Below are 71,335 nucleotides of genomic sequence, written 5' to 3'. Positions count from 1 at the left end.
TAGAAATGAATAAAAATGAGAACACAACATATCAAAACCTATGAGATACAGCAAAAGCAGTACTGAGGGGAAGTTTATAGCATTAAATGCATACATCGAAAAGGAAGGAAGAGCTAAAATCGCAGAACTAATGGAGCAACTGAAGAAGCTAGAAAATGAACAGCAAACTAATCCTAAACCAAGTAGAAGAAAAGAAATAACAAGGATTAAAGCAGAAATAAATGACATAGAGGAAAAAAAAAAAAACAGTAGAGAGGATAAATAACACCAAAAGTTGGTTCTTTGAGAAGATCAACAAGATTGACAAGCTCCTAGCTAGACTGACAGAATCCGAAAGAGGGAAGACCCATATAAACAAAATAATGAATGAGAAAGGTGACATTACTGCAGATTCCAAAGAAATTTTAAAACTTATAAGAGGATACTATGAACAACTGTATGCTAACAAACTGGATTATGTAGAGGAAATGGACAATTTCCTGGAAACATATGAATGACCTAGACTGACCAGAGAAGAAATAGAAGACCTCAACCAACCAATCACAAGCAAAGAGATCCAATCAATCATCAAAAAACTTCCCACAAATAAATGCCCAGGGCCAGATGGCTTCACAGGGGAATTCTACCAAACTTTCCAGAAAGAACTGACACCAATCTTACTCAAACTCTTTCAAAACATTGAAGAAAATGGAACACTACCTAACTCATTTTATGAAGCTAACATTAATCTAATACCAAAACCAGGCAAAGATGCCACAAAAAAGGAAAACTACCGGCCAATCTCCCTAATGAATATAGAAGCAAAAATTCTCAACAAAATACTTGCAAATCAAATCCAAAGCCACATTAAAAAAATCATACACCATGACCAAGTGGGATTCATTTCAGTCATGCAAGGATGGTTCAACATAAGAAAATCAATCAATGTAATAAACACATTAACAAATCAAAAGAAAAAAATCAAATGATCATCTCAATAGATGCTGAAAAAGCATTTGACAAAATCCAACATCCCTTTTTGATAAAAACACTTCAAAAGGTAGGAATTGAAGGAAACTTCCTCAATATGATAAAGAGCATATATGAAAAACCCACAGCCAGCATAGTACTCAATGGTGAGAGACTGAAAGCCTTCCCTCTAAGATCAGGAACAAGGCAAGGATGCCCACTGTCACCACTGTTATTCAACTTTGTGCTAGAAGTGCTAGCCAGGGCAATCCAGCAAGACAAAGAAATAAAAGGCATCCAAATTGGAAAAGAAGAAGTAAAACTGTCATTATTTGCAGATGATATGATCTTATATCTGGAAAACCCTGAGAAATCAACGATACAGCTACTGGAGCTAATAAACAAATTTAGCAAAGTAGCGGGATACAAGATTAATGCACATAAGTCAGTAATGTTTCCATATGCTAGAAATGAACAATATGAGGAGACACTCAAGAAAAAGATACCATTTTCAATAGCAACTAAAAAAATCAAGTGCCTAGGAATAAACTTAACGAGAGATGTAAAAGACCTCTGTAAAGAAAACTACATAACTCTACTAAAAGAAATAGAAATGGACGTCAAAGGATGGAAAACTATTCCATGTTCATGGATAGAAAGGCTAAATGTCATTAAGATGTCAGTTCTACCCAAACTCATCTAAGATTCAATGCAATCCCAATAAAAATTCCAGCAACCTACTTTGCAGACTTGGAACAGCTAGTTTGATCAAATTCATTTGGAAAGGGAAGATGGCTCGAATTGCTAAAACATTCTAAAAAAGAAAAACGAACTGGGAGGACTTATACTTCCTGACTTTGAAGTTTATTATAAATCCACAGTAGTCCAAATAGCATGGTACTGGCACAAAGACAAATATATCGATCAATGGACTCGAATTGAGAATTCAGAGATAGACCCCCAGATCTATGGCCGACTGATCTTTGATAAGGCCCCGAAAGCCACTGAACTGGGACATAACAGTCTTTTCCACAAATGGGGCTGGCAGAGTTGGATATCCATATCCAAAAGAATGAAAGAGGACCCCTACCTCATGCCCTACACAAAAATTAACTCAAAGTGGATCAAAGACCCCAATATAAAAGACAGTACCATAAAACTCCTAGAAGATAATGTAGGGAAACATCTTCAAGACCTTGTATTAGGCGGCCACTTCCTAGACTTTACACCCAAAGCACAAGCAACAAAAGAAAAAAATAGATACATGGGAACTCCTCAAGCTTAGAAGTTTCTATACCTCAAAGGAATTTGTCAAAAAGGGGAAGAGGCAGCCAACTCAATGGGAAAAAATATTTGGAAACCATGTGTCTGACAAAAGACTGATATCTTGCATATATAAAGAAATCCTACAACTCAAAGACAATAGTACAGACAACCCAATTATAAAATGGTCAAAAGATATGAAGAGACAGTTCTCTGAAGAAGAAATACAAATGGCCAAGAAACACATGAAAGAATGTTTGGCTTCATTAGCTATCAGAGAGATGCAAATTAAGACCACAATGAGATACCATCTCACAGCAATTAGAATGGCTGCCATTAAACAAACAGGAAACTACAAATGCTGGAGAGGATGTGGAGAAATTGGAACCCTTATTCATTGTTGGTGGGACTATATAATGGTTCAGCCACTCTGGAAGTCAGTCTGGCACTTCCTTAGTTTTCCTTAGAAAACTAGATATAGAGTTACCCTTTGATCCAGCAATTGCACTTCTCAGTATATACCCGGAAGATAGGAAAGCAGTGACACGAACAGATTATCTGCACGCCAACGTTCATAGCAGCTTTATTCACAATTGCCAAGTGATGGAAACAACCCAAATGTCCTTCAACAGAGGAGTGGATAAATAAAATGCGGTATATACACACGATGGAATACTATGCAGCACTAAGAAGGAACGATGTCATGGAACATATGACAACTTGGATGAACCTTGAAGACATAATGCTGAGCGAAATAAGCCAGGCACAAAAAGAGACATATTATATGCTACCACTAATGTGAACATTGCTGGGGGAGAATGCAGGGGTGTTGGGCTTCCCTAGCTCGATGGTTGTTGATGTGCTCACAGACATTGGGGACTGGTGGTTTGATGGGCTGAGCCCTCAATCACAGGACTTGCCCTTGGGAAGACTGTGGCTGCAAAGGAGAGGCTAGGCCTGCTTATAATTGAGCCTAAGTGTCTCCTCCTGAATGGCTCTTTGTTGCTCAGATGTGACCCTCTCTTTCTAGCTAAGCCAACTTGGCAGGTGAAATCACTACCCTCCCCACTATGGGGATCTGACACCCAGGGGTGTAAATACACCTGGCAATGTGGACTATGACTCCAGGGGAGGAATCTGTACCCAGCATCATGGGATGGAGAACATCTTCGTGAGCAAAAGGGGGATGTGAAATGAAATGAAATAAGTTTCAGTGGCTGAGAGATTCCAAAAGGAGCCTACAGATCACTCTGGTGGGCACTCTTATGCACAACATAGATAACCCTTTTTAGGTTCTAATGAATTGGGATAGCTAGCAGTAAATATCTGAAACTATCAAACTATACCCCAGAACCCTTGAATCTTGAAGATGATTGTATAAAAATGTAGCTTATGAAGGATGACAATGTGATTGGGAAAGCCATAAGGACCACACTCCCCTTTCTCCAGTGGATGGATGAGTAGAAAAATGGGGGCAAAAAAAAAAAAAAAAGTACCCAGTGTTCTTTTTTACTGTAATTGTTCTTTTTCACTTTTATTTTTATTCTTATTACTTTTCTGTGTGTGGTAATGAAAATGTACAAAAATTAATTAAGGTGATGGATGCACAATTATATGGTGGTACTGTGAACAATTGATTTTACGCTTTGTATGACTGCATGGTATATGAATATATCTCAATAAAATTGAATTATTAAAATAAAAAGAGAGAGAGAGAGAGGCAAAGGGAATTCTCAAATGATGTATGAAGGAAGATCCCCAGATGACAACTATGCACCAAAGACACAATGAGTCCAGGTTTGAGCAAGTCAGAAGGCACCAGGGGAGATTTCTTCAAGAATGGATAGACTTTCTGACGCATTGGAATATCTTGCAAGGAGAGCTGGACCACTGGCAACGGGTTTAGAATTGAATGGTGAGAGGTACCGAGAAAATTAGACCAGAGCTGGAGGGAACAAGATAATTATTAACTCAAGAAAAATAAAAAGTTTATGCAGGAAAGCAAGGGTCACCATAGTTCACCCCGGAGCTCAGCTGTGAAAGGCATTTTTACATGGTCACAATAGAGTAAACAGTAAATAATGATCTCATCAAAATTACTGTGTAACTATATTGGGAGGACAGGGGGATAGGAAGGGTGTGTTTGTATGGTGGGGACTGGCGGGGGCGGGAAAGGGAGCAGAATCCTCATATCCGATAATGGTGTGACTGATTATACAGAAAACTGAAAAATTAAGAAGTGGCAATAGAAGCATGTCGTTTAAAGACCTGAAGTTAAATACCAACATAATCAGCTAACAGTGGTCGAAGTGGTTGTGTTTGGGGAGAGGGAAATGGGAGGAGGGAGTGAAGGGGAGGATTTATATCTTTAGAACTATTTGGCTCTTCACCCTATGTATATGTATAACTTTGCTACACATAAAATTTGAAACCAAAACAGGAAAAAAAAAAAAAGGCCATGGAAGCAAGAAGCTGAATGCAACGAAACCTGGAAGAGAAGCGAGAGACCAGCAGATGCTACCATGTACCTTATCAAGTGGCAGAGGAGCCAAGAATTGCCAACATCTGGTCTTTGGGAGGAAAGCATTGCCTTGATGATGTCTGGATTTGGACGTTTTCCTGGACTCTAACTGTAAGTGAATAAATTCGCATCGTTTAAGCTAAACCATTTCATGGTATTTGCTTTGAGCAGCCTAGGAAACTAAAAAAGTGTTCAAAGTGGAAGTTTTAGGTTTTATGTATGTTGTCAGAATAATTTTGTTAAAAAACAGGTTAGAAAGGGGGACGCTCCCTGCAGAATACAATAATAACCAGTGGTTGGTGAGGGTGGAGGTGGGGGTAAGAGTGTATCCCTGACTTGAGGAAGATGGGAGGGGTGGAGAAAGTCACCTGAAAATAAGAAGTGGTAAGGTAGGCAAACATCCAAAGAGAAGGGGCCCAAAAGGAAAATGGCCAGGTGCCAGGAGTTAGGCCCTCCTTCCTCAGCTGCGGCCCTGGCTGGCCTTGGGTGCCCCTTACCGTAGACATGGGGGAGGGTGGTCACATGACACAAATGCACTGTGTCTAGGATGACGGTTGCCCTGTGCGTCTCAGTCTCTGGGTAAGGCATTCCTGCCCTGAGGGCTCCCTAAATCTCCGGGCTGAAAAGGAGCAGCCATCGACCTGACTTGCTAAACTATGCTTACATTTGGTTTCTAATTTGTCTTGTCTGTCACCTTTCCCACCTTTCCTAGGTTTCTGGCTTCCTAATATAAGACAGCTGAAGCCAGTCCTCTCTTGCTTTGCTTCATGACACATTTCCGTCTTTAAAGAGGGTGGTCTGGAGGAGTCGAGGGGCCTGCACACCCTCTTTACACCATTTTCTTTCCAGGGGTGCTTTTTTTTTTTTTTTTTTAATTAAATTCAGTTTTATTGAAATATATTCACATACCATAAAATCATCCATGGTGTACAATCAACTGTTCACGGTACCATCATATAGTTGTGCATTCATCACCACAATCTATTTCTGAACATTTTCTTTACATCAGAAAGAATCAGAATAAGAATAAAAAATAAAAGTAAAAAGAACACCCAAACCATATCCCCCCCCATCCCACCCTATTTTTCATTTAGTTTTTGTCCCCATTTTTCTACTCATCCATCCATACTCTGGATAAAGGGAGTGTGATCCACAAGGTTTTCACAGTCTCACTGTCACCTCCAGGGTGCTTTTATAAAGACAACTTTCATTGGTTTCACATTAGTATAATTACACGGTAATGTATGGTCAATTGTTTATCTCTCTTTTTTCTATTTCTTACAAAGGAACTGTCTTCATTTCCCACAGCTGCCATAACAGAGTACCACAAATGGGTGTTTTAAAAAAACAGAAAAGTACTGCCTCACAATTCTGGAGGCTAGAAGTCCAAAATCAAGGTGTTGGAAGGCTTCTCTCTGAAGTCTATAAGGAACACTGTTCCACGCCTTTCTTCTGGCTTCTCGCGATGGCCAGCAGTCCTGGGGTTCCTTGGCTTGTTTGTGTGTCTGCCTGCGTCATCACACTGTCATCTGCTCCCCTGTGTCTGTCTGCATCTTCTCTCCCCTTTATATAAGGACCCCAGTGTTATTACATTCATTAACGGCCTCCCTACTCCAGTACAACCTCATTTTAACTTACCATATTCCATCTGTAACAGTCCTATTTCCAAACAAGTTCACATTGTAAGCCACTGACAATTAGGATTTCAACATCCTATCTTTTTTGGAGGACACAATTCAACCCATAATAGAAAAAAAGGACAAATCACTTATGATTGCACCATTAAAAAAGAGCCATCCATAGTGCCATGATGTAATCCTGCCAGTCATAAACACATATATTTTGTCAAAGCTTTGGTAACCAGCATTTATCATTTACTGCACCAAAAGCATTTTTCATATTCTTAAATTTATATTTGAATATTCTCCCACTGCATATTTTTAACATCTACTTGATTGGTTGTGCACTGTATGGACATGTGAAAATTTATTTAAAAAGTCCCCTTTGCTGAATAGTTAGATTTTCCCCTCAGTGTTTTACTCTTATAAACAGCACTTTAACAAGTTTTTTTTTAACAAGTTTTTTTTTCTCAAAAACAATATTTTTTTTTCCTCAAAATATTGAAACTGAATCTAATCAAGCATTTAGCTCTAACTTCTCAGTTTCAGGAAATGAAACAATCTGAAAAATCACGTGGGACATCCTACAGAACAACTCACCTAGTTTTTTCAACAAGTTAATGACATGGAAAAAGGGCGGGGCATCACTGTTCAAGCTAAGAAAAGACTTGAAAAATACGACAACCAAATGCAATCTGTGGATCTTGTTTGGATACTGATTTGGATAAATCAATTATAAAAAGATATTTTAGGAAAATCAGTGAAATCCAAATATGGACTGGTTTATTGAGGAGTTATTATTATTATTATTAATTTATATATATTATAAATAAATATAATTATTTATATTTTAGAAATGCATACTGAAGTACTTAAGTAAGTAAATGGCCATTACTTTAAGATGTTTTCTTGTCCCTAAAGATGTCTAGGAAAAAAAATACTGCAGAGAAAAAAGAAATAGGCAACACTTCTGATAAAGACCAGGGGTCGCCAGGCAGCTGTGGGCCTGTTCCACTGAGACCTCTGCCCTCCAAACATGGCACTGGGCATCCTCAATCCCCAGCTCTGTGGCCCTGCAAGAGTGCAGGCATCCTAAGTTCTGCCTCCCCAAGGACTGCACCCATGCCTCTGACGTGGGCACAGCCAGTGCCTGATATGAAGGCCATGGAGAAGGTGCTCCAGCTGATGGCCTAGTGCTGGGTGCCTTGGTCTGTTGCCTTGCCTGTGTCTTCACCAATGCCCTGAAAGCAGTAAAGATGTGGCTGAAGCTGAAGGGGGAGCTACAGGTCTAGGTACCCACTCACAGCCCTACCCCAGGGGCTTTCTGTCACTGTGGTAGTGGGGCCTGCAGAAGGGACTAGCCACTGGCTTCCTCTATCAGGGTCTCATGAACGGTGTCTGCTTCTACAGCTACAGCCTGGCATGCCAGACTGGCCTTTCCCAGCAGCCCAGGAGCACCATGGTAACAAGCACCGGGGCTGGGACAGTTGGAGCCTTTGTGGGGAGCCCTGCTTATTTGGTCAAAATGCAGATACAGGCCCAGACGGTAGCCACAATGGCTGTGGGACACCAACAACATTGCCAGAGTGTTCTGGATTCCTTGTGGCATCTGGTGGCAGCATGGCCTGACAGGGCTTTGGTGGGGCATGGGTGGGACTGTGCCCTAAATCATGGTGGTCAAAGCCACCCAGCGGGCCACCTTCTCCTCTGCCAAGGTCTGGGTGTAGGAGCAACAGCGGCTCCTGGAGGACAGCTTTCTGGTGGCCTTGGCTAGGGGTCATGATCAGCAGCTTGGCCATGGCTGCAGTCATGACGCTCTTTTATGTCATCAGCAACACAGCATCCTCAGTATGCTTTTCTGGAACAAGCTCCAGAAATTGGTGGGGCAGGTCCAACAGGAGGCAGCTGTACATCTCCCAAACCCAACCCAGGCACTGATAGAGCCCCATACTCAGCCAGGAGCTGCAGTCTGCTCTGACAGGGACTGGCCATCCCAGAGGAGGCCACAGGCCAGGAAGAGTGTGGATAGTCCCGTGACTCAACAATGCCCAGAACATATGCCCCAAATCACCATCCACTCTGCTCTTCTCCAGAAGGAAAGGGTGGAGAGAGTGAGAATGAAAGAATATTTGAAGAAATAATGGCTGGAATTGTCCAAATTTGGTGAAAGACATGAACCTAGAAATAAAGATGAGAAAACACCAGGCAGGGAAAACCAAAAAATAATCCACACCAAGACAAAGCATAGTTCACTAAAAAAAACTATTAGAATAAACAAGTTCAGCAAGGTTACAGGATATAAGATCAATATGCAGTAATCAGTTTGTATTTCTATGCACTTGCAATGAACAATTCAAAAATTAAATTAAGAAAATTCCATTTCCAATAGCATCAAAAAGAATAAAATATTTAGAAAACAGTTAACAAAAACATGCAAAATTAATACTCTAAAAACTACAAAACATTGTTGAAAAAAATTTAACAAATATCAAAATAATTAGAAAAACAAATTATGTTCGTGAATCTGAAGGCCTAACAGTGTTAGAAAAAATCATAGTCAAACTTTTAAAAACTAAACACAAAGAAAAAAATTCTTGGAAGTAGCAAGAAAGAAATGATGCATTACTTATAAGGGAACACCAATTTGAATGGCAGCAGATTTCTCATCTGAAATGATGGGTGTCAGTAAGAAGTGACACATTTTCAGGTGACAAAAAAAAAAAAAAAGAACTGCAACCATGAATTCTAAATCTGGTGAAAATACCTTCATGAACAAAAGGGAAATAAGACATTCTTAGATGAAAAAAAAACTAGAATTTGTTGATAGCAAACCTACCCTTAAAGAATGAATAACTAAAGGAAGTTCTCTAAACAGGAAGGAAGTGATAACAGAAGAAGCCTAGAAATTTCACAGAGGAAAGACGAATATTGGAAAGGGGGGAAATATGGATATATGTAATAAACTATCCTACTTCTCATGAGGTTCTTAGATTATGTTTGATGGTTGAAGCAAAAATTATAACATTAGCTGATGAGGTTCCCCATGTATATAGAGGAAATATTCAAGACAATTATTACATTTTTAAAGTGTGGAGCACCAATTTGAATGACAATGGATTTCTCATCTGACCATGAAAATCAGAAGGAAGTGGAACTACATTTTCAAATTATGAAAGAAAATAATGTTTTAGTGACTAGAAGCATTCTCTAGGGCAGTATTATTCAATAGAACATTCTGTAATGATGGAAATTTTCTATACTGAGCTGTCCAGTAGGGTAGCCACTAGCCATGTGTGGGCTATTGAGCACTTAAAAGGTAGCTAATGAAACTGAGGAACTGAATTTTTAATTTTGGTTAATTTTAGTTAACTTAAATTTAAATAGCCATGAGTGACTAACTCACTGGGCAGTACAGTTTCAGAATCAAAATGAATGGATTCACATCCTGATTCTAGCACTTTCTGGTTGTGTAAACATGGGCAAATTTCTTAACTCCTTTAAGCCTCTATTTCCTCATATATAGAATTGGGCTGATAGGAATTTTCTACTCCTAAGGTTACTGGGTAACCTTATCAGTACTATGCATCAATAAGTATTGATGATATAATTATTTCATTTTTATTTAGTACTTTGTATATTGTTTTAATTTTTCACAATAAATGTATTTGATTTGTGATTTTAGAAAATGCATATTTGTAAATGCTAAACCTTCACTGGCTTTGTAGAGTCTTTCTTCCATGGATAAAAAAATTCCAATTTGAGTCTCACCCTTCCCTCTACCCACTTACCAGTTAAAGCTAAACATTATTAAGGGGCAGGGAATAAAGTAAAAAATGACTGACTTGCTTCTTTGTGCTTCAGCCCTCATTTTCTCAGATTGCTTTATGGACTCCTTGCTGAACAGTTTCCAAGTCATCTCAGGTCACTTTTCTTGAGCTCTTTCCCTTCCTCTAGGACAGGCCTCAGAAGTTCAGCCTTTCAGTGCTACCACTCATTACCTGCCTGCCTTCAAGGAACTTAAAATCCAGTTATGGAGACAGAGAAAACAAATAAATAAATAGAATAATTAAAATTTGTGAGAAATGCCATGAATTAAAAAAATAAAGAAACAGGTGACAAAAGGGTACAAGCTGAGATCTAAAGGGAAGGAGACAGCTATGCGGCTGGCATGGTTTTCCAAATGGAGAGAACAGGATGTGCAGAGGCACTAACTTGAGAAAGAACTTGGAATGTTCTAGAAGTGTACAAAATACCAGTGCGGCCAAAGCAAATGAGGGGAAATGGTGTGGGTCAAAGTGGAAGAGCTATCAGACAACAGCCAGCTGGCACAAGTCTGAGGAAGGAGCAGGGTTCATTCTAAGGACTTTATCTAGAGGAATCATGTGGTCTGAGTTACATTTTAAGACCATTTTGTCAGGAATGGAAGAGGAGTAGGCCCTCTTGTAAGTCCCAAGCCCTCCTGTTGTTGGCTGCTACTAAAAATGGCACATAGGTTCTTTTGACTTTAAGGGATTGTTACAGTTGTCTATTGCTACTTAAAAACTATACCAAAACATAATGGCTTAAAACCACAATTTGTTATTATCGCTCATGTTTCTGGTTGTTCCCACCTGAGGTCATTCACTCGTATGGTTGTAGTTAGTTGGTGGCTAGGGATTCAGTGACCTGAAACCTTGACAGGACTGGGTGGCCAAGAAGGCTCCCTCAAACAACTGGCAGTTGATGATGGACTTGGCTGGGAGCAACCAGAGCAGTTACCCAGACTGTCCATGTGACTTAGGTTGCTCTCATCATGGCAGTTGGGTTCTGAGTAGGAGCATCCCAAGAGGGAGCATTCTAAGTGCAAATGTTTCAAGAGGGCTGAGAGGAAGCTACAAGATTTCTTATGACCTAGCCCCAGAAGTCCCGTAGCATCCTTTTTTCACCACATTCTGTTGGTCAAGCATCACTAAGGTTAACCCAGTTTCCATGAGAGGAGTACTGTGTTAGCTATCTACTGCTGTGTAACAAACTACCACAAACATGGTGACTTTAAACAACATGGTGACTTTATTATGACATCATTTCTGTGGGTGGAGGATCCAGGCATGACTTAGCTGGGTCCTCTGCTTCAGGTCTCTAATGAAGTTGCAATCAAGGTGTCAACCAGAACTGGGGACTCATCTGGAGGCTCAATTAGGAAAGGATCCACTTTCCACTCACTTAACATGGGTGTTGGAAGGATTCAGTTCCTTGTGAGCTGTCAGACTGAGTATCTCAGCTTCTTGTTAGCTGCCAGCTGGAGGCCACCCTCAGTTCCTTGGCTATGGTGTCTTATTTCATCAAAACCAGTAAGAGAGAGATTCTATAGAAAGAGACTTCTAGAAAGAAGGAAGTAGCAATCTCTTGTAACCTACCTTTGCTATATTCTGTTGGTTGGAAGCAAGTCACTAAAGCAGCCCACATTCAAGGGCAGGCATTAGATAAGGGTGTGAATATCAGAGGTAGATTATTGGAGACCATCCCACCTACCACATGAACAAAAGAAAGGGTGGCCATCTTTAATCTACTACAGGGTTTGCTGCTGAAGACTACAAGGTAGACTACAAGGTAACTGCCAAATATTCATATATGCAGCAACATTTGCTGAGTGCCACCTGTGCCATCCAAGTACTGGGGAAAAAATTAGTTTGATATATGCAAGAATAAAACATGTGCAAGATATCTATTGTACAGAGTATAAAATAGAGAACTGTAAGGAACACATGAAGCCTGAGCTGGGTGTTGAGATGTAAATGGGAAGTTATGAGTTAAATGAAGTTAGAAAAATTATGCTCAGCAGTGGAATCAGCATGTGCAAAGGAAGAGAAGTGAGGAACAGCATTATATATTTAGAGGGTGGCAAGCTACTTGGTTTGGCTGGAGGATCATGTGAAAGAAACCAAGGGATGAGTAGGGGCAGAAAGCAAGTGGGGAAGAGGGGTGGCAAGGCCACATTAAGAAAGGCCATGCATGGTTATTTCAGCAATTGAGGCTTTGTTCTGTAGATAATGAGTAAAAGACAGAGTCCTAAGTGGGAGAGAAATCTGACCTGGTCCTGCAGTGGCTGTGTGGAGAACAAATTGGAGAGAAACTGCAGGAGAGGAAAAGGGGCTAGGGAGGAGACCAGTACAGTCATCTAACTTGACTTTAACCAAAACTTGAACTGAGGGTGCAGCTTGGGAATGGAGAGGTGGTGATGGATTAAAGACAGTCAGGGGATGTAATAAATAAGATGTGCTAATTACTTGTGTGTGTGGGGGGGGGGGGGGCAGGGGAGTGTATCTATTTTTGAACCAGAAGCTATCTGGGGGTATAGAGCTAAAAAACAAACACTACCTTCAGCATTAGAAACAGAAACTCAAGTTACCCATGAGACATCCAGGTAGGCAGTTCACAACCACATCTGAGCTCAGGAGAGAGATCCGTAAGAGAAATTTGGAGGACCACAGTGAATAGGAAGAAGCAGAACATGAGTTGAGTCTTAGGGAACATTAATGCTTAAGGCGATAGAGAAAGAGGATCTAGCTACAGTATGAATGAATTCAGAGGGGTAGGAAGGAAGCCAGGATAAATCTCATGCCCTCAGAGCAAAACAGAACAGAGAATTGTAAGAAGGATGGTTTGGTCAATGGGGTTGAATGCCATGAAGAGGTCAAATATGGTAGGATTGAAAAATAGCCACTGCATTTACATTGAACTTTTGCCTTACGCTTCTTTGGAAAGGTGGGGCCAGAAGCCAGAACACATTATCATTAAAGTAAATGAGAGGCAGGAAAACAGATATTTGGAAAAGAAACATTTGATTCAGAAGCAAAGAAAAGAGAAAGAGAAGAGTTAGAAGTTGTTAAAGGGTCAAAGGAAAGTTGTTAAGGGCTTTTGTTTGTCATTTTATTTTGTTGGTTAAGGATGGGGAGATTTGAAAATGGTCACAGGCAGAGGGGATGATGCAACAGAAAGCAGAAGGTTGGAGATACATGCAAGAGTGGAATTCACATATATTAAAAGATTTTACAAAGTCCTCATGGTCATGGTCCTTGTTCAAATTCCAGGTGTCCTCAGTCCAAGCTTTTCTATTCCTGGGAGTGGATCCCATAAAAATGCCTTCCTCTCACAGCCCTCACGTCACACATGCCCCTCTCTCAGTTAATTCAAGTCCCTTTTCCGACTTAATTTTTTTTGAGATGTAATTCACATACCATAAAATTCACCATTTTGAGCTATATAAATCAGTGGTTTTAATACAGTCACAAGTTTGTGCAACTATCAGCACTGATTTTATAATTTTTTCATCACCCCAAAAGGAAACCCCATACCCTTTAACAGTCACACCCAATTTCCCCCTCCCCTGGTCCCTGGCAACCACTGATCTACTTTCTACTCTATGCATTTGCATATACTGGACATTTCATGTAAATGGAATCATATAATAAGTGACTTTTTGTGGCCAGCTTTTTTCACTTAGCACAATGTTTTCTGGGTTCATCCATGTTGGAGCAAGTGTCACTATTTCATTCATTTTTATGGCTGAATAATATTCCATTGTATGTATATACCACATTTAATTTATGCATCAGTTGATGAACATTTGGGTTGTTTCCATTTTGGGGTTATTACAAATATTGCTGAGTTGCACATTGGTGTATAAGTTTTTATGCGGTTATGTGTTTTTCTTTATCTTGGGTATATACCTTTGAGTGGAATTGCTGGGAAATACTTTTTTGTTTAACTTTTTCAGAAACTGTCAAAATATTTTCCACAGCGGCTATAGCATTTTACCTTCCCAACAGCTGTGTTTAAGGGTACTGATTATTCCAGATCCTCATCAACACTTGTCATGTTCCATTTTGTTATGAAGGTCATCCTTGTGGGTATGAAGGCACATCTCATTGTGGTTTTGATTTACATTCCCCTAATGACCAATAATGTTGAGCATCTTTTCATGTGCGTATTAGCTACTTACATATCTTATTTGGAGAAATGTCAAGTACTTTCCTCATTTTTAACTGGATTATTTGTCTTTTTTGTTGTTGCTTTGAAAGAAACCCTTACATATTCTGGATACTAGACCCTTATCAGGTATATGATTTTCAAATATTTTCTCCCATTCTGTGGGCTGTCTTTTCACTTTTCCTGATAGAGTCCTTAGACACACAAATTTTTTAAATTTCCATGAAGTCCAATTTATCTATTTTTTATTATCTAAATTGCCTGTGCTTTTGTTATATCTAAGAAAGCATTGCCTAACCCAATGCCATGAACATTTACCCCTACATGTTTTCTCCTTCATATGGCAAGAGCACAATAAAAATTTATTAAATGTTGTATGAAAGATCAGTTAGAAGTGAAAAAAAAAATCAATGTAAATTTCCTTTCTTAAAATGTGTGAAACAGTCATCACCCAAGTATTTTCTAGGTTCAAACAGGTGCAGGAACTGCCAGACACTCATTATTCCACAGGAAAAAACAGGGAAGGTTACCTTAGAGCATTTCCTTGCAAGCCAAAGGGGACTTTCTTCTTTGCTTATTTTCACAGCTGGGGGGGGGAAACATTTTGTTTTTAGAAAGTCCAGGAACCAAGTCAGCTAGACTGGTTCAGCTTTTTGAGCAGCTTTGCAAAAGCCTGGCAGCATCCTGCCTTCTTAGTCCTGGGCTGCCACCAGTGTGGTGCCAGGGAGCCGACGGTGGACAGATCCGCTGTCACCCAGCCTCATGGCCCTTTTCCCTGCTAGGTTGTTCACGTGCCATGGCCCATTGTTGATATTTTCCTGTTTTATGTGTTTTGAATCTTCTGTTTTTTCAGAGAGCTTGTCACAGAGTAGGAGAACACAGTGTCATCCCCCTGCCCAAATGTCTTTAGGACAGTGGTTCTCAACCTACAGAGCACATTGGGAACACCTGGGGTGACTGAACAAAACAAGCTCTCTGAGCCCCACCAGCTGAGATTCTGATTCCATTGATCTCGGCATTGATAGTTTTCTAAGCTTCCCAAGTGATTCTAATGTACAGCCAAGGTTGAGAACTCCTGGTCTAGGAGGGCCCCTGAGGCTCCTACAGTTGCCCTGCCCTCCAGTCAGCCATGTGGGTAGAGTTGCTTTAATCTCATCAAAGAGTGTGAAGGCCACTTTTTCTTCCCCTACTCCAGTCCCAGCCCACACAGGAAGAGTCTAGGAAACATTTTCTCAGTCATTTGTTCATTAATTTTAATAGATATGTATCGAGCACCTGCTAAGTGCAAGCTAGGTGCTGAGAAAATACAAATACTTCCCTCAAGGAGCTCAGCATAAAAAAACACCATCAACTTAAACATCTCTAGGACAAAGAACTAAGTTACAGGGTCACTGTTTAAGGTTGTAATCTGCACAGCATAAAGATAACCAGGCTCCGCCCAGGCTCAAGGTTATGTCAACCAGGGGGAGTGGGGGTGGGGATGGAGCTCTTGGTTAACCACGCAAAGGCATCCCACAGGCTGGGGTGAGGAGGGTGGTCCTGATGGCCTGAGGGATAACCTGAGCTTGGCACCAGCACCATATCTGGCCTATGGGAGATATTCCATAATACTGGTTAAAGGAATGAAAAAGGGCTGCACAGAAGAGTTCAGATTAAGTCTCTCTAGGGGGATGAAGGGCCCCACCAGCTGAGATTCTTGAACATGGTGTATGCAGGCCTGAGGAAGAAAAATATCGCTTGGGAAGCTTAGAAAACTATCAATGCCCAGATCAATGGAATCAGAATCTCAGCTGGTGGGGCTCAGAAAGACTGAAGAAAGACCGAAGAGCTGACATTTGAGCTGGGCCTTGAGGAATGACATACCCAGCAGGAGAAGAGTTGGGAAACCAGCATTCCTGGCAGGTGGGATGACCCCCAGAGGGGTGGGTGGATACCTGCCGCATTCAGATCCACTGGAGCACATCAGGGAGGGACGCGGTGAAGCAGGAAAGGTGAGTTGGGGATAAGCTGTGAAGGGCTTACTAAGGAGTTTGGACTTTCAATGGGGAGCAATTGGGGGATTTTAAGCTTAGATGTAACTCAATGAGATCTTGGTTTTTGTTTGTTTTATAGATAGATAGATAGATAGATAGATTATAAATTGGTAACTGCATAGAAAGAACTCAGGGGAGAATGGGGAGAGGCAGTAGAAGTCCCCAAACACTCTAGGTCAGAGTAAGAAAGGCTGAGGGACTTTTTTAGTCCCCAATGTAATTTTAAAATTAGATTTCTATTTTTCTTCCTCAGGCCTGCATACACCATGTTCATGTTCTTCCTTGTTTCTCAGCTCCCTTTCAGTAACTTTGCAGTGTTGGAGCAATGATTTTTAGTGTATATTTCCTTAGAAAATCTGATACCATCATGAAGCAAAGGAAAAAAAAAAAAAGCAGCCTTGGAAGGATGTGTAGCCCAGAGACCCACAAAAGCTTTCACAGTCGACCAACAAAGGTAGTCCTCGAAGAGATGTGGGAGACCAGAAGGAGGACCAATTAGCAAATTGTCCCTCCTTTCCCACCAGAGAGCACTAAGAATCTGGGAGAAACCTTTCTACACAAACTAGATGATGAAAGCTGGAGTATAAACATACTTCCACTCTATTTTATAGGGTTTTCCTACATTTGGGGGATTCTGGATGAGGAATTTAGCCTCAAAATGGCATAGTTATACCCACACAGTAAAAAAATAGTTTTCATGTTCATTTTTTGAGAATTAGACTGAATATTTTTTTTTGAAATGTAAAATTATTTGCAGTAGCTTGTCTCCTGTAATTTATGCAAATAAAAAAAAAAACTAAATTCTCAGGCCATACCCATCTTACTGAATCAGATTGTCTAGGAGCAGGGCCCAGGAATCTGTATTTTGAAAAGCTACTGCCTCCAGGACTTCACACATAACCTTTCTTCATAAACTTTGCCATCCTCACATGGCCCTTTTGCTATTATTTACTCAAATCACTTTAAGATCAGACTTTAAAATTTTAAACTTAAACTCTTAAGATTTTATTCATCTTAAATAATATGCATTAAATCAGGGGTTTGGTGCACTTAAAAAAAATTAAAACATAAGTGTTTTTAAAATCCATTTGAACCAACTGAAGTCAGCTTCCATACCACCTCACTTCTGTCTCTCTCAGCTTCAAATTTGCAAACAGTGGGCTCACGTGTTGCTGGGTATAATCAGAGCCAAACTTTGGTGCTGGATCCCTCTTACTTAGCCCTGGAGGCCCTCACATAGCCCTGCGAAAAGCCCCTCACTGCCAGAACCTACCCCTCCCTGTCTTCTTCCTCTACCTACCCTCTTTTGTCCCCCTCACCAAGCTGGCTTTTTCTTAGGAGGCTTATCTGAAGGTAGAACAATGCCTGAAAAATGTTAATAGATGTTAAAATTTGGTGATTGGTTTAGTTTAGCATCAGGATTACCCTTAATTTGCTAAAGTGCTTTGTTTTTTCAAGACTGGGACTGTTTTCTCAAACGAGCGTGCTTATTGAGCCTTTCACCTCCAGCACCTGGTCAGGTAGGCTGTCTGTCTCTCCAGCCTCACTTCTCCACCCCTCCTCACGGTTCCAGCCACAGAGGCATTGTTTAGCCAACAGAACACCACAAACTTCTTCCCTCTTAGTACTTGAGCTTCTTCCATCCTCAGAACTTTTGCATTTGTGGGTTCCTTCTGCCAGACCAACCTGTGACTGCTGCCTACTCATCCTTCTAGTCTCATCAACTCAAATGTCACAACTTTCTCAGAGGTCTCCGCAACCTGCATAGCAAAAGCTGCCCCGTTCCCCCCCCCCACCTGCTGTCACGGTAATTCTCAATTAGAGGCAATTTTGCCCCTCAGAGGACATTTGGCAATGTTTGGAGACATTTTCGGTTGTCACAACCGAGGGTTGTTTGGTACTGGCATCTAGTGGATGCCAGGGATGTTGCTAAACATCTTACAATGCACAGACAGACTCCAACAAAGAAGTATCCGGCCAAATGTCAGTGCCACAGATGAGAAACACTGCTCTAAAAGACCATTCTCTTTTATCTCATCCTTAGGATTAAGCAGTACCAGACATGACGGTTTTTGTGCTCATTCTCTACTAACCTGTAGCTCCTGGGAGAAACAAGTTCAAGTCATTCACTGCTACATCTCAGCACCTAGAAGAATGCCTGGTCATACCAGACTCTCAATAAATTTTGCACCACTTTGATCTTGTCCTGTGAACCCACAGCAAGTTAAAGACACCTGGCCCAGACCAACTGATCAGCCTGAGAAAAGAGTAAGTCAGTTTTCAAAATGAAAAACCTCTTTTAATAACTAGACAGTCACTGAGTCCCTCACACTTTCATGTAGTCACAAAATTATCTCAACCATCTTTATGGCTATTAGTGAAAGATTGGTTCTGTTGCTGCTTCATGCTGTGCAAAATTATTTAAGTTTAAATATGCTGTCTTATTCCAGTGTCCTAATGTCCCAAGACAGATCATAACAGTTGCATCTCAAAGGATCAAAAAATTTAAATACATGCCATAAGATTGCTGTATTTACTGAAAAAATACTTAAATTTCATAATAACTAAATACCTTCCTCTCCTCCACTCTTAACCATTCTCCCTCCTCACCTATTGGCAATTTTTTTCTTCTTTATCCAGAAACTTCAGTGTAAGATGGTAGCCAAATTATCCAACACGGACTTTTTCAGAAAGGTAAAGTTATTAAGGAAAAAAAATAATAAACATAAGGGGTATGATATAGCAAGATATACGAATCCAACACCATTGAAATTATTTGCAGAACACTAATGCTAGGCCTATTACTACAAACTCTACCAAACAAAAGAACCTTGCACACCTGCAGTGTTTTTCACTTTTCAAAGACTTTTCATAAGTACCATCTCATTGGAATTCATCACTATATTCCAGGGTAGGTGTGGAAATGCTCATATCTAACAGACGAAAAAACTTGGGCATAAAGAACAATTTGGCCTAATGTCATCTGACTAGTACTATTAGGATTAGTGTTAGGATTAAAATTCAGGTCTTCTTATTCCTAATCCTTTGTGCTGCCCCTTCCCGCCACACCCCATATACTCTGTTTCACAGAATGCTAGTGGGTAGGCCATGAATAAGAGTCATATATTCAAACATGGACTAAACAAAGTTAGTAACAAAAGTTACTAACAGGTACCAAAAGTGAGCATGGAAGGCCCAGGGAGGACTGGCAGCCTGGAAGGTGTGATTCTACTTAAATGTCTCTTACCATATAGGAATACAGCCTGATGTGACCAAGTCTTTCTAAAGCAGCTACAAATCTAGAACGTAACTTCATATATCCAGGTGTGCTGGTTTGAATGTATTATGTCCCCCAAAACTCCATTATCTTTGATGTAATCTTGTGTGGGCAGAGGTATCAGTGTTGATTAGATTGTAATTCTTAGAGTGTTTCCATGGAGACGTACCCCACGCAACTGTGGGTGATGACTCTGATTGGATAATTTCCATGGAGGTGTGGCCCCACCCATTCAGGGTGGGTCTAAATTAAATCACTGGGGCCATATAAATGAGCTGACAAACAGAAGGAACTCAGTGCAGCTGAGAGTGACATTTTGAAGAGGAGCTACAGCCAAGAGGGACACTTTGAAGAATGCACAGAAGCTGAGAGAGTAGCTACAATGAGAGACAGTTTGAAGATGGCCGATGAAAGCAGACTTTTGCTCTGGAGGAGCTAAGAGAGGACAAGAGCACCTGAGAGTGACATTGTGGAGAGAAGCTGAAGCCTAGAGAGGAACATCCTGGGAGAAAGCCATTATGAAACCAGAACTCTGGAGCAGACATCAGCCACGTGCCTTCCCAGCTAACAGAGGTTTTCCAGACACCTCTGACCATCCTCCAGTGAAGGTACCCGATTGTTGATGCATTACCTTGGACACTTCATGGCCTTAAGACAGTAACTGTGTAACCAAATAAACCCCCTTTTATAAAAGCCAATCCATTTCTGGTGTTGTGCATCCTGGCAGCATTAGCAAACTAAAACATCCAGGTTTATACATATTGACTCAAACTGTTTTTTATTAAAGATGAAGAAAGCACCATAGATTGAACACAACATATTTTTAGGCCAGATCAGGCTGGTCCTGTTTGGGAAATCCCATATACAATGTTTCCCAATTTCATTTGTCCACAAAACCATTATTTATTACGGACATATTAATTTCCTAGAACTCTGCAGAGCAGTGTAGAAAATGTTGCCTTAGGAAACAAGCATCCTGCCCTCTTAGACCACTGTGGTGTGAATTGCTCAGAATGGAACACTAGGCATGAATTATCTCAGGGTTTACTTTTGAAACTGAAATTAGCACCCAGCTTTGTTAACTGTTCACACAGACATGTCTCTCTTCTGATAACTCCCACCCTTGGAAATCGATGTGAAAATGAGTTGACCACATTTCCAACCAATAACTGAAGATGCAGCTACAACAGGCTTTTGTTTATCTGCTTTGGCAAAATCAATACTTTATTGAATCTTTGAAAAACAAATTGTATTGGAATTGATTAGATATGAGAAAGACCCTTCACCCTTCTGAAACAATTTTAAATATCAAAGTGGCCTGGGGACAATTTAGAAGTCTAGAATTTCAGTTGAAACTACTGACAGACACTCTGTTATTATATTTGCAAAATATCTTTTCTAATGAATTTTTGATAACTCAGAAAGCCTTTTCCCTTCTTCCCTAATTTTTTTTTTTTTTTTTCTTTTCAGCCCTGCCTGATTCTAATATTTACTTCAGAGAACCTGCTGGTGCCCAGACAGAGCAGACACGCCATAAATGGCTGAATCAGATGTCAATTGGTAATCTTTTCCTGATGTGTCCTTGGCTCATACTCACTACCCTATCAAACTGGAGATGGCACCAGAAACCACACACAGCAAATGCAGTCTTCTAGCTTCTTCAAATTGTTGAAATACCCATCCTGGTCTCAGGGAAAGCCCTTAATGCATCATATTTCCAGAGCCCAAGATAAGGAACCAGATGTACCAAAATGGTGAGATTAGACTTCTTACGTCCCCACAGGGGAAATAAAAACCTGTGCACCTCCATGATTTGAAAGCCTCAGAGGACCTTAGAAATGTAACATCTAGAATTACAATCTTAAAAACAAAGAGATAAGCATGCATGCTCCCACGTGAAGCCCTTTGAAGTCCCAAACTGGATTTACAGATTGTAAGTCCTCTTCCTCTCTTCTTGACAGTTTGGTGACAAAGATAGGAGTTCATTTCCTATCTCCTCCACAACTATTCTTTTTGATAGATACAGCATTCATCGAGTCTGAAGAGAATATGCAATTCTAAAGCTTTCATATTTTGGAGAGAGCTCTATGATGACTGGAAAGATTAAGCCAGTTTTAGGATAGTTAGGAGTATATCACCAATGAGGTTGACTGCACACATGTTTGAGCTAGAGTCATTCTACTGGATGTCTCTGCAACATGTTGAGATGCCAGGTGAAACTGACACAGAGAAATGTCCCTGGAGCCTAAAAAGGAGTCTGTCATGGTGATAAATGGTCACTGTCTTCTGCAGTCACAATAAAACCCTAGAGGGCTGCTGGATCTTAGTCCATGACATAGAGATTGTCCTCAACAATGTAAATATTGTCTTCTGCTTTGACACGGTTTTCAGCTGCTCTTTGTAAAGCTCCAATGTGAGAGCCATTGAATGAAACCACTCTGCAGAAAGAGTTGTCAAAGGATAAAATGAGTAACAGAAGCAAGAGACCACTTCTAAAGTACAAGCAGTGCTTTTGTTCATGATCATGCAAGACTGAGTATTTGCAATTCCCAGAGCTCCGTTCACAAAGATTATGAAATGAACAGCACCTTCTGAAGTTGTGAAAATAGTAACAATGAGTGTTAAGTTGCAGAAAATTCTGTTTAGTAAACAGATAGACAACCCAATCAATATTCAAAACCTCAAACTGGTCTCCAGGAGACTCAAGTAATAGAATACTAAAATGGAAAATAAATAAAATAAACATCAGATGTCAAAATGAAGTACTAAATCAAGATGCACATTCTCAAAGGTGGCTAACAGCTGGTTTGGCTGGTATTTTTTCAACTGTGGAGTGTCACCCTTAAGAGAAGGTAATTAAATCTTTTTAGTAATCTACATCCATCATTTAAGAGAAACTAAATAGAATAGAAAAATAACATGTTGGATGTAGTAAAATAGCATTGTTTCACATAAGTGTGTATTGGATCATGGAGTCTATCTCCTGGTCAAAATTTGGAAGCCATGGGATTAGATGACTTTTCTAACATGTGCACACACACATGCACACATTCACCATGTGGACAAAAGGTTCAAGTATTAGAGATTAAGGGATTAATTTGGGGGTGGGGGGGGTTGTGGATGTTTTTGTGAGCCAGCCTCTCATCTCAAACTATGAGAGAGGTGTTTTCGTGGAATGAGAGAGATGGTTTTTTTGTAAAAAACAATATTTGGCTTGGGGAGCTTATCTTGTATCTTTTGCAATTAGGGGTTGGTCCCAGTGAAATGAGGTTTGAATTTCACAGAAATTTATGGAAAGAGTGGAAGCACCAGTCAGGGAACAAAGATGCCTTAACTCTAAACCAAGTATGGAGTTTTGATGCAGCTGGTATATTGTGGTTTGCATATAGTGACTGTCTCTGTCACCTGAGACCGCCCAGAAAAGAACACAATGAGTCTTCATTCCCTTGTAATTAGGTGATAAAAAGTGAACCTGTTAGAAAAGATAAGTTATTGCAAGGATAGAAATCAAACAACTAAAAAGGATGCTATGTTCCATACTTTTCTGCCAATAATGGATATTTTATTTTTCCATTTTCAGAAGTAGTAAGTCAAAAACATTTCTGAGCATGGGTTGTGAATTTCAGAAGACCTGAGATTGAGTCCTCTACCTGCTATGTGTTGTCACCTTAGATGTGACTTAACATGTCCAAAGCTATTTTGCAATCTGTAAAATGGGGAAAGTCATAGTGCCTGTCTCATAGGCTTATTTCCATGAGGAACATGCATGCAATAATAAAAGCCAACATTAGCTGAGCCCTTACATGTGTTGGGAACTACTCAAAACATGTTCATATAATTAACTAGGACATAGGAAAGTCTATGTGCAAACATCTAAAGAAGGAGAACTAGGAATAATGGATGGTAGCCAAAGAATGATGGCTTTTGAATCAATGTAAGAACGTCCTTGCTTAAAGATAAAGCTGAAACAAATGAAGCAGGCTAATGGCATTGGAAGTAGTGGTCTCCTACCTTCATAGATATTCAGGCAATGACTACATGGCATGGAGGCAATAAAGGGGATTTAAGTTTTAACTGGGCAGCAGAGTGGACTGAAAGATCTCAAAGACTGTAATTCAAATGAGGCCAGACAACTAATGTAAATGAGCAAAGTGGCCTGGGTATGAAGCTATAGGAAATGATGAGAACTGTGGAGAACCCACCTCAGGGCCTTCGCACTTCCTGCTTCTTCAACATAAATTAGTCTTCCTCAGGGTCTTTGCTGAGCTACCTTCTGCTCCCTCAGGGCCCACTCAAACAGCCCATTACTCTGCTCTATATCCCTCATGGGATTCATCGGGAAGCACCTAAAAGAACACTGTCTATTGGCTCATGTTTTCTGTCTGCTTTGTTCATCTCTCTGAAATATATTAGATGTTCAAGAAAGAAAGTATTGGATGAAATGAAAGAACAAACCAAATGAGTCACTCAAACATTCCATTCCATCAAGCAAAATGCACCATTTCATTCTCTTGTTCTAAGAGGCTAGGATTGAGGTGCTCTTTCTGTGGCAGTTTGGTACAATTTCAGGGAAATACAGAAAGCTAAACTATCACTTGAAGGTATGGACAATGATAGACATGCTCATTAAACTAGATTTTCAGGGTCCAGAATTTAGCATAGGAAGTTTAAAAGAAAAAGAGGAAAGAGACAGAAATATCTCTTTATTTTTACTAGAACAGGAACATCAGAAGGTACTGATACAAACCCTTTCAAACTTACCTTAATTGCTGTAGCTTATTTCTTATGTATAAATGCCCTAAATTGGGAAGGAGTTGAAGAGAAGATTAAAGATGTCAGTAAAAAAGTTCAACACATCTTCTTCCTAACAGTATGATTTCTGCTATTACTTTAGTACCAACACAAAAATCTGTGGAATCCAGAGGCTGAAATAATTATATTTAGAACTAAGAAATAAGTTTTTAAAAAGAACAGGAAAAAAAAGTGCAACCCTTTCCTAAAAATATCAGGCAACCCCTGTGATCCCTCTTTGAATGTGTAGGACCCAACTGAGCCCCTGGTTATAAGGTATCTCGTTTTCATTAATGATTTAGTTTATACAGCCACACATCCTGACTTACTTTAATACAATTATTAATAATTATATTTCATTTTTTTAATGAAAAAAAATTCAGAAAGTTTTAGATGGGCTGCTGGAGAACAGACAAAAATCAGAATTGTACCAGGCAAAATAAGACATAAAATCACACCTAGAGTCACCACTACTGTAAAGTACCTTTGCCAATCTTTATACTCCCAGTTGCTCCTCCTCTTAAGAGGGAGCTAAGGAGTCATTTCTGTTTAGGAGGGGAGTAGATTTGATGTATTTTACCCAATTTTCAAATAATAATTTTTACTAAGTTTTAAATAATTATGTGGAAACTCTTCCTCAGTTTTGCCAGCAGTACATTCAATTTTCTAACTCTCTTTTGCCTAGACAGTTGAAAGAAGTGGATCAGTCATGGGTTCTAATATGGAGTCTTGCCAAATGGATGATTGTGGTTCCTTCATGAGGGCAACAAATTATCATAGGAAACACACACACACACACACAACTGTTGGGGACATGGTGGACCCCTGAAGGGCTGCCTTTTAAATCCCTTTGTTCTAGTCCTAGCCACACAGTCCCATTTCCTCTCCCAATGTCTCACTTGCCTCTTCTGTTAAATGTGTGGGTGGAGAACTCCAGATGATAATGACCCCATAGGGGAAAAACTTGGTTATGGGGTAGGGGCTGGGGGTGGGAGTAAAAAAAATCTTATATATTACAGTAATTTGTGACTCATCAGATTTCAACACTATGAAACAAGCTCTATCTCTTAGTATTTAATTTCTCTCTTTAGGGGGCCAAAAAATGGAAGGAAAAAGAAAGAAAAGAAAAAAGAAACACTGATATCCAGCATCAACTCTACTAGGAAGTAAGCGCCAGGAGATAGCCAGTGACCTGAGGCATTCCTGGCATATAGTTGAATGAATGGCTCTCAACTAATCCAGTCATCAAAATCTAGGTTCCACCCTTAGAAATGCTAATTCAGGACTGGGGTGGGGCCCTGAAATACCCGGATATTATTACCCTTAAGCCTCTTACCCCACACCAGATGAGTCTAATGTGTAGCCATTGGATTATTCTATAAAGATCCATTCCAGTTCTAAAATAGTTATCTAATGTATCAATATGCCTTCCTCACCTTCAACTATATTTACAGAGATTCATGACAAAAGGATATTTTCCAAGTATAATAATAACAGTTTATGGTTGCTGTGTACTTATAACCATGCCACCCACCATTCTCTGTGCCCTGCAGGAACTATCATTCATTCATTATGAACTACTTCATATTTAAGGTAGGTAGTATTACCATGTGCATTTTATAAATGAGGATACTAGGGCAAGGGAAGTGATACGAAATCAAAAGCATATGCCAGAGCTATTCAACCCTAACTGTTTGACCCTGGAGCCTTTACTCTCTTCCATCAGGCACAATCCTGAAATGACTTACTTTTAATAATCATGACAGCTAGAACACTGAGAAGCACCAGAGCAAAAATACCAATGCCGATGTAGACTCCGTTAGCGGTGGTCATCCCTGGCTCTTGTACCAGGGACACCCCCTAAGGAAAATCAGCAGATAGAAAAAGCTTCTTGTTAGAGTCATGGAGAGAAAACATTTCCTAGTATAACTTACCCAGACACATTTATCATTTTTGGCCCTTGGGTGTTTCTGAAACCTGAGGGATAAGGCCCCATATTCTGAGGTTGTAACCATATGGTGAAATTCTAAGGCAGTTTGAAATTCAAAATGTTTTTGTGGGAAGAAGGAAATGTTTTATACCTTGCTTGGGGTGATACTGACATAGGTAGATACATGTCAAAATGCTTATTGTACTCTTAAAATGGTTGCATTTTATTGTATGAAAATTATAACTCAATAAAGTAAAAAAAAAGTTTTAGAAAGTTAAAAAATATCAGTAAATTACTTCCACAAATACACCCTCATGATATCCCAAAACAATCACCTTTTGCTCATATATAGATTAGCTTGATGATTTTATCTGATGTTATCTGAATGTGCTCACTTTTTAAAATTGAATAGTTTTTTTTTAAAGATAATTCAATATTTCGGTTTAAGTGTATATAAATAAACTTGAAAGTAACTGTTCCCAGAAATGGCCCTGATCACAATTTAATTCTTCCGCTCAGGTAGGAGGGCAGATTCTTGTTTAAGTCTCCCAGCACAGGTCCTAAGGGATCACCACCTCCCGAAAGAAGCCTGAGATGTGCCAGTCCCCTTTGCCTGGTTTAGCTCTAATCCTAAAGACATCCCATAGGGTAAGTATTTTACAGAAAGAAAATGGAACCTCAGAGAGAAAAGAATCAAGTCTCTTCCCAGGTAAAAGCTTAATCTCTGCAGTCGGAATGCCAGTTCACCCACTTAGTGGCTAGATGACCCTGGACAAGTTATTTAACTTCTCTTAACCTTTGTTTCTGCATCTGTAAAATGCAGATTAAACAGGGCTCTTGAGAAAGCACTTTCAGGTACTTCATTTAAACACACTGGAATCTAGAGGAGAATGACATAGCATCGACGGAGCCTTGCTTAGAGAGGAAAGGCCAGTGTCTAAGGCAGAAAAGCTGTGTTCTTATTACTAACCATTGGGTGGTCAAATGGTTAGATGGAGCATGGGATTTCAGGAAGCAGGCTTTGCTTTCATTTTATTTTTTAAGTATTGTATTATATAAATACTGAATGTTTATCTTGGAAAATGAAGCTAAGCATAAAGGCAAACTAAAATAAATCATAATCCTAAAATCCAGAAATAGCCACTGTTACCATTTTGCTTTATAAACCCTTCTATGGTTTTTTTTTTGTTCTTAACTGAAACAATTATTATATGCTATATATCCTGTAGAATGAAATGTTGCTTTTTTCACTTACTCTATGGTAACTGTATTCTCATGTCAGTAAATGCACTGTAGTAATTGCATTCTAAATGGCAATATATGGACATACTTAATTGACTAAATAAATAATCCCTTTCTATTGAACATTTAGACTGTAACATTTTCATGATTAAAATTAACAGCAGTGAATACTTTTTGTTCATACATCTTCATGTAATGATTCAATTTTCTTCTTAAGATAGAGTCTAGGAGGTTGACCTACCAGTTCAAAATAAATGCCGCCTGTTTTCAAGATACCTAGCACAAATCTCGACCTGTTCAGGGCCAAGACACAAAAAGCCCATGTCTTCTCTACTGCCCATATTGAACTTGTTCCTAAATTGCTTCTACTTGCTACCAAACGTGCCAGTTCTGTATGTAACTGAGGTCAAGAACAACCTCATCATTCAGAGTGTTTTTTCTCCCTCCAGGATAAATTTGATCATGTAACAAAACAATAAACACAACATTTATTTACATAATGTCAGTTCTGATTTGTAGTCGATATGTACAAATACAGCCTGCATCCATCAGATCAATCAGAGTCTGTGCCGGACTGGTCAGAGGTCACACTGTATAGGTTGTGGAAATTTTCTAGATATCTACTAAGGTGTACGGCATAAGACCATTTGGTCCTACACTAAATAGCCCCACTTTATATCTGAGCTTTCGTACTTTTAAATTTGTCTCTTTCAATGGCCATGTTGTCATGGCCTTTTGCTCTCAGAATGACTGTTCTCATAAGCTCAGCCTCTTTTTTGTTTTTGTTTTTGTTTTTGTTTTGTTTTGTTTTGTTTTTGCTCCTAAGAGTTACTTGCATATAGTAATAGAAAGGCTGTTTCAGGAGAGTCAAAAGAGAAGATCATATTGATATACTTTTCCAACTTATTTGCAAAGATGACTGTAAAACATCATGAAACTGGGGCCCCTTTAATGTTTCTCAGGCTTACTGTGGAAAAATTACAAGAACTGCTTACAGAATCACAACGTTGTAGAGAACCTTAATAAGTCATCATAGAGGAGATATAAGTATAGAAAAAAGTAACAGTGGCCTCAAAATTTCTACATAGGATAGCAGTTGGGTTGGAAAAGGATATTACGGGGCATGTCTTTAAGTTTTGATAGCAAGCACACTTTCTTTTTACATTATACATTTATTTGTGATGGCTTCCCTACTACCCCATTAATTTAAAACATGATGTTTCCCTAATGATCCATTGAAGTCCTCCTTGGTATATAAAATTAACTCACTCTCTTTAAAAGTAACTGTTCCCAGAAATGGCCCTGATCGCAATTTAATTCTTCTGCTCAGGTAGGAGAGCAGATTTTTGTTCAAGTTTCCCGGCACAGGTCCTAAGGGATCATCACCACCTCCTGGAAGAAGCCTGAGATATGCCAGGCCCCTTTGCCTGGTTTAACTCATTCTCTATTTCTAATTTTTGGCCAGCTGAAAGTCTAGGTAGTGTATATACATGTGTGTAGAATAAAATATCACTCATCAAACTGGTCTACCCAAATAAATTTTTCAAATCAACCTTCCCTCCTTAAGAATCAAATTCTTTCTTTCCTTCATTCCTTTCTTTTTTTAACAAGAAACAATCAAACTGTGGACTAGTTTTTGTACAAGTAGTCTCCACATGTAACTTGCTTCCAGGGTAACATACACAAGTGAATCTGGCTAATAAAGTAGGAAGGAATATGCTTACAGTTTGATTTCCATGCCAAAGGCCATCTGTAGACTGTGTCACAGTGCCATTCCCATCTGCTCAACAAGAAGGAAAAATAATTAGAATTACAAAAAAATATTGAATTTTCACTGCAGACACTAAATGTATTCATATTGCCTTCCAGTGATGAATGAAAAGTTGAATAATAATATGGCCAAGTGCTGTAGGCATTGCAGGAGTCATACCACATTATTAATATTTATCAATTTAACCCATAGGACTGTGACTTTTAACCTTTTTATCATGGACCCCTTTGAAAATGGACTCCTTTTAATTCTTGAGGGAAAAAACACACATATACACAAAAATTTTTGCCACAATATTAGGGAAGTCACAGATCTCCATAAGCCCATTCCTGGAATTCAGGTTAAAAATGCAACTTAAAGATAATTAATATTCTCATGCCAGCTAAAAAGCTGTCACTGTCTGCCCAGAAGTCATATGTGCATCCAAAGATCAGAAACAACCCTATTCAGAATGGACATTACACTGGTTTTAGATTCAGAATATCAGTAAAATGTATTTAAAGATCTAAAACAGATGGCATATAACTCCTACATTATATGCAAATATACCTAGACTTTGATCCAGAAGTATTTTCCAAAACACCTGTTATATCAACCACAAGACTAATGTATATTTATACCATCTAAAATCCTAATCTAAAAGGAGATTATGCTTTAAACTTGTGAAAGTTCAAATTTTCAAAGTGTTTTGAAATTTTGTAATACAGAACATAATCCATTGGCCTTCCTAGACAACTATAGCCCCAAAACAGAATCTTGTTACTGAGTGTCTACCATATGTTAAGCACTTTATATCCCCACAACAACCTTTTCTTTAATCCCACTTTATAGATGTGAAAACTGAGACCTGGAGTGGTTTACAATTTCCACCTCTAGTAAATGACAGAACTGTGCTCATAAATGCACATTGCACTCTCACCAAATGAAACTTTTAGAGGTCTATAAAATTCTCCAACTATGGACAAAGCCATAAAACCTCCACACAAATGAAACTGAAAAAACCATATCCCCCCAAATCTTCACAATACTACTCTGCTTACATTTTACTCATTCTGGAATTGCTTCCCAGAGGGCCAAAGGCAAGATCTAGGCTGGTCTTGTGAACTTATATTGTGACCTTAAGTAAGTCACTCATGTATAGGGCTGAGCGATGCAGCAGAAATAACATGGACTTGTGTCAGGTAAAATGTGAGTTCATTGCTGACAGTGGTCCCTGGGCAATGTGACCATGGCTCATGACCTTGATGCTCAAGGTCCTTTGCATATATATATATATAAACTTTTGTAGCTGGGGTAATCTACAAGCTTTTTAATTCCCTCAGCTTCCTCATCTATAAAATAAAGATAATAGTATGCAACTCATAAAGTAGTTATAATTAAATTAGGTGATGTATATAAGGAATTGAACACCATGTTGAATAAATATTATCTATTATTATTTCTGATGATGATATAATGTAAAGAGCATGTGGGGGTGCAAGAGGGGAGTACTGTGCATTGCACTTTCCAAACATCATATCCTTCAATCATCACAAACATCTTAAGAGGTATTTTAAATGACTCGTCCAAGGGCATACAGCTAATAACTGAGGGTTGAATGTGGAGATGTCTAACTCATAAGCTCAACCATAAGGTGCCTTAATTTGTAACACTGGCATTGAAGACAAGAATTAAATGAGAGAACATATGACAGGTTTCTGGCACGTACATCTGTCAAAGGTGGGTGGCAGGCCATATGACAACTAAAATCCCTTCCAGATCTAACATTCTTTGCTTCTCTAATGCCTCAGCCAACTGAAGATAGACACAGGCGCAGTGAAAACTTGGCCCGGGAACCTCAGCTCCACCGCCAAGACGGCAGCCATCACACAAGTCCTGGGGACACAGCTGCTCCAATGTCTGTTCCACTCTGGAAAGCTCTACCTTGACCAGGTTTTAGTGACATGATATTTTAGAGAATGATTCCCCACTCCTACTCTTTTCCTCCTCATACCCTTAAAAGTGTGATGCATAGTTGCTTCTACTGCTGTTACCTTGTGTTTTCATCTATTTTCATTTTGGTTTTGTTCTCACCAAGGATTCCACTTTTAAAACCAAATGTCACAATTACCTAATCCCAAGTGAATGGGTCCCTCTCTGATTCTCACTGCAGGTCCATTTTAAAACAACCGGCTCCAGGAATGATTGACAAAAAGTAGTCTATGCATGCATGGGCCTCTTACAGATGGGCAAATCCTGAGTCCAATGAGTCACACAAGGAGTCGTCCTGCAAGGCTTGACCTTTAGGAGGTAGTATAGACACAAGGACATATAAGCCAGCTTTCTCTGGAGATGCATCAAAGGGGTTCAGCACTTGGCACTCCCACAATGTACCATTATGGGTAACGGAGAGCTAGCTGGGAAAAATGAAAGGATTTGGCATCACCTTTCTCTACCAGGAGGAAAGAGGGGCCAATTATGTGTTTCTAAAGAATAGAGATTATGCAGGACCTGCCCAGAACTGGGAAGAGTGAAGAAGATTGCTTGGAGGGAAATGGCAGGATCTCAGTAAGGTCTAACTAGATCGTACTGCTGTTGGTGGCCTCAGCCTTTCCCAAAATGCCCATGTGCAAGCTTGGAAAGACAGTAGGGAGCCTCCTGGTGTGTCCGGGGGTCCAAGGCTTGGACATAATGCATGACGTGGATGTTAAGTGTGGTCTGGGGACCAGAGGACTGGATTTAACAAGAGGCATTGGCCCAAGGGAGGGAGCCCAGTAACAGGTTTGGAGTCAAGACTGATGGATTTGATTTAGAAAAATAAAGTGATACGCCATGGATACCCCCAAATGATACGTTACCTGTGCCAGTATATGGATTCTAGAGGTTCTATGTAATAATAGTCATGGTAGTTGTAGCATCATCTATCAGTTACCCACTTATAACTATGTCCCAAGCCCTTCACCTCATTTAACCTTCACAAGCATTCTAGAAGATTAGTGTATTACCTCCATTTTACAAATGATGAAACAGATTCAGAGAGGAAAATACATTTGTTCAAGTTACACAGCTGCAGTTCAGTCATGTGTAGGGGTGATTTCCAGCATCATCTTGAATACATCTTCCATTGCTCGCCAAAAAGCTTCCATGGAGAACTCTCCAATACAGGACTATTTTTCCCTTTCCTTCTTGAATTCACTCCTTTATTTTCTATTAGACCATTCACCTTCCTTATCTACAGAGTTGATCACTTGCCTCTTTATAAGATCTTTATGATTCCCTTCTCTTACAGCACCACAGAATTTTAGAGCAAGTTAATGGCAGTGCCTGTTCAAGAATTCCAAAACTAGATCTTTCCTTATTACTTCTCATTGATTTTTCTCTGGTTTCCCTTCCTACCATGGTCTCAAAGATTTCACATTTCTACATCACCCTTTCTCATGTTCTGAACTGCTTTGCCATGGTCCTCTAATACTGAAACTTATAACAGGATGTGCCTCTCTTTAAGCACAAAGAATAAGATAATACAAGAGAGTCAGATGATCAGAATCTTTACCCAATTTAGATCTGTGCAAAAGACCTCTTGAGCTTAATTTCTTTGCCAAGTTTGGATCTCTGTATGGGTACCTCTTCTTTCTGCCCTGATCCTAAAACCTGACATCCAACTATTCCTTGAATATTTTTGGCAGCTAGCATGTACTAGAGGCACTGAGCAAAAAACTGGAAGCTTCCAGGTGTTCATGTAAGAAAATGCAGTTACCTGATGTGTCACAGCGGCCTGGTGAGCTGGTGGGTTGCGTCCTTCTCGTTTCCTGGGTTATCTGAAAATGGGTTGTTGCTGGCTGCTTTGGGAAAGGTGAAGTAGCTAACAAAACAAAAAGAATGTAAGAATTGTGCTCTATTTGTGAAGAAAAAAATCCCACCCCAACAATAGTATAAAACAAAAATGATCAGGGACTATCATTCTCTTCCTACCAAGCCTTCACCCAGTCTTCTCCTGAAGGCAGCCTCTCACCCACCAAACCCAGTCCTTTCAACTCTCTCTTGGAAATTTATTCAGAGATGGCCTTGAGACTTTGCACTGCTCTGTAACTATCGCATTATCATGATAATTATCTGGATAGTATATCAGCATGCAGTATTATTTCACACTTTCTATATTCTTAGGTTCCCCCTAAATCCTGTAGAATCTACAACAGTGTATCATATGTAGAACACCCAATTAAGTTTTTATTTTAGTCATACAAGTGACATTTTACTTTCAGGGAACAGAACCTCTGGATTTTGCACTGCCTTTCTCCCTTCACAATAATCCCAGTTTGGATTCCCTTGCTTTATTCAGGAGAGATGTGCATAGATAGCTCTTTCCAGGAAGATGTGCATGTTGACCAACAAAAAGTAGATACAATATTGATTTCTTGAGGTCTCTTCAAGTGGACAGTATTGCCCAACTGCTTAGGGAATGATTCACAAATTCAGTAACATCCCTAGCACACCCTGACCTGGGTCCTTCTGCAGTTCAGAGTCTTATGTAGGGGTGATTTCAAGCATCATCTTGAATTCATCTTTCCTTGCCCACCAAAAAGCTCCCACGAAGAACTCTCCAATACAGGACTATTTTTCCCTTTCTTTCTTCAAATCACTCCTTTATTTTCTATTAGACCATTCACCTTCCTTATCTACAGAGTTGATCACTTGCCTCTTTATAAGATCTTTATGATTCCCTTCTCTTACAGCACCACAGAATTTTAGAGCAAATTAGTGGAAGTGCGTGTTCAAAAATTCCCAAACTTGAGCTTTCCTTATTACTTCTCATTGATCTTTCTCTGGTTTCCCTTCCCTACCATGGTCTCAATGATTTCACATTTCTACATCACCCTTTCTCATGTTCTGAACTGCTTTGCCACGGTCCTCTAATACTGAAAACTACAACAGGATGTTCCTCTCTTTTAAAGAATAAGACAACACAAGAGAATCAGATGATCAGAGTCTTTACCCAATTTAGAAGTGTGCAAAAGACCCCTTGAGCTTAATTTCTTTGCCAACTTTGAATCTCTGTATAGGTAGTTCTTCTTTCTGCCCTGCCCCTAAAACCTTACATCCAACTATTCCTTGAATATTTTTGGCAGCTAGCATGTACTAGAGGCACTGAGCAAAAAACTGGATGCTTCCAAGTGCTCATGTAAGAACATGCAGTTACCTGATGTGTCCTGGTGGCCTGGTGAGCTGGTGGGTTGCATCCTTGTTTCCTGGGTTATCTGAAAATGGGTTGTTGCTGACTGCTTTGGGAAAGGTGAAGTAGCCACTGAAACAAAACGAATGTAAGAATTGTGCTCTATTTGTGGAGAAAAATAGCTCAGGGATGGGATGGATATAAAGATAAATGTCAGTCCCTGCGTTGGATCACCTCCGGTTTCCCTCCATCCTGTACTGCAAAATTCAGCTCCAAACTCAAACTCTGTTAGAAACTATCATGATAAGGATAAAGCTCTATTAATACCATCTCCCAGGAGGTCACATAGATATATAAACCAATACTTTTCTTCTGAATCTCTGCTTTAAACCAAGTGCAGTGACTTATGCGTGTTCTCCAAACTGAGTCCACTAATCCACCTTAGCTGACACAAACTAAGTATTAAGAAGCTAAATCAATATTGAGAAAATCAACAAACTCTTCACTGTGTTCAGCTGCCTGGAAAAAAAAAACAAACCTGTTTTTCCTATGAACTTTTATGGCTTTAAAATCCCAGTTATAACTTAAAGCCCTCTCTTCCAAACTCAGCTCAGAACCCAATCTTTCAGATCCCTCCTGGTTAAATATACACATGGTTCCATAGGAGCCAAGGGAAATCCATGTGCTCTATCAGATTTTTCTGGCTAAAAGCTTGTGACATCTCTGTCACTCCACAAAATCCAGAGCCACCTCAAAAGGTCAAAGGCTTTAGGGGGCTTTAAGAATCTCACTAATAGTTATCTTTTTAATCCAGAAATAGAAGGCTTGAACCTAAACTGGTTTTCAGAATAGCAAGCTATTGTTCTGTTGGTTTGAAATCTAAACTCTTATCTATCAGGAATCTGAAGTATGAATCATGTGGCCTGAATTGAAAAAGGAACGTGTACATTCTAAACCCTTAAAGTTCTTAAATACATGTTTACTTCTTCATCGGTAAACATAGCATCTTTTGCAAAAGTAGCATCTTTTTCATGCTACATTAATAAATTAAAGAATGCTAAAATAGCAAAACTGCGTTAAGTCAATGACCGTCCCCAAAAGACTGGGTACTTGCATAAAAAGCCTTTTTCAGTGAGGACATCAGATTCGGAAAGAATCATCCAAATGTAAAGTTCAGTTCTCATGATAGGAGGCACAACTGAGTACTTAAAAGCACAGGACCCAAATTCAAAAGTAATGGAGATTGAATCCTGGCTCAGTTTCTATCTGTTTGGCTTTCAACAAGCAACTTGTACTCTGTGCCTCAATTCCCACAACCACAAAATAGGGTCGAATTGCTCCTACAATGCATAGAGTTGTCACAAGAATTAAGTAATATGACATTTGTAACACACTTAGCATGGTGCCTGGCATAGGAAACACAGTAAGTGTTAGTTTCATTGAAGTCTCTTCCTCAAGGGGAGGGTCCTACTTCAGAATGGACTAAATGATCTTTATGCAGAGCTCCTTGTGGGGACAGAATCTAATTAGCCTAATCCTCCTTCTCTGGCATTCCCTATTTTTAACTCATACGCCTGTGCCCAGTTGGGCCAGATGCACATCAACCTCATTAGGAGCACTAGGTATGGGGTCTGGCTGTTTTTGGCTAATAATGGCCCCCTTTTGAGAGCCTGATGAAAAGTTATGGGTCCCTTCACCCTGAAGATGTTTCTACATACAAAAGACTGCATATAATTTAGGAGCGGCGGGATCACAGACCCTGTGAAGCTCATCCTTGGAAGCCAGATGAGAAACCTTGCTCTGGATTGAACCCAAGTGCTTCTGCCTCAAAACAATGCTCTGAAGAGTTGATATCCTTCCTAAGGGCTCAGAAACAGGTCTCTTTTACCTGGTTTGTAGCTCTGCGTCAGTGCTGGCGTTGGAGGAGCAGAGGTAGAGACCTTAGGTGATGTTGGAACATTGGTAACGGAGGCTAGAGTTAGAAATTAACATGAAAGCTAGGATTAATCAAGCAGCCAGAAACCAGAATCTCATGCTGGTTCTGTACACCAACAAAATCATTGACTTTCCCCAAGGAGAACTGAGCATTTACCTCTTGAACTCAAGAGTTCTTGTCATTGGTCAACTAGAATCTGTGACAAGGGCAGGCTTGAAGACAAGCTCACAAAAAGGAAACATCTGCACTGAAAGAGATGTATTTGGGGAGATTCTAGATGAGAAATGATACCTCATATCTGCACAGAAGCACTTTGAAAAGACCTGCTATGCATATCGGATTGATGTATCTTCATAAACATCACTGTAAGGTAGGGATGGTATGTAGAGCCTGGAGGATGAGTTGTTCTTTGTCCTCCTCTTTGTGGCAATTGACTAAGTCAGTGGTTCCTTTTATACTGGTTACCAAATATAATAAAGATGATTCAGTGGAGTCAGTCCTGCAAGTACCCACACAATGGACTCGGATCTTAACTAAGCGTTGATGTGGAATAACTAGAATTTTAGGCTAATTGGCATCCATCAGCCTGTGCTAGATCACACATGAGAGCCAGCACAGATAGAATGTATACATTTCACTGGAGGGTGGGCCTAGACCTTCTAAATTTCCTTCCCACCTAAGAGATAATTTACAAGCGGTAATAACTTTGAATCCTTCCAGATCAGAAGTGGAACAGGAATCCAAACAACCCCAGAGGTCTCAGAGCTATCCAGAGAGAGAGGGAGAACTTGAGTTTAGCACAAACACAGTGACTGACACAAAGAGTCACTGAAAGAATGAATCAAGAGTAATGCATATTTTTTTTCTCACCAGGTACAATTTTTTCCTCCAAGAAGATTCCTTAAGTCCCAACCCTACTAACTATAAAATAAAACCTCAACTCTCTTGAAGAGGGGGCAATTGGTTTGAAAACACTCCTTTCTGAGGGATACAATTTAATAAGGGATCTAGCTACTTTTTGCCGTGAGGAAGAAAACCAGTATTTTCCCACAATTATTTGTGAATGCCTATTATGTACAAGGCATTAGTCAAAAGCTAAGATCAGCAAACCTTTTCTGTAAAGGGCCAGATAATAAATACTTTAGGCTTTGGGCATCCTGTGCTCTCAGTGGTAACTACTCTGTCTATACTAGTGTGAAAGAGAGCCATAGACAATATGTAAATTTATGGCTGTGGCTATGTTCCAAAAAAACTTTATTTTCAAAACAGATGATCAGCCTGATTTGGCCCCAGACTATAGTCTGATGACGCTGGTCTAACACACAGTCAGAGACTTTTAAGAAAACTACCATCCTGCCTCCTCCCTCCACAGTTTAAAATCTGATCTGGAGAAAAAAGAGCAAGCACACAAAAAAATCTAGTCGAAAGATCATAATGAGGAAGCAGAAACTAAATTAGCTCATGAACTTTTCTTCCTCACCAGTAAATCTTTCCCTCAGGAAGAAAGTCCAAAGTCTGAGAAATTTCAAGAGTAGAAAGAACTGAGAAGGAAAACCTTTAATATCAGAGGGTTGAAAAGTAAGCTCATCCTACGAAAACTGCAAGAAAATTTAAGCAAAGATTTGGTTATTGAAGGTAAGTCTGAGTCTCTTTGGCTCAGTTATGTACCCACCTCCAAGTGGACCCAACAGTGGTTTTATAAATGTCCACCTCTCAAAGAATTTCTAAGCCATAAAATAAAAGTCTCCTGCCAATTTCTCCATGCCGTTACAAAATTTCAGCCAGCTCAATAATAATATAATAATTTTGTAGCTCCAAGAAAGTTGTCATCATAGCCATATTATCTCTTTGTTCTCCACCTGCTGCCTCTTCCTTCTAGGTATTGGATCCCTCTCTTCTTTTGGCAGCTTCCCTAAACTGTCTCCCAGATAGTTTACAGAGACAGCTGTTTCCCCATCAGAACTGATCTCATCTGGCTTGACTTTTTAAGAGAAAAAAGCCGAAACCAATAGCTAGGAGATTTCAAAATAAAGTCCCAGGAGGGCCTCTTCCTCTTAATTGCAGAGAGAGAGAGAGGGAGAGAGAGAGAGAGAGAGAGAGAGGGAGAGAAAGGGGGGAGAGACAGAGAGAGAGAGAGAGGAGAGTGCGCTAAATTAATTAAGCCCACATGTGTTGGGTTCTATTGCCAATGTGAGATCTTAGTGGAAGGATAGTCATCAGGAAACAGCACCAGAAACCTTGATATCCTTTCTAAGGGCTCAGAAACAGGTCTCTTTTACCTGGTTTGTGGCTCTGCGTCAGTGCTGGCGTTGGAAGAGCAGAGGTAGAGACCTTAGGTGATGTTGGAACATTGGTAACGGAGGCTAGAGTTAGAAATTAACATGAAAGCTAGGATTAATCAAGCAGCCAGAAACCAGAATCTCATGCTGGTTCTGTACACCAACAAAATCATTGACTTTCCCCAAGGAGAACTGAGCATTTACCTCTTGAACTCAAGAGTTCTTGTCATTGGTCAACTAGAATCTGTGACAAGGGCAGGCTTGAAGACAAGCTCACAAAAAGGAAACATCTGCACTGAAAGAGATGTATTTGGGGAGATTCTAGATGAGAAATGATACCTCATATTTGCACAGAAGCACTTTGAAAAGACCTGCTATGCATATCGGATTGATGTATCTTCATAAACATCACTGTAAGGTAGGGATGGTATGTAGAGCCTGGAGGATCAGTTGTTCTTTGTCCTCCTCTTTGTGGCAATTGACTAAGTCAGTGGTTCCTTTTATACTGGTTACCAAATATAATAAAGATGATTCAGTGGAGTCAGTCCTGCAAGTACCCACACAATGGACTCGGATCTTAACTAAGCGTTGATGTGGAATAACTAGAATTTTAGGCTAATTGGCATCCATCAGCCTGTGCTAGATCACACATGAGAGCCAACGCAGATAGAATATATACATTTCACTGGAGGGTGGGCCTAGACCTTCTAAATTTCCTTCCCACCTAAGAGATAATTTACAAGCGGTAATAACTTTGAATCCTTCCAGAGTCAGAAGTGGAACAGAAATCCAAACAACCCCAGAGGTCTCAGAGCTATCCAAACAGAGAGGCAGAACTTGAGTTTAGCACAAACACAGTGACTGACACAAAAGAGTCACTGAAAGAATGAATCAAGAATAATGCATTTTTTTTTCTCACCAGGTACATTTTTTTTCCTCCAAGAAGATTCCTTAAGTCCCAACTCTACTAACTATAAAATAAAACCTCAACTCTCTTGAAGAGGGGGCAATTGGTTTGAAAACACTCCTTTCTGAGGGATACAATTTAATAAGGGATCTAGCTACTTTTTGCCGTGAGGAAGAAAACCAGTATTTTCCCACAATTATTTGTGAATGCCTATTATGTACAAGACATTAGTCAAAAGGTAAGATCAGCAAACGTTTTCTGTAAAGGGCCAGATAATAAATACTTCAGGCTTTGGGCATCCTGTGCTCTCAGTGGTAACTACTCTGCCTATAGTAGTGTGAAAGAAAGCCATAGACAATATGTAAATTTATGGCTGTGGCTATGTTCCAAAAAAACTTTATTTTCAAAACAGATGATCAGCCTGATTTGGCCCCAGACTATAGTCTGATGATGCTGGTCTAACACACAGTCAGAGACTTTTAAGAAAACTACAATCCTGCCTCCTCCCTCCACAGTTTAAAATCTGATCTGGAGAAAAAAGAGCAAGCACACAAAAAAATCTAGTCAAAAGATCATAATGAGGAAGCAGAAACTAAATTAGCTCATGAACTTTTCTTCCTCACCAGTAAATCTTTCCCTCAGGAAGAAAGTACAAAGTTTGAGAAATTTCAAGAGTAGAAACAGCTGAGGAGGAAAACCTTTAATATCAGAGGGTTGAAAAGTAAGCTCATCCTACGAAAACTGCAAGAAAATTTAAGCAAAGATTTGGTTATTGAAGGTAAGTCTGAGTCTCTTTGGCTCAGTTATGTACCCACCTCCAAGTGGACCCAACAGTGGTTTTATAAATGTCCACCTCTCAAAGAATTTCTAAGCCATAAAATAAAAGTCTCCTGCCAATTTCTCTATGCCGTTACAAAATTTCAGCCAGCTCAATAATAATATAATAATTTTGTAGCTCCAAGAAAGTTGTCATCATAGCCATATTATCTCTTTGTTCTCCACCTGCTGCCTCTTCCTTCTAGGTATTGGATCCCTCTCTTCTTTTGGCAGCTTCCCTAAACTGTCTCTCAGATAGTTTACAGAGACAGCTGTTTCCCCATCAGAACTGATCTCATCTGGCTTGACTTTTTAAGGGAAAAAAGCTGAAACCAATAGCTAGGAGATTTCAAAATAAAGTCCCAGGAGGGCCTCTTCCTCTTAATTGCAGAGAGAGAGAGAGAGAAAGAGAGGGAGAGAGAGAGAGAGAGAGAGAGAGAGAGAGAGAGAGGGGGGGGGGGGAGAGAGAGAGGGAGAGAAAGGGGGGAGAGAGAGAGAGAGAGAGAGGAGAGTGCGCTAAATTAATTAAGCCCACATGTGTTGGGTTCTATTGCCAATGTGAGATCTTAGTGGAAGGATAGTCATCAGGAAACAGGACCAGAAACCTTGATATCCTTTCTAAGGGCTCAGAAACAGGTCTCTTTTACCTGGTTTGTGGCTCTGCGTCAGTGCTGGCGTTGGAGGAGCAGAGGTAGAGACCTTAGGTGATGTTGGAACATTGGTAACGGAGGCTAGAGTTAGAAATTAACATGAAAGCTAGGATTAATCAAGCAGCCAGAAACCAGAATCTCATGCTGGTTCTGTACACCAACAAAATCATTGACTTTCCCCAAGGAGAACTGAGCATTTACCTCTTGAACTCAAGAGTTCTTGTCATTGGTCAACTAGAATCTGTGACAAGGGCAGGCTTGAAGACAAGCTCACAAAAAGGAAACATCTGCACTGAAAGAGATGTATTTGGGGAGATTCTAGATGAGAAATGATACCTCATATTTGCACAGAAGCACTTTGAAAAGACCTGCTATGCATATCGGATTGATGTATCTTCATAAACATCACTGTAAGTTAGGGACGGTATGTAGAGCCTGGAGGATCAGTTGTTCTTTGTCCTCCTCTTTGTGGCAATTGACTAAGTCAGTGGTTCCTTTTACACTGGTTACCAAATATAATAAAGATGATTCAGTGGAGTCAGTCCTGCAAGTACCCACACAATGGACTCGGATCTTAACTAAGCGTTGATGTGGAATAACTAGAATTTTAGGCTAATTGGCATCCATCAGCCTCTGCTAGATCACACATGAGAGCCAACGCAGATAGAATATATACATTTCACTGGAGGGTGGGCCTAGACCTTCTAAATTTCCTTCCCACCTAAGAGATAATTTACAAGCGGTAATAACTTTGAATCCTTCCAGAGTCAGAAGTGGAACAGGAATCCAAACAACCCCAGAGGTCTCAGAGCTATCCAGACAGAGAGGCAGAACTTGAGTTTAGCACAAACATGGTGCCTGACACAAAAGAGTCACTGAAAGAACGAATCAAGAATAATGCATTTTTTTTTTCTCACCAGGTACATTTTTTTTCCTCCAAGAAGATTCCTTAAGTCCCAACTCTACTAACTATAAAATAAAACCTCAACTCTCTTGAAGAGGGGGCAATTGGTTTGAAAACACTCCTTTCTGAGGGATACAATTTAATAAGGGATCTAGCTACTTTTTGCCGTGAGGAAGAAAACCAGTATTTTCCCACAATTATTTGTGAATGCCTATTATGTACAAGGCATTAGTCAAAAGGTAAGATCAGCAAACTTTTTCTGTAAAGGGCCAGATAATAAATACTTTAGGCTTTGGGCATCCTGTGCTCTCAGTGGTAACTACTCTGCCTATAGTAGTGTGAAAGAGAGCCATAGACAATATGTAAATTTATGGCTGTGGCTATGTTCCAAAAAAACTTTATTTTCGAAACAGATGATCAGCTTGATTTGGCCCCAGACTATAGTCTGATGACGCTGGTCTAACACACAGTCAGAGACTTTTAAGAAAACTACAATCCTGCCTCCTCCCTCCACAGTTTAAAATCTGATCTGGAGAAAAAAGAGCAAGCACACAAAAAAATCTAGTCGAAAGATCATAATGAGGAAGCAGAAACTAAATTAGCTCATGAACTTTTCTTCCTCACCAATAAATCTTTCCCTCAGGAAGAAAGTTCAAAGTTTGAGAAATTTCAAGAGTAGAAACAGCTGAGGAGGAAAACCTTTAATATCAGAGGGTTGAAAAGTAAGCTCATCCTACAAAAACTGCAAGAAAATTTAAGCAAAGATTTGGTTATTGAAGGTAAGTCTGAGTCTCTTTGGCTCAGTTATGTACCCACCTCCAAGTGGACCCAACAGTGGTTTTATAAATGTCCACCTCTCAAAGAATTTCTAAGCCATAAAATAAAAGTCTCCTGCCAATTTCTCTATGCCGTTACAAAATTTCAGCCAGGTCAATAATAATATAATTTTGTAGCTCCAAGAAAGTTGTCATCATAGCCATATTATCTCTTTGTTCTCCACCTGCTGCCTCTTCCTTCTAGCGTATTGGATCCCTCTCTTCTTTTGGCAGCTTCCCTAAACTGTCTCCCAGATAGTTTACAGAGACAGCTGTTTCCCCATCAGAACTGATCTCATCTGGCTTGACTTTTTAAGGGAAAAAAGCCAGAACCAAAAGCTAGGAGATTTCAAAATAAAGTCCCAGGAGGGCCTCGTCTTCTTAATTGAAGAGAGAGAGAGAGACAGAGAAAGAGAGGGAGAGAGAGAGAGAGGGAGAGAAAGAGTGCGCTAAATTAATTAAGCCCACATGTGTTGGGTTCTATTGCCAATGTGAGATCTTAGTGGAAGGACAGTCATCAGGAAACAGCACCAGAAACCAGGAAATCTTTAAGAACCTACTCCTTTCATCAAATGGTAAGGAAAACTAGGATGTCCATATCAAAATGGAAAAATTTAATGTCCCATATTTTTGGATTTTGTGAACTTCTTAAAAGCAACTGATGAACAGTTATTGGGATGCAAACATTTAATATTGCAATATAAGAATATTTTATTTTTTAAAGAGTAATCATTGTGATATGATGTGAAATATGCTTCAAAAAGCCCAGGGTGTTATTGCTAAAAAACACTAAAAAACAGAACAAAACAAAAAAACAGGGTTGGAAAGGGGGTGGGGTGGAGCTATATGTGCTTATGCAATGCATGCGGCTCAACAGGATCAAGCTGACAATTAAGACTAGGTGATATACCCACACATTCTATTATATTCTCTTCATTTATGTTTGAACTTTTCTCAATAGTTTTAAAATGTGAAGAAAGGACATTTTTACATTTTCTAAGACAATCTCAGAAAAGGGGGAAGTTCTTTAAGGTGAATAAATTCAGCTTGATAAAAATATTCACTATATTTCACTATGGAAAAGGGAGTGCCCTTTTATGTGCCAACGAGCGTGTTTGAAGCATGGCTTTAGGAGAGCATTTACTGCCTGTGAATATCCTCTAGCCCTATGGCCTTGAATCAAGGTTGCTCTTAACACTTTACCCACATAAATCAAAGTTATTCTATTTTCCAAGAGCAAGAATTATTGGAAAACAAGATTAGAGGGCCTGCCCTTGCCCTACTAAAGGAAAAAGAGAAAATTACTACCAGACAGATAACACTGTATCTTAGTTAACATGCAAGAAATGATCAAAGGAAGACTCAAGCTTACCTGGTCTAATCTCCAATGACAGTGTGAGTTTCCTATCATTAAACCAACCCCTGTATTCAACACGGCAACAATACAGACCAGTGTCGATCTGGTTTGCATCCTGTATGGTCAAAGACACATTCCCTTCCGGAATTTTTCCCTTTAGCTGATAACGCTCGTGCCTCTGAAAGATGGCGTGGACTCCGTTCGTCCGGATGATTTCATGCATGCATCCGCTCTGAGAACATCCCGCTCGGCCCCAACACATGGTATGAATATCTCCATTAATCACCGGGTAGGTGCAGGGCAGTGTCACAGACTGACCCACCACTCCTCTCACTTGTGGGTAAGAAACAACAGCACCTGCAAATAAAGAGAAGCGAAACAGACGGAGGGCTTTATGTTTTCACTTTTTCTTTGTATGGTTTATTTGGTTTATAATCGTATGATTTTATAGCTTGAATTTTTAAAATCGCGTATTCTAAGTGTTTTTCTATTTAGCCCACTCTTCATCAGCATTATTTTTAATTTACGGATAAAACAATTCATTGTACCATAAGATATTCAGATTGTTTCCCATTTTTACCATTATAAAGAACTCCACAAATTTTTCTGCATAAAACTTTTTCTGTATTTAGGATTGTTTCCTAATAGGATAGATTTCTAAGAGAGATACGATTAGGATAAAAGGCAGGAATGTTTTCAGTCCTTCGATGAGTATTGTTTTCCAAAAGGTTTGAGCCAAATGACACTTCAGTACTACAGGAGAGTATATTTCACCCTTTATTTTGGTCAGGTATCTGCTTGTTGATTTTTATATAGGTAATACATAGCACATGGTTTTTTGTTCTTATTTTCAGTGAGAAGTCTCCCTCCTGCTCTAGTCTCCCAGAGACCAATATATTTATCAGTTGAAATACATTAAAAATAATAGGTTGTATATATGTTACTAGAATCAAGCATAGGACTGTACAACACGCACAGTGAACCCTACTGTAAACAATGGACTATAGTTAACAGTAGAATTATAAAAATGTTCTTTCATGAATTGTAACAAATGAACCACACCAATGCAAGGTGTTAATGACAGAGTGGAATATGGGAACTCTGTATTTTATGCATGATTTTTCTGTAAACCTACAATGTCTCTAATAAAAAAAAAATAACATTCCTATGCATTTAAATCTTTTTACTGCAATTAAAAGCTGCTGCAAATGAAATCACCTCCTTTCTAACCCCTGCTACCTAATATTTCGTTTCAAGTGTTGTTGGCTTGGAGGCAGAAGTCTCCTAAACTCTTTAGAATTAATTTTTAGAAAATGGGTTTATAATACCTCCACGGGGGGCTGAGATTTGTCGTGGGCTTTAGGATTGGCTGAAAAGAATCCAAGCAGGGGTTCCTTCTCACAAGTTGATGATGGCCCAGCAACTGAGCAAGGCATGCTTATCAGAAGAAATAACCAGAGAACAGGAGAATATTTGATCAAGTACTAAACTGTGCTCCTAAGACAAAAAAATCAAAACTATCTCCTTGGCTAATAGCATAAAAACTCTATGTTGCCAAATGCAAAGTGGCCCTTAAAAGAAATCTAAGATTCAATAACTAATCGTGTTTCATACTGGGCTGTGAGTTTGGGAAATGCATGGGGAAAAAAATGTTCAATGTTACATAAAATAAGATTATATTTTTCACCAGAACGTGTATAGTATTTAATTTTGCTGAAAACTATTTTTCTGATGATTAAAGTAATACACACTAATCAGAAAAATTAAAATATTATAGAATTATGAAGAAAAATTGAACTGTCCCCCAATCCAACTCTCTAGAGATTACTAGTTATTAAAATTTGGGGTATGGGTATTATTTGGGGTTTTCCCCAATCACATGGAATTTCTTTTTAATTATAATATTTATTTTAAAAGAAATAATTGCGTGTGGTTTAAAAAAAAGAACAAACCTAACTTCAAAAGGCACCGAAAGTACAGCAGGACTAGTCTCCCATCTTCCCCTCACCACTGTTTCCTCTCCCCACCACTTCCCACCCAGGGCTAACCACTGTCAACATTTCTTACGTATAATTGAGAGGCAGTCTATGCATCCACAACTCTCTGCCCACCCCTTTTTCATTTAAACATAAATGGCAGCATGTGACACATTACACACTGTTCTGCATCTTGCCTTGTTCTCCTAGCCCTGGGGTTTTGTAATTCATAACATTACAGATTGCTTAAGCAATTTCTTTGGAGTAAGATTTCAGCCTGGGTCTTTGCTCCCTAATTATCCCATCATCTTCCAACAAAGCCCAAGGAATATCTTCCTTCCCCCACACCCCTACCCAGCCCCTGAGCCACTCCCCCATCCTGGGGGCTTTCAAACCCCCAGCCCACCTCCTCACTTACCTGTGAGAAGCACTAAGAGACCTGCAATGATCACCTGGGTATGCATCGTGGTATCAGCCTGAAGGAAAGTGAGAAGACAGACCAGCTGGTACCGGATAGTATGGAACAAGTCTTAATTTCCAGATTTGAACTTCTCCTTTCACCCTGTCTGAGCAAATCACATGAGCCCGCTGTGCTGAGGATGGCAGAAGACCACGCACAGGGCTTCAGGGCTCTGTTAGCTCCTGGCGGCTGAGGGCTCTGATTCCAACAGATGAGGAGAGCAGTCCTGAGAAGCAGGCCCTTCCTTCTATCCCAGTTGCTTCCCCACCCAGTGTCCAACCCAACTCCTGGGTCCGACACAGGAAATAGGGAAACAAACAGGAAGAAGACTGGAGACAAAGACTAACAGTGGGGTGCAGTGGCCAAAAAGCAGAGCCAAGACCAGCCTTCTAATGGCAGAGGTGTACTTCCCCTTGGCCTTGAGGATGACAGTCAACTGGCCTTTGGTGGGGCCCGGATTCTTCCTGCCACATGGCCAGAAAGTTTAGTCCCAGCCTCAACCAGTCATTCTGCTAAATTCACCATTAACAAGGAGAATTGAGCAAGAACGTGAATCACCGTGCCTAACCAGCCATGCTGCCAGGTGCAATGACTCAGATTACATATCCTCCTCAGAGATGTGAGGCAATGTCAGAAGCATAGTGTCCAGAGACTTGGGTTCAAATCTCAGCTCTGCCAGTCACACTGGGAGTCACTGCACCCCATCCCCACCCACACCCCCCCAAGCCTTGAGTTCCTCCTTTGTAAAATAGGACTAAAATTACTCATTGCTTCCCCAAAGGATTGTTAGTGTGAGCAAACAGGCCATGGGAGAACTTTGAGAATTACACCTAAATATGCATTTATAATATTAGGTAAGATGGAGGGAGAATTTACTGTGTAGCAGGTGCTGTGTCTAGCTCTCATGTGCATTTAATCCTTACAGAAGCTCTGAGGCAGATGCTGCTATCAACCCCTTGCCGAAGGAGGAAGCTGAGTTTAGAGAGATTACGTGAGTCTAGATCCCTCACCGGGCCTTCTGAATTTTGCTCTTAATCATTAAACACCGCAAACACGACTAAGCCTGCCTGGTACTTCATTAACTCCCCTTCTGGTCTCAAGATTCTGTAACTCCCTCCCAGGAAGGCAAAGCTGCACATTTCTGTCCTACTCCAATGTTGTTTTGACCCATGACAGTCACCGCCAGTCCTGGGAACCCCAGACTCTAGCAGCCTCTGTACTGGAAAAAGGCCCGAAGCCTGATGCTGCAAACTGGTGGCCCAAAGATTATGTCTGACCTGCAGACACACTTTTGTTTAAAAATTGTATTTCCTGATTAATCGCCAAAATTAAAAAACCCAGGGAGTGCACATGACAATGCAGATTTTTGGCTTTTCGTGAAATAAAGTTAGGAGGTCCAGCAACACAGGGCCCATAGCACCCCATCCCTTAGACAGCGCTTGAGTTCTCCAGCCTGCCCTAGCCCTGCCCAGCCAGCTTCAGTGACATGGCCTCAGCCGGGGGGAGGCCCCTACCTTAGGTCTTCTCCCAGTTCCTTAAACTCAAAAGCTCCCTCCTGTCACTGGGCATTCACACAGCCTATTTGCTAAAATTCAACTCTTCCATAAAAGGAACAGGTTGGTCCATATGATTCTTAATAGCCCTTCAACAGTACCAAACTTTCTCCATACTCGCCAATTCAGCTAGGTAACGAGATAAGTTCTACCCAGGAATAAGCACATTTTCCTTTCCAGATACCTGCTATCATGTTATTCACCTTTATATGCTTGGAGGGGACACCATTGACCACCACCACCATCATAGGTTGGGGGACAAATTCTGAAATGGTTCATATAGAATTAGGTCATGCCTTATTTATTTGGGAGGCAGAGTATCTTATGGCTAGTTTTACTACACTCAAAAGATGGGGCCGAAGCCTGGTAAGTCAGTGACAGGACTTTTTTTAAAATTTAATTTAATTCTACCACAATTATTACAAATATGCTGAGGTTAACATGGCATGACTTAAGATACTAAGGATGAGAAATATCCAGGATTGTACAATCTGGCAGAGTCACAGGTAAATAAGCAACTAACTAGTTACGTCAGGCAGAATGAGCTAAATGGTAAATATTTCATCTGACCACGTCGTGCACCCCACCCCCTACACACGCATCTCTCCCTCTCTCTCAGAACCCTCCTGTGCTCCTTTCAGGAAAAAAAGAAAAATTCAAACTCCTTACCGTTAGGTTTTTCAATAGAGAAGAGATGAAAACTCGATCAAAAAGAGTTTTATTGTCCGGCTGTGCACAGGCAGGCCGAAGCCTAAGAAAATGGCGACAGCCCCGAGCCAAGGGGACAGAAGGGCTTATAAAGGATGGTTGGTGGGAAGTTCTTTGTCCAGGGAAGGGGAGGCTGGCAGGTCTAGGTATAGCAGTTTCTCAGTGGCTACTTTGGGGAAAGGGAGTAGCTGGCAAGTATCCATTGGCTGGTTTGAAAGCAGGGGATTGGGAGGAGGAAAGTTTAAAATTTTAATGTTCAGGATTCCTAAGAGTGAGGGTGGTGGCTTATTGCAGACCTGCAGGGTTCCTAGGGTGGGGGCTGTGGCTTACTGCAGACCTGCAAGATTCCTAGGGTGGGGTGAGGGGGCGGTGGCTCTATCGCAAAATTTCGAAGGGCAGGGGTGGGGTGAGGGCCCAGGGCCTGAATTTAAAACTCAAACCAGGTTTGCAAAGCCCTGATGATTTGGCCCCTGCCTACCTCTCAGATATCTTCTTACACCACCCTCTCCGTCCACAAGGCTCCAGCCACTCTGGTTTCTTTCAAATTTGTCTCCACCTTAGGGCCTTTTACCTAGTGGTGCCTTCTGCCTAGATGCCCATTCATTCTTTCACCCAACCATTTTCACGTTTCTCCTTCTTTTCATTCTGAGCCCTGCTTAAATGTAACCTCCTCAGACATCCCTCGGGTCCCTCTATCTAAATAGCCAACCATTCTACATTCCCCTATTTGAATTATCTACACTGCACTTATTACTCCATTTCCCCTTTCTGTGTTTATCTGTGTGTGTGTATGTGGAGCCTCTCTTTTCCCTCTAGAACTCTGTGATGATGGAGCTACTCCATACAGGTGCAGTGCAATGCAGCAGCCACTAGCCACCTGTGACTGCTGAGCGCCTGAACTCTGGCTAGTGTGCCTGAGGAACTAAAATGTTATTTAAATTTATATACCACCTGTGGCCACTGTATTGGGCACTACAACTCTAGGAATAAACTCCTTTAAGGCAGAGCTCTTCCCTCTTGTTCTCTGCACTATCCCTGGAACCATGTAAGGTACCCAGTAGATACTGATTGATAGGTAAACAAATGGCAGCAGCAAGGCAGGGGGAGAGACCATTCATTTTGACTGGGTTTTGGGAAATTCTTAAAAAAAAAAAAAAGTGACGTGAGATTTATCCTTGGAGAAGAATGGGAGGAGGGGCGGAGGAATTTTAAGTTGAGGAGATGACGAGCAAGAGCCAAGGCAGGGAGCAAGGAAACAAGTGTCCAGGACATGGAACCAAGGCTCTGAGATGTTAAATAGCTGTACAATTCCATACGACTGGATTTTCTGACATAAGCCCATCAAATCTCCCAAGAGAGCCTCCTTTGGGTCTTGAAGATTTCCAACCAGGCAGCTTAGTGGATTTTTACTTTTTAATTTGAACTATACTACTGTCATAATTTTAAATAAGGTGGTCAAGTTTGAATAGGGTGTCACTGAGAAGGTGAAAACTGAGCAAAGACTAAGCATATGAGTAGTGAGGCAAGCCAGAAAGAGTTTTCCATGAAGAGGGTGCAGGGAGGGCAAGGGCGCTAAAATGGAAGGATGTCTGATTGTTCACTGAACAGGGAAGAGGCTGGCATGGTTGGAACAGGGTGAGGGGCAAGGGGGAGAGAGCAGATCACCCTTTGTGAAGACTTCAGCTTTCACACACCATCAAAAAGGAGCGCCACAGCAGGGGCGCAGATGTGGCAGGCTCCCGCTTACCTTTTAGGAGGATCGCTGTGACTGCCAGGTTGAGAAACACAAAGCTCTGTCAGGAAACTAAGCACTAATCCACAAGAGAAAGGGGACAGCAGTGGAGGTGATATGAAAGTGTTCAGATTCTGGATGTTTGGAAGGCAGAGCAAATAGGATTTCCTATGGGGTGTGAAAGGAGGAGTCTAGAGCAACTGAAAGGACTGGAGGTGCCACCAACTGAGATGGAGGTGAGAAGAGCTGCACGTAACAAGGGATTTGAAGGAAATACTCTGGGTTTTGGACACATTTAGTTTGAGATGTCTTGAACACCCAAGTGGAGACGGCTGGAGTTCAGGAGAGGGGTCTAGGCTAAAGAGTCACAGTTAGGAATCATTAGTGTGAAAATGGTATTTAAAGTCATGAGCCCGGAGGAGATCCTCAAGGGAATGAGAGTAGTTAAATTCTAAGCCCTGGGGCATCCCAAGGTTAAAAGGTTGAGGTAGAAGAGGTACAAACACAGGAGTGAGTAGAAGCAAACCAGTGAGTTAGGGAGAAAGCATAAAAGTAAATGGGGTCCTGGAAGCCAAGTGAAGCAAATGCATCAGAGAACAGGGGATCATGAGTCAAATGCTGCTAATGGATGGGTCAAGTAAAACAAGGGAGGGGATTTGGCCATAGGTAGGTCTGAGCATCCTGGACATCATTAGAAACCTTGACAAAAGCAATTTCGGTGAAGAGTAGTTGGGTGATCGTTTTTCCATAATTATACTTCAATAAAAAGTTTACAAGGAAAGATAAAATCAGGAAAGAATCAGAGGCAGGGAACTTTTTCAAGGGTTTTGCAACAAAGAGAGCAAGGAAATGGAGGGGGTCGTTGGGGACTGGGTTCAAGAGAACATTTTTTTAAGTTGGTAAAAGTAACCTCACATTTGTATGCTCAGAGATGATTGTGTGAAGTGAGAAAAACTGATTTGGGAAAGGCAGAATCTGCCAGAGCAATGGAGTGTTGGAATCGCATACTGAATTAGAGGGTTCGGCTTAAACATGAACAGGGGTAGTATGGGGGTGCACACGATGAGTGGGTATGTCTGGGGAAGCTCTCGGTTGATGGCTTTCTCGGTCAAGTAGGAAGCTCAGTCATCAGAGGACAGTGAGGATGGGGAAGAGGTTTTTGGTATTTGAGGTGAGTTCTAGGAGAGCAAATGGACTAGAGACTAATGCATTTAGTCCGACTGCACTAAAGAGCCACTGAGGTAGGGGTCATGAAAGTGAGACCATCCCAAGTGGCTGATTTTGTTCTCCAATTACCTGCAGCTGCAGGCTACAGCAGAGGAGTAAGCAAAATAGTTTTTGTTGTTGTTGTTTTGTATTCTTGGTTATCTCTAAATAAAACAATTAAGTGCCTCTCTTCATTAAAAACATTTGATGGTTTCCCCATGCCTTCAGGACAAAGTCCAAACTCTAAAAGCTGCCCACCTTCCCAGGTTGGCCACGCCCTTCCACCTCAGCCTAGCAACACACGGATCAAACCAAAGCTTTTGTGCCCACTTCCCTTTGCAAGCTCGATCATTCCTAAAACAGAAAAGACTGTCCCCCAAACCTTCAAATGTCAGCAGCCGAAGCAAGGCTCCTCCCTCCTTACTGCATCATATAACTAGTTTTTTATACATTGCAATCAAAAAGTCAACATGTGAACTGCTAATAAAGTTATATCCTTAACACACATTTTCCCATTTCAATTTTATTAAAAATAGTCACTTTACAGATGAGAGAGGCTCAGCAAAAGCAAGTATTGAGTCTCAAACTGCATGACTTTGAAGTAAGCCCAAACATGTCTTACTCTAAAAGGTACCACACTATTCCACCGAGGGTCAGTTTCTCCCTCACATTTCTCACACTGACTTTGCCAGGAAAAGCTTAAACAACACAACTATATAATGACATGATTCCGTTAAGATCATTAGAATTAGGAGAATCTATCTGAAGAAATCCAAAGAATTCAACTTTATGTAAATTTCCTCTATTTTGTTGGCTCAATCATCACTGTATTAATATCCCATGTAATACCGGGAAAGTCCAAGCATAATGTTTTGGTTTTCTCTTCAGCACAGCATAAGCTTCCAGAAGACCATACTTACCTATTAGGAGAGTTTTGTAGCATCTCATTTATTAGCTTTTCTTTCCCTTTTATGGTTTGTTTATGACTAACCCTTCCTCCAAAGGCTTTTCAGGATTAAGGCAACTTTCTATTAGGATTCTATTCTTTATCTCCTTGCTGCCAATTTACATGAAAATTCTTGGAAGTATCTTTGAAAGTTAATTTCTCCAGGCTATCAATCTTCTTGCTAGATTTAATCCACTTACTAACTTAAACAATAGGGAGACATTAACGGGCTGGAACAGTATTTGTTCTCTGCCAGGCTGGTTTGAAAACATTCAGCAAAGATCTTAATTTTAGGTCAGACTCTGGACCTGAAAAATCACATAGGCTTTGAGACTGTTGATACATGAAAGGACTTTACCTGGGGCCAACTTCTTCAATTTATAGGGGAATAAACTAAATTCCAGAAAGAGGAATAGAGTGTGAGAGCCACAGGAGTCACCTGGGGTAGAGGTAGAAGTGAAAGTGGGCTGGATTACTCCTAGTCCACCTCCCTAGTAAGCAATGGAATATTCTAAGCAAACAAAACAAACCTACCATCCCTGCCCTCAGGAAGTTTAGGAAAACAAGCTACCACATCTTTAAAAAGAATGAAGTAAAGCTACACTGTGTTCTAATAATGTATCAATTGAGACTATTGGGGTTTTGAAGTTGTATATGACAAGAATATTAGAAGACTGAATGTGTGCTCCAGTTTTTCCCTTGGTTAGGGGGCACTATCTTGTGTAAAGCAGATCTCCTTAAGGAAATATGAGGCTTTTTATATCCCCCCTGGAATCAAAACACTGGATGATGTCTACTTAAACACATTCAAGACAACATTGCAGATTTGTCTGGGGATCAAAACTTTTGCTTTTAACCAGATGTGCCCTGCATCTTTCACACAAGGATGTGAGATACTTTATCCACGTCCATTTAGAGAAGATGGCTGGATCAAAGAGATTTAATAGGCTGGATCAAAGAGACTTAATAACATTAGGCTTTTGCCAGATGGAAGGAAGTCTTCTAAAGGACTCTACTCTCCCAAACCAAGAACATCACAGCACTGGGACACCAAGGTGAAATTGTCTGGGCTAATAGCAACACCACACTCTGTGAACACTCTTGTCAAGACATTGGTGTTGGTAGTGGACACTGTGGCTTTAAATCAGACGACCCTGCTTATTGAAAGAATGTCAGTGTTTAATTGGGACTTCTTACATGTAAATATTTCCAAGAAATATTAAGTGAAAAAACAAAACAATTCACACAACCTAGGGACCCATTTTATAAAAACACTGCAACAAAATGACAACACATATATATGCATATGTATCTATGTGGAAAAGTCATGGAATAGGGAGTACAAGGACACATACCAAAGTGTTCAGAATATCTGCTCAGGTAGGGGTGTATAAGAGAATAGGGACTTCCAGCTTGAGGCTATAATTTATTTATCATTTGAGTGGTTTATTAAAATGTACCAATGTACTGCTTGCATAATGGATAGGAAAAAAAGCAAGTAACAATACTCTATATTCTTACAAGAGTTAAAGTTGTTTTACATTCAGATGCTATACTTTTTACAACCTAATCACCACGGTTTTCTTTATCCATGAAAGACAACAAGAAAAAAAAGTAACTGAAGTTGCCTAAAGCTATGCTCAGACATCTCCAAGTATCAAGGAGGGAAGATTATGAAGTAATGTTTTAATAAGCATCCAGTAGCTTACACTGACAAGCATGTTTTTTTTAAATTACAGAAGTTGCAGGTTTACAGAAAAATCACACCGAAAGCAGTTTCCATATACCCCATCACACACACAGTTTTCCTTATTAACACTTTGCATTAGTGTGGTACCTTTATTACAATTGATAAAACAATATTATTAAAATTATATTAACTATAGCCCATGCTTTACATTAGGGTTCACTGTTAATGTTGTGCAATTCTGGGTTTTTACATTTTTATTCTGGTAACATATATACAAACTAAAATTTCCCCTTTAACCACATTCAAGTATTCAATTTAGTGGCATTAATTACATTCAAAATGTGCTCCAATCACCACCATCTATTACCAAAACTTTTCCATCACCCCAAACAGAAACTGTAACAATTACACATTAACTCCCCATTTCCCACCCCTAAACCAGTCCCTGGTAACATCTATGCTAGTTTCTGATTCTATGAATTTTCACATTCTATTTTATTTTGATTTTTTCTTCAGATTTTTTGTTACTAGAGTATAGAAACACTACTGATTTTTGCATGTTGATATTGTATCCCATCTTGCTGAATTTGTTTATTAGCTCTAGTAACTTTGTTGTGAGAGCACATGTTTTTTGACAAAGTAGAAATTACATCAAGCCAGATATACTTATTTTTGGAAATGCTGACAGAGTCTTTGTCAACTGTGTCACTTCATGCCTTCATCTAATTAATATTTATTGAATGCCTGCTGTGGGCCAGGCAATGCTTATCCTATAAGAGCTACTTGGAATTTTATCCAGATTTAAGTAAGTAAAGCTAGGGATTATGATTGCCAGGAAAAATGAAAAAAAAATGACATCACCAAAATATAATTTTATGTATCATTCAGAAATTAGTCTGTAGGTCTGCTATAGTGCTTCTCACTGTTTATTGTCATCATTTGCTTGGACATCCATCTGCCCTGCTGGACTCTGACCTCCATGAAGGAAAAACATGAATCTTTGTATCTGTGGTGCTGTACCCCAGCTTGCATTTGCAGTATAGCAGGTATATATTCATTCAGTCAGTCCATCTACAAATACTTATTTAGTACCTACTACAAGTCAAGCTTTATACTAGGCCTCTGGAATACAACATGGATTTGAGGATTTATTTCTAGCTGAGGGCCAGGGAGACAGATCACAAAATGTAAACAAATCAGAGAATAGAATTTCAGATTGGAATAAACTCATTCAAGGAAATAAACTGGACCACTGATGACCAGAGGCTACTTTACATAAGATGGTCAAGGAAAGCTCTTAGATGGCATGTAAGCTGGGAACTGAAAGATGAAAAGGAGGCATATCTACAGACAGTCCAAGATAAGTACTCTAAACAGAGGGAGCAGTCATTGAAAAACTGCTGCAACCAGAAGTAACTTGGTCTGTACTAAAGGCAGAAAGGAGGTCAAAGAGGCTGAAAAAAAGAGAACAAGGAGAGGGTCATGAGGCAAGCAGAAATCCAACCATGGGAAGCTATTGAAAGATTTTAAATAACATAATAATCTGATCTGATTGATGATTTTCTCAAAAAAAGAAAAACACTTAGGCTGCTGTGAGGAGAATAGACTATTAGGAGAGGATAAGTAGAATAGGAGGATATCAGTTAGAAAGCCATTTCTTGGGTGGATGGATGGATGGATGGATGGAGGCAGAGAAGAAGAAAAGGAATGAGTGAATGAGTGTTACAAAAATTAAGGCCTGTGAGAGTCACTTGGCCTAAGGTTTTAGCTTAAATTGGTTCTTATGACAAAACACACACACACACACATTTTATTGTGAGTGAAAGGAATATTAGCAGAATAAAAATTTAGTCATCTAAAATGACTGCCTCGAAAAATATAGCACACGTTTAGCTCTACAATTAACAGGCATATTTGTTTAAAATATATATATTGTTTTATAGTCATATTACTTCAAGCAGGATCATACTCCTTGACCCAGCAATTCTATAACTAGAACTCAATGCCTTGGAAGTAGACAAATGCACAAAGATTTTTGTATAAAGAAGGCTCCTTGCAGCTTTGCTTGAAAATGGGATAAAACACAAAAACCTAAATATCTATCCATAGTGAAACAGTTCAATAAATTACACACATTTGTTTTACTGAATATTATATAACTATCTAAATAAATGGCATTTTTCCATATGTTCTGAACCAATGGCCTCCTTCTATAAATAGTGGAAATAAATAAGTTACAACGTGTTTGTGAGAGTGAGCGAGCATAGAGAATAGTCTAGAACTGTGCTGTTTCATACTGTAGACAATAACTATATGTGGTTATTAAGCACTTAAGATATGGCTAGTTATAATTGGAATGTGCTATAAATACAAAATACACACTGGATTTGTAAAACTTAGGATTAAAAATAACATTAATTAATGATTTTCATATTTATTTCATGTTGAAATAATACTTTAGATGTAGTGATATAAATAAAATAATTATTAAATTAACTTCACCTGTTCCTTTTGGTCTTTTTTGAATGTAGTAGGTGGAAATTTCAATATGTTGCTCCCATTGTATTTCTACTGGGCAGTGTTGGTCTAGAAGTAACACTGAAGAGTACTCCTGGGTTGAGAGAAGGGTTTGATGGGGGGACAGAGAATGGGGACTGTTAGCTTTAAAACTCTTCTGTATTTTTCAAAAAGTGTGTAATTTAAATTTTTAAAAACCCATCTTCTGAATCCAAGTAAAGGCTGTAATTTAAAGGATTTTGCCCATGTTCATTTCCTAGTTTTAATAACTGCAATGAGATCATGTACGCATTAGAGGAATGGTGTACCATCTCTGCAGTTTTCCCATAAATCTAAAATGGTTTCAGAATAAAAAGTTCAAAAACCAATAATACAGGGGAAACAAGCAATCCAACCAGCAACCAATATGTATGCCTCCTACTTAAATAGAGATTCATACCCAGAGTCCCAACATACTGTAAGGCAATTGGCTCCCGTTGGCTATCACACCAGCAGTGTCCCTGGTAAACACATTTGCTTGATATAAGATAGCTGGAATAACTAAATGTTATTATTCTTAGTTTTTACTTGAAATCCTATCAGTTCAGATAACCTTTTTCTCCCATGGTGATTAGAAGCTATTTGACGGTTGCTGCTGCTATAAGAGGATTTCTTCTTGGGGCAGGAGGGTAGCTGGAGACAAGGATGAAAGGCCAGCTCTGCTGAGAACTCTAGTGAGGCCAGGGCAGCTGTCAGGTTTTAAGGCCCCTCACTATCGCATCCTTGCTTCAACCCTCAGAGTCAGTTAATACTAAGTTCAAGACGTTTTTGCTATGATCTAGTAGTAAACTTCGGGATAAAGAAACAAATCAAGAAACTTACATTTTTGATACAATAAAAATTTGTGAACAACATTTTGCATGTTTTATTAGTTGTTAGTTTTAATTAAGTGTTTTCCAAACAAGAATTAAATTCACTGTGTAATGGAGCATTAAAAGGCAAGTAAAATTGTGAATAATAAAATTAAAAACAGATTAGATATAGACATATAGCTATCTCAGAGCTGACCAAAAGAAGACAAATACTGCAATGGTGTTAAAACACATCCATTTTATGTGCGCTAGGTTTAAAACTAATGAAAAAGCACAAACACAAAATGTAGAAATTGCAAAGGAGAACTTAATCAACTTATCATGGAGTGGTAGGTAAGTAAAGAATATAAAGTTATAATGAAATGTTTCCAAAGGTGACAATTATATAAAAGTAGAACAATTAGATTCAAATAATCTGCACATTTAAACAGACGCCAACCCCCATCCCTAGCACCACACACAAATAGCTAAAATAACCATTAAAAAAAAAAATCTCACTCTCTCTGGGAAAAGTCACTGTGAGCAAAAGGAATTAGAACAAGAATTCACAAAAGGGAGTCACCACCATGAGTAAATGAGTGACTTGGAATGACTTTTATAATTGCAGTTAATGCAGCTTAGAAAATGATATAGAGGATCTAGAAGCCTGAAACTAACGTTTCTGACTCAGACTGCTCCCTTGCATAGGTTTTCCACTGAAAATCAGCCATAGTGAGCCCTCCTCAACTTTGGGGCACCCCACCACCACCAAATGTTCCAGCTGCCCCACTTCTTTTACCAGCTTCTCAACTAAGACTCACAACAGGATGAAAGAAAGTCTTAAGAACAGCAGGTGTCTCAACACATCCAAATGCTCTAGGGCATCTCTACTTCTCTCCAGAAATACCCAGATTTTCTCAATAAAAATCTGGAGACAAAATTAATTTGTATTCAGTTTAATTTTTAAAATTGTTAAACTGCCTTTGGGAGTAGGCATGAATGGCCAAAAATCAATTAGTGAGAGTTGATCCTTGTGCCAGTTTGAATGTATTATGTCCCCCAAATGCCATTATCTTTGATGTAATCTGTGTGGGCAGACCTATCAGTGTTAATTAGATTGAAATTCTTTGAGTGTTTCCATGGAGATGCGCCCCACCCAACTGTGGGTGATGACTCTGATTGGATAATTTCCATGGAGGTGTTGGCCCACCCATTGGGTGGGTCTGAATTAAATTACTGGCACACTATATAAGATCAGAAAGAAGGAGGGAACTTGCTACAGCCAAGAGGGACACAGGAAGCACAGGAGCTGCAGATGAGAGACAGTTTGAATATGGCCATTGAAAGCAGATTCTTGCTCTGGAGAAGCTGAGAGAGGAAAAATATCCCAAGTGAAACTAAGAGTGACATTTTTGAGGAACTTCAGCCTGGGAGAAAGCCATTTTGAAACCAGAACTTTGGAGCAGACGCCAGCCAACCAAATAAACCCCCTTTTATAAAAGCCAATCCATCTCTGGTGTTTTGCATTCCAGCAGCATTAGCAAACTAGAACAATCCTCTTGGAATTTCTGCCTCGGAAATCCAAAATCTAGAAATGATGAACAGATAAAATACAATAAGACCTCACTTCTTTTCAGTCTAAAGAGATCAGAGACTGTGCCAGTTTGGATGCATTATGTCCTCCAAAATGCCATGTTCTTTGATGCAGTCTTGTGGGGGCAGACGTATTAGTGTTGATTCGTTTGGAATCTTTGGATTAGGATGTTTCCATGGAGATGTGACCCACCCAACTGTGGGTAAGAACTCTGATTAGATTATTTCCATGGAGGTGTGGCCCTGTCCATTCAGTATGGGGCCTTGATTAGTTCACTGGAGCCCTATAAAAGCTCACAAACAGAAGGACCTCAGAGCAGCTGCAGCCAAGAGAGACATTTTGGAGACGGCCATTGAAAGCAGACTTTCACTAGTCCAGAGTTTGCTCCAGAGAAGCTAAGAGAGTACAAAATGCCCCAAGAGCAACATTCTGAAGAAAGCATAGGAGCTGAAAGAGGAATTGGAACACAACCCAGGATAAGCAGACACCAGTGCCTTCCCAGCTAACAGAGGTTTTCCAGATGCCATTGGTCTTCCTTCGGTGAAGGTATACTTGCATTGAAGCCTTAATTTGGACATTTTCATGGCCTTCAGACTGTAAAGTTGTAACCAAATAATCCCCCTTTATAAAAGCCAATCCATTTCTGGTGTTCTGCAAAATGGCAGCAATAGCAAACTGGAACAAAGACCCTCCTCTTTTCAAAGTCTATGGGGTCTCCGATGGCAGCTCTAGAAGAAAAATTCTAAGACACTTCCAAGAGCAAGTCCAATGTTCAATCTTATCATACTGTTTCTAGTTCTCTAAAGTTCTCACATGCCATCTCCGGGCCTCTTATAGTAATGTTTTTCTTTTTTTTCTTCTACCATATTCTCCAATACAAGTACTCAATGTAGAGTGGATCCACTACAGTCTTTGGGGAGAAAGCAAGCCTTGACAATATCTTGATTTTGGACTTCTAGCCTCAAAACTATGAGCTATCAAATTCCTGTTGTTTAAGCCAAGCTACTGTGTAGTATTTGTTATAGCAGCCTGGCAAACTAAGACACATTTAAGGATTTTTGTAGGATAAGAATCCCTTTGGGGGGAGTATCAGTCTATATATGCTCTAATGTCTCTTCCTTCTAGAATTTTGTGGCTTTAAAACACTGGTGATGGATCTTTCAGCTTGTCTGAGAGCTACTGCCTAGAGCTGATTTTGTAAAATGATCTCCCTTACATATCTCCCCGTAAAAAGCCAGTGCTTTCAAAATTGTCTAGATGTAGTCCAAACACTATAATTCAGACAACAAGACTGTCAGTAAGCATTCTAGAAGCACACAAACAGGCTGGCTGCATCCTAGGTGACCAACATCTGCATGCAGCATGCAGCAGTCTAACGATCTCCTGGGAAGGAGCAGACAGTCTTCAGGCAGTGACAGGTCCATACTGTTGATTCATTTCTATGTGCTAAGAAGGGCTCAGGGTAAGAAGGAAACAGATGTGAAAGGGAGTAACAGCCTCCCAAGGGCCTGAGCTGAGTGAGGCTGTTGAGAAACAAAGGTCATTCTGGTCCTGATGAGAACACATATGAAAGTTATGGGGTATTTATGAGTTCTCCAAGAATGCTCTGTCTGAGCACTCCAGGGGAAAAGTCTTTTTCCAGAAAGCTACCTTTCTGCTCTTTTCACTCAAAAGAGATTTAATAAGTTCCAAATCTGAGTCAGAGAGCCATGGCAGGCACTAGAGGAGGCAGCAGGCAAGGCAGACCTTGATCCCACCATCTGGAATTTAAGCCTAGGGACCACTGTCTTTCCGTCAAGGGATCTAACAGTGAAAAATACAGATTTCCAAAGGCCTTTGACTTCTTACCACCAGGAAACAGAATTTGAGTCCCAATCACTGCTTCTTCTTCTGTTACATAAACAGCTCCAGTTCTCTCCATGAATGGAGAAGTTGGTCAGAGGTATTTCCCTTTGAGTGTACCCCACACAAACCCTGGCTGTGCACACCCAGCGCACTTCCTTTTTCCCAGCCCCTTGTGTCTCACCACCCACCTGCCAGGCACTCTTCTTAACTGGGGCAGGGAGAGAGCTATACAGGGATGCTTACTGTTGGAGAGGCAACATTCAAAGAAGCATAAACTTTGAGACTGAGAGGGAACCTTCAAGAGCATCTAGTCCTAGTCCAGTCATTTCTTAACCTATATAGGTCACAGATCTCTTTGAAAACCAGTGACCCCTTAAGATCTTTTCCAAAATAAGTGCACATATCTCAGCACACTATTTTCCCTTCATTTCCAGGAGTTTCATGGACACAATAGTGTGCCTGAATTTCCCATGACTCCAGAGACGTCATATTAAGAACTGTTAATCTACATACAAGCCCATTGCTGTTCTCAAACTCCTAATTAGTAGTCTCTGGGTTGGGTAATGATGTGCCCATCTAAGTTCAGTGCAGGTCACAGCTATCTTTGGAAAAATGGGGAAACTCTGCCCTATGGCTGGGGATAGTACCTCTAAAACCAGTCACCTGACATGTTTCATAGTATTCGAAAAAGAAAATAGCACAAAAATGAAGTGGTGGATCCAATGGCATGAGATCCCAGAGACCTGAGAGGTGACAGCCAGAGGTTGTCAGGGTCATTGTGAACCACTGACATAGCAGTAGTATTCATTTGGATCCTCTATTTCATAAACATTCTCCTCGATGGTGTAGATGTTTTCTTCTGCATGCATCCCTTCTGCTACTGCATTTGCTATCCCTGAGGAAGAGAGGTTGGCCATACTGACGAGGCTGTGGAAATAAAATGCTACAGTTGAGCAAGGCGTTCCCAAGGCAACAGGGAATAAAGATAAGAGAACAGGCTTTGCTGAAGAGACAGCATCAAAATGCAGTTAGTGATACTTGGTTGGGAGGGAAAGAAGGGGAAGCCATAAAATAGCAGTAAAATAATTTGGGGAACAATTGAGGAAATGTGAATCAATGTTAATTTTCTCAGGTAAAAATGGTATGCAATATCTAGAATAAGCAAATTCCTAGAGACATAAAGTTGATTTGAGGTTACCAGGGGCAGGGGGATAGAGGGAATAGGGAGTTATAGAAGTAAAGAATTTCTGCTTGGGGTGAAGAAAAAGTTTTGGTAATGGATATTGGTGATGGCAGCACAATATTGTGAATATAATTAATACCACTAAATTGTATGCTTAAAAATAGTTAAAAGGAGAAATTTTGTTTTATATATATGTGTATATATATATATGTGTGTGTGTATATGTATATGTATATGTTACCACAATAAAAGAATTTTAAATGGTGTTGTGTTATATAAAAGAATATCTTTATTATCTGGAAGTACATACTGAAGTATTCAGATGAAGTGTCAAAAAGTCTGCAACTTCCTTACAAGTGGTTTGGAAAAGTCATGTATGTAAAAAGAGATAGCAAATGTGTCATAACGTTAAATAGTGAGTTTAGGTGAAAGATTCTTTGTATTGTTATTTCAATCTTCTGTGGGCTTAAATAATTGCAAAAGGAAAAAGACAAATAAATAAATATGCTATAGATCTGCTCAGACTTGAGTTTCAATTCTGGCTCTATCACTTTCCAGCCATATGACATTGGATAAGTTAGTTGTTCTCTCCCTCTCTCCCTCTCTCTCTCTCTTCATTCACTCATTCGAGAAATAAAGTGTTTCTAGGCAGCTGGAGAAACAGCAGTGAACAAAACACAAAAATCCCTTGGAAGTTGCATATTAATAAGTATGGTGGTTAAGTTCAGGTGTCAACTTGACTAGGTTATGGTATCCAGTTGTTTGGTTAAGCAAGCGTTGGCCTGATTGTTAACTGTGAGGATATTTCATAAATTTAAATCATCAGTATGTTAATTGCATCTATGAATTTTTTGAAATTCCAGAAGTTTAAAAAGAATAGGAGTTTGCTATACTTTTATCAAGAAAAACCACTGAATAACTTTTTAAACTTTGTATATTTCGAATAATTCTAATTCTTTAGTGGGCAATAGAACCCAGCAGTTTGTTATATATTTTCTGCATAATAACAACTTTACTAAATAGCATTTCATGAATGTGAAAACACCTGCAGACAATGGTTACACTAAATTTGATCACCAAGGATCACTATCTGTATTGAAGATTAGAACAATTTATCCAGAAGCATCTATTATGTAGAAAGAAATGATGAAGCCAAAAGATTAAGATACAAATTTTATGCAGTACTAAAGAGAAGCAGTCTACCATTATGATCCTTAAAAATAACTATAAATATTTTAGTTATTATAAGTTTTAAATAAAAAGTAATTTAGCTGTTAATTAATTTATTTAAGGTTTCTATAGTTCTGCTTCATATGTGTTTTTGATAGTCATTGTACAGTTGTTTGAATAAGAAGTGTTATGGTTTTTTAATGTTGAAATAATGTACTTGAATTCAAATTTTTTAATGTTAAATTTGTGATACTTCTAAAAAAATTTTCATCTATGGCTGATTGCATCTACAATCAACTAAGGAGGATGCCTTCAGCAATGAGAGAAGCCTCATCCAACTAGTTGAAGGCCTTGACGGAAAAAGTGATAATCTCAGCAGTAAGAAAGAAGAATTACCATCTCTATTTCAGTCAGCCAGCTTCTCCTGGGAAATTCATCAAAAACCTTCATTGGTGTTCCCAGCTAGTGGCCTGCCTTACGGGAATTGGACTTGCTCATCCCAGTCATGTGAGCCAAGTCCTATGATAAATCTGATAATATTTACAAATCTCCCGTCAGTTCTGTTTCCCTGGAGAATTCTAACTAATACAGTAAGTTTTGTGCTTCAGGGATGTTGTCTGTAAAATGGGAATAATAAGAGCTCTCCCTCTTAGGGCTGGCGTGAGGAGCATTTATTCATTCAGTCATCAAATATGTGTCATGTGCTGTGCTAGGGGATATAGTTTTAATACATCAGACAAGTTCCTAATTTTCCATAGAGTTTACAATTTATAGGTAGAATATTAGGCAAATAATTTCACAAATAATGAACTAATGCATGTACGTATTACCTATGAATATTATTACATTGCAAAATTTCTGCCTTAATAAAGAATACTGGCATGGATAATCCAAAACCTTCAATAACTAAATATTTTATTTGGCCTTAAATTTCTTTTTCATTGCAGACTATATTTGTCTTCATAATTATACTGTATTTTACTTAGTCTAAAATTGTTAGTGGTTTAGATAGCATTCAATGGACAGAATCAGTTTTTTTCTTGAAATACATTGTGTTCTATTCATGTACAAAACATCACTGAAATCTAGTAAAAGCTATATAAGCTATTCTATTTGGTGTGTGTGTGTGTGTGTGTGTGTGTGGTCAGAAATGGAGACTAAGACAGGGATATAACAGACCAGTAGTTCTCAATTCTGGCTGCACATTAGAAACACCTGGAAAATTTTTAAAAATACCTATACCTGGGCCTCATCCCCAGAGATTAATTGGATTGCTCTAGGGTATACCCTGATCAGCATGTTTAAGTGCCCCCAGGTGATTCTAGGAAGCAACCAGAGTTGAAAACACCTGGGCTAGACTGTAATTGTCCTAAGAGTAGATTCTGTTTCTTGCTCACCTCTATAACCTGAATGCCCATCCCAGAGTATAGATGTGGTAGGGGCTCAATCAGTTGAAAGTTCAGTTTATTGAAAAAAAAAAAAAACAAAACATTAATATAGAGATAAGTAAGCATTTCCTATCAATGGGGCATAAATTCTATACCTTGACTTTAGAAGGAAGGAAGCTAAGGGGATCAGGAAGCAAACAGAGTTGCATGTTGAATTTGCATTTCATAATCTAGGCCTAGGGCAAAAAGGTGGTATGAGCTAAGATCCCAAAGCTCCCAGCAGGACTTCTCAGGGCAATAATCAAAGCCATATTAGAGTAGGGGCCTCCAAGATTCCCACCCCTCCCCACTCCACATTTATCCTTACCTCAAATTCTGTAACTTCTCTTTGCTATAAGTATACCCTAGGTAAAAGGGGGGAAGAGAAGTCAATTAAAATGCTTTCATAAAATAAATATGAAATAAGAAATGAAATGGGCTCACTGGAGGCAAGAGTTATTTTGCAAAATCTGGTCTTACCTTAGATTGAATTAAATCTAACTCCCAAGATGTGTCTCAGTTTATTACATGGACCATGATAGAAAGCAATAAAGATACATTTCTCTTATTCAACAAATATTACACAGCATCCACTGTGTGTCTGTCAGTTTGTTAAGCACCAGAGACACAAAGGTGAATTATGAGCCCTGATTCATGGAGCTTGCATTCTAGTGGAGGAGAAATTAAAATAATAATCATAATAATCAGTAAATAGAAAAATTATTTCAAATTGTGATGTTTTATGAAAGAAATCAACAAGGCATGATATAAATAATAGGGACAGTGGTCAGAGAAGATCTCTCAAAGGAGGTGAAATTTAAGCTGGATTCTAAAAGAAGAGAATGAGTTGGCCAAGCGAAGAGCCTGGGAGCATCCCAGGTAGAGAGAAACCCTTGGTATAGAACTTGATACTTATATGGAATTTAAAATATGTCTGGAGCAAGGGAGTGGCTCAAGATAAGGTCTGAGAGGTAAGATGGGGCTAGATCCTAGCAGACCTTTTAAGTCATAATCAGAAGTTTGGGTTTTATTCGAAACCAGTAGGAAACCATTGAACAGTAGAGATATGATTTGTGTTTTAAGAAGAACACTCTGGTTAATATATGGAGAATGGATTAGCAGGAAGAATAAGGAAATGAGGAGATAAGAAGGGTTAATAGTGACTTGGAGTAAGATGGTGGCTAGAAGAAACATAGAAGAATGAATGGATTTTCGATACATTTTGGAAAAAGACTGTAGGAATTAAAGATGGATTGTATACTAGGAGTCAAGAAAGAGAGGATGACTGCTGATTTTCCGGCTTAGGGAAACAGATGGATGGTGGTATATTTATGATGGGGAGAAGGAGGAAGAAGCTGGGTTCTGCAAAAGTGGAAAACAGAATCTAGAGCTCTACTTTAGATACGTTAAACGTGTGAGACATCTGAATGGAGATATCAATCCGACAGCTGAATAAGCAGTGACAAGGCTTTACGAGTTGGAGAGAAAAATTGGGAGTCAAAGTTCAACTTAAACAAACATTTAAATTCAAGAGAATATGTTATCACTTGGAGGGTGTAGAGAGAAGAAAAGGTCCAGCACTGAGGAATCTTAACATCTAGAGGTCAAGCAGAAGAAAAGAAATCAGCAAAGATTATTGAAGAGGAGTGGTCAAGGATATAGGAGAGTGACATTTCAAAAGCGAACAGAAAGTGGACTTTCTAGAATGAGTGGGGGTCAACTTCGTTGAGTACCAATGAAAGAATAACTATAATGCACACAGAGATACCAATTGGATTTGGCAAAATGGAAGTCATTGGTGGGATGGATTAAAACTATTTCCATGGATGATGGTGGGTTGAAGAGTGCATGGGATGTGAGAAGTAGGGAGAAAAATGGCTGTGAAGGAGAGCAAAGAAATAGGAATCGCTGGATAGGTATGTGTGTGCAGAACATATTTTTATGCTAATAAAAATGATCCAATAGAAAGGGAGAGAGAGATGATTCAGGACAGAGGGACAAAAGGAGGGGCAAAGTCCTGGTGAAGTTAGGGGAGGTAGTATAAGCCTTTGATAATCATCAGTTGAGAAAGGGTTGAGGGCTGTTTGAGTCACAGTTAGGTATGGTGGTCTTCTCAGATAGTCTACCGGAGACTCACAGGAAGATTTCTGGGCATTATTGTGATTGAGGTCATGACTTAAACACCTATCACCTAGTTGTAAGAGGTTCTCCAGTAATGTCTAAAGGAAATTTAACAGGACTTTCCCAACTGTTCTACTTAGTCCTGCTTTGGAATAACATGTATATGTATGCAAAGTCTCAGATCTCTCGCACTCCTACTTAGCCTCTTTTCACATATCCTTACACAAACTAGGATGGTCCCTAATGTTTGGGTCTTGGAAGAACTCAGAAAGGTAGTGAGCTTTATCATAGCTCCTGAACAATCGCTAGACTCCATATTCATGTGAGTGATCCACAAATTCTACTTCTATGTCTAAGAAAACCCAGGTGAGTGTGGGTGGGGTAGTTTCTTTCTCTGAACAATCCATTTATCAACAATGGCAGAATAACATAATGGTGAGGAACAAGACAATCCTGGGTTCAAATCCATCAATTAATTCATCAATTAAACGTGTGACTTTGGGCAAGTTATATAACATATCAGCAGGTCGCCTCCCCCCCTCCCCAATTTGGTAAATTAGAATATTATTAGTACCTATCTCATAGGGTATTATGAAGGCTTTAATGAGATAATGCATGTAAAGCAATTAACAGCTTCAGGCAACATAGGGTGACAATCAGTCCCAGTTTTCCTGAACCATACTGATTTTAACACTGGAAGTCTCTCATCTCAGTAACCCCCTCAGTCTTGGGCAAACGGGGGCTAGCTGGTCACTTTATACACAGTCCATTTTTGTGTATTAGTAAGAAAGGCTGTTATTATCTTCTAAGCCCTGGGGATATAAGACCTTAGCCTCTGCCCTCAAAGAGAAGAGAAAATATCACAATTATAAAAGTGTGTGAGGCTTTGGGGATGACAAAAGTGTTCAGATCTTGAGAGTGGTGATGGTTTCATGTTGTCATAGATTGAAATTCATCAAAGTGTGCACTTTAAATATGCAATTTATTGTACATTAATTTAACTTTAGTAATGTTTTTATTTTTTAAATAAAGATAAGGGATTGGGAGGAAGTGTGCACTGGGTGCCATGATGGAAGAAAATCCAAATGCTGTAATCCTGGCCAGGACCAATGTTAAAAGAGACTGGCTATCTCTCTCTAAAGAGCTTTGCCTGAGAAACAAAGACAGAAAAACACACAGGAAAAAAAAAAACATGTTTCTTGTCATTGTGTCTCCTAATAAACCCAGACACATACACAAATTAAAGTGGTTCGTTTTCTTAACAAAGGATAAGAGAACAGGAACTGGAATCAGACTGCTTGGATTTGAATTTTGACTCTGTCACTACTGATTCTGAAACCTTGGGGAAGTGGCTTACTCTCTCTAAGCTGTACTCTTCTGCTATAAAGTGGGGCTAATACTACTACTTAGGAGATGGTGATGGGGATAGAACAACATTTAGCACAGTGCCTGCCTGATACAGAGAAGAGTTCAATGAAAGTTAGCTGTTGTTAATGTTAGGGTTTGGAAGGAGAACTAAAGCATATTAAAGGGTGTCTAAGCACCTGTCAGTGTAACTATGAACTTATGTTTTGCACCTAGGTTTGTGTTGGTTCCTAGATTAACAGTTCCTTACCAGAGAGAGGAAGAAATAATGTCAAACAACTTACATTTGAGAATTAAAACACCCAAGATGAGAGTGAGAACCAGCCCAGCCAAGACGCCTGCTCCAATGTAGATGCCCATTCTTCTGGTCATTCCAGAGTCTTGTAGCCCCTTAGCCAGTGAAGAGCTTTTCTATGGACACACAAACAGACATTAAGCAGTAAATGGCCAGAAATCAGTTATGTGTTCAGCCAGTCTTAGGACCTGAGAACTGGATCATCCCTTTACAGCATCACAGGACTGGAGGGACCTTGAAATCACCCATGGTCTTCTGCCTTCTTCTAGACAAGCCTCTACCCATCCCAACAATGGGATTAACTTAATCTTTGGAATTAGGAAAGAAAAAATATTCCTTCTGTGCAATAGGAAGAGAAAGAGCTCTTGGTAAATGGGCATCCCCTCAGTCTCTACCCTCCCCGTCCCCACCACAAAAATGGGCTCTGGGGTATAGTGTTCATTCGTCCAAGGTCCTCTGGTGTTGCCCAGGAGCTTAGGGATGGTCTAAATTTGTTGTCCTGCAGTAAAACTCCTATTTCCACAGAAGGACAGTGGTTTAAGAGCCAGGACTTTGCAGCCAGAGAGTACTGGGTTCAAATCCCAGCTCTGTCACCAGGAGTAATTATGTAAAGTCATTGTGAGAATTCAGTGACAAAAAATATATGCTTAGTGCGGGGTCTGGTACATGGTAAATGCTCAACCAGTGGTAGTAGCTATTACTGCTATTGCTCTAATTAATTTGATTTTCTGAAAACTGAGACTCTCCCAGAAAATTCCTCTGTTTCAAAGCTATTAGCCATGTTCTTCCCTTAAAAACAATAATGGTAAGTACTTTTAAAACAGAAGATTCAAGGAAATTAAATCTTCCATTCATTCTATATACTTTTACTACAGGAGTGTTAGATGCATTGGTGCTTATAAGACAAAAATGCTACTGTGTGTTAAGCATTGTGGGCACACAGAGGCACTTCAGAGCCTGTCCTTATGTGCAAGGAGGCGAGGGGTAAACACACACAAATGCAGAGCCTCGGCTGAGAATACACAAGGAGGTGAGGGGTAAACACACACAAATGCAGAGCCTCGGCTGAGAAGAGTGAGTCAAATGAATACTGACGCTTGTACATGCCCTCAAAGAATGTTTAAGTTATTGTGGCCAGCTGGCTTTCTAGTGGTTTGCCCTTTTTCTCTGAGAAGGTAGGAGACACTGAAACTATGGGTATTTGAAGTATTGCTGAATTTATACTTAGATACATACACTCTTGGCTTAGAACATTCCTCACAGTGCTTTGTCATGTGTAAAGAAAATCAAACAAACAAGTTATGTTTCCCAGAGAAGCTCACTAGATTTGCAATAGAAGCAAGAAGAAATACATTCTAGGGAGACAGAGTGTCTTTGAATCCTCTGCAGTGGGGTACAGTTGTTAAATTTAAGAAGAGGGACAAAAGGGCAAAATGATAATCCTGCGACTGATACTTCTTTCTCTCTCTCTAAATCCCTCCCTCTCTTTCAGTTTTTGAACACTTAATCTGTGCCAGTCCCTGTGCCCTTCGCTTGGCACACGTTTCCCCTCCAAGCCTTCACCAGGTTTGGGCAGTCAGAACTGATGTCATCAACATTTTACAGCAGTGGAATATGAAGCTAAGGGAGGTAAAGGCAATTTCCCAAGGATTGGGTGGGCAAGTGGAAAGCTAAAGCCACTTTCTTTTCTCCAACTTGAGCATCATGTTAGCTCACAAATGTAAAAAAGAATAATGATAATAATAATAAAATGTACTTACTGTTTGATTATTATTATGGAGGGTCCATTGTGTTTGTATCTCTGCTGCAAAAAGCCAATAGAATAATTAAGAATGCTTTCTTTTATCTGGGTTTTTAAAAACATCTTAAAGATGCCTATAGTCTTATTTGAAATTAATTCTTTTTAAATGAGGCCAGATAGAACACATCTACTCCATACTCATCACGGTGATTAATTGGGAGGTCAACGACAATTTACTGAACACTTTCAAGATCAACTTTAAGATGAACCCTACTACTTATGTTTTAGGAAATGGAGACTTCTGCTAGAAAGGCCAGTGTGCAAGAGAATAATGAATATGTGGCTTGTTTTGCCCATAGGGCTCTAATGGGTCTACAAAAATCCAACAACAATGACAATACTCAGTCAATGTATTCTGATTAGACTTTGAAAGACAACAAAAGTGAATTTTCTTCAAAAAATTCAACAATTTCCTCTTTAGGAGAGAGACGTTATTTTTTTGCCTAAAAAAAATGAAAATAATGATAACAAATATAGCTACAGTTTATCAGGAGCCAGGCATTGTGCTGAACTCTTTAAGAGAAGGATCCTGTTAAACATTCAGAACTACTATTGTTAATTAGGGGGCACTATCTCCATTACACAGTGAAGAAGCTGAGAATTAGGGAAGTTAAGAGACTTACCCAAGGTCACACAGTTTTTGAATGACAGAAAGACCTTGCAACTTGGGCTAGCATGATTCTAAGCACATACTCATGAGCAACTAGCTGCCTTCAGCAACCTTTACCACAGTATCCTCC

General features: G+C 39.7%; 2 protein-coding genes and 1 pseudogene across 12 annotated transcripts in view; 1 reads left to right on the top strand and 2 right to left on the bottom strand.

Annotated features, from left to right (window-relative positions):
* The first annotated feature begins 6,197 nt into the window (after positions 1–6,197).
* Positions 6,198–8,289, top strand: LOC119506549 (annotated as a pseudogene).
* A 12,110-nt stretch (positions 8,290–20,399) lies between these two features.
* On the bottom strand, positions 20,400–48,976 carry HAVCR1 (hepatitis A virus cellular receptor 1). The gene is made up of 12 exons (XM_037799107.1): positions 48,835–48,976; positions 46,571–46,628; positions 44,192–44,533; positions 41,098–41,181; positions 38,728–38,811; positions 36,401–36,484; positions 34,540–34,644; positions 33,100–33,204; positions 29,317–29,372; positions 26,169–26,280; positions 24,391–24,427; positions 20,400–22,067 (listed from the first exon to the last, which is right to left on the bottom strand). Exons 2-12 carry the CDS (start codon positions 46,614–46,616, stop codon positions 21,953–21,955), a joined length of 1,170 nt encoding a protein of 389 aa, XP_037655035.1. The 5' UTR covers positions 46,617–46,628; positions 48,835–48,976; the 3' UTR covers positions 20,400–21,952.
* Positions 48,977–54,770: 5,794 nt separating this feature from the next.
* Positions 54,771–71,335, bottom strand: part of HAVCR2 (hepatitis A virus cellular receptor 2) — a 23,537-nt gene continuing 6,972 nt past the window's right edge. For 2 of the 11 annotated variants that reach the window (XM_037799108.1, XM_037799113.1), the window contains 4 exons: positions 70,555–70,598; positions 68,784–68,910; positions 65,342–65,378; positions 59,952–62,160 (listed from right to left, as the gene is read on the bottom strand). In XM_037799108.1, the coding sequence (XP_037655036.1) occupies positions 62,007–62,160; positions 65,342–65,378; positions 68,784–68,910; positions 70,555–70,598 (362 nt within the window). In that variant the 3' untranslated portion in view covers positions 59,952–62,006. Of the gene's footprint in view, positions 57,059–59,226; positions 59,383–59,951; positions 62,161–65,341; positions 65,379–68,783; positions 68,911–70,554; positions 70,599–71,335 lie in introns of those variants that run through there. The other 9 variants (XM_037799111.1, XM_037799115.1, XR_005210939.1 and 6 more) reach the window with 8 other exon arrangements.

Source organism: Choloepus didactylus, chromosome 11, assembly GCF_015220235.1.
Source record: "Choloepus didactylus isolate mChoDid1 chromosome 11, mChoDid1.pri, whole genome shotgun sequence".
NCBI classification, from domain to species: Eukaryota; Metazoa; Chordata; class Mammalia; order Pilosa; family Megalonychidae; genus Choloepus; species Choloepus didactylus.
Note: the sequence above shows the minus strand (reverse complement) of the source record. Positions and strands in the feature narration are given on the sequence as shown.

What these genes read in the sequence shown, in the direction of transcription:
- HAVCR1 (XM_037799107.1), bottom strand. Translation starts at nt 46,616, where the DNA reads ATGCATACCCAGGTGATCATTGCAGGTCTCTTAGTGCTTCTCACAG. An exon ending in TCTCTTAGTGCTTCTCACAG is followed by an intron (nt 44,534 to 46,570) that starts GTAAGTGAGGAG and finishes CTTTATTTGCAG; the next exon opens with GTGCTGTTGTTTCTTACCCA. An exon ending in GACGCAGAGCTACAAACCAG is followed by an intron (nt 34,645 to 36,400) that starts GTAAAAGAGACC and finishes GTTTTGTTTCAG; the next exon opens with TGGCTACTTCACCTTTCCCA.